The sequence below is a fragment of the Daphnia magna genome, linkage group LG1 (assembly GCF_020631705.1).
Source record: "Daphnia magna isolate NIES linkage group LG1, ASM2063170v1.1, whole genome shotgun sequence".
NCBI lineage: Eukaryota > Metazoa > Arthropoda > Branchiopoda > Diplostraca > Daphniidae > Daphnia > Daphnia magna.
Genome location: NC_059182.1, coordinates 10,369,140 through 10,439,891, shown reverse-complemented (window position 1 = coordinate 10,439,891; position 70,752 = coordinate 10,369,140). Strand labels below are relative to the sequence as shown.

The 70,752-nt window shown below is 40.6% G+C and overlaps 5 protein-coding genes, 1 long non-coding RNA gene and 1 pseudogene across 7 annotated transcripts; 2 read left to right on the top strand and 5 right to left on the bottom strand.

Annotated features, from left to right (window-relative positions):
* Nucleotides 1-1,474: 1,474 nt before the first annotated feature.
* LOC116915950 lies at nucleotides 1,475-3,341 on the bottom strand. Of its 2 annotated transcripts, XM_045169605.1 has the most exons (6): nucleotides 2,988-3,341; nucleotides 2,707-2,861; nucleotides 2,418-2,651; nucleotides 2,215-2,345; nucleotides 1,921-2,155; nucleotides 1,475-1,860 (listed from the first exon to the last, which is right to left on the bottom strand). In XM_045169605.1, exons 3-6 carry the CDS (start codon nucleotides 2,434-2,436, stop codon nucleotides 1,664-1,666), a joined length of 582 nt encoding a protein of 193 aa, XP_045025540.1. In that variant the 5' UTR covers nucleotides 2,437-2,651; nucleotides 2,707-2,861; nucleotides 2,988-3,341; the 3' UTR covers nucleotides 1,475-1,663. The 2 variants fall into 2 exon arrangements, with proteins under 2 accessions (XP_045025540.1, XP_045025537.1); XM_045169602.1 differs by lacking the exons at nucleotides 2,707-2,861; nucleotides 2,988-3,341 and having other exon boundaries at nucleotides 2,215-2,502.
* A 19,679-nt stretch (nucleotides 3,342-23,020) lies between these two features.
* On the bottom strand, nucleotides 23,021-24,315 carry LOC123470022. Its single transcript, XM_045169502.1, has 3 exons — nucleotides 24,204-24,315; nucleotides 23,737-24,140; nucleotides 23,021-23,669 (listed from the first exon to the last, which is right to left on the bottom strand). Exons 2-3 carry the CDS (start codon nucleotides 23,876-23,878, stop codon nucleotides 23,086-23,088), a joined length of 726 nt encoding a protein of 241 aa, XP_045025437.1. The 5' UTR covers nucleotides 23,879-24,140; nucleotides 24,204-24,315; the 3' UTR covers nucleotides 23,021-23,085.
* Nucleotides 24,316-31,349: 7,034 nt separating this feature from the next.
* Nucleotides 31,350-31,616, bottom strand: LOC123470021. Its single transcript, XR_006643388.1, has 2 exons — nucleotides 31,526-31,616; nucleotides 31,350-31,452 (listed from the first exon to the last, which is right to left on the bottom strand). It is a non-coding gene; the product is annotated as an uncharacterized LOC123470021 (long non-coding RNA).
* Nucleotides 31,617-36,583: 4,967 nt separating this feature from the next.
* Nucleotides 36,584-39,436, top strand: LOC116935476 (ubiquinone biosynthesis monooxygenase COQ6, mitochondrial). Its single transcript, XM_032942776.2, has 8 exons — nucleotides 36,584-36,797; nucleotides 36,885-37,072; nucleotides 37,145-37,384; nucleotides 37,477-37,584; nucleotides 37,647-37,709; nucleotides 38,493-38,600; nucleotides 38,746-38,960; nucleotides 39,041-39,436. The coding sequence occupies exons 1-8, from the start codon at nucleotides 36,644-36,646 to the stop codon at nucleotides 39,351-39,353; spliced, it is 1,389 nt and encodes a 462-aa protein (XP_032798667.2). The 5' UTR covers nucleotides 36,584-36,643; the 3' UTR covers nucleotides 39,354-39,436.
* A 15,075-nt stretch (nucleotides 39,437-54,511) lies between these two features.
* LOC116934523 (glutamic acid-rich protein) lies at nucleotides 54,512-56,740 on the bottom strand. The gene is made up of 10 exons (XM_032942025.2): nucleotides 56,293-56,740; nucleotides 55,898-56,222; nucleotides 55,645-55,820; nucleotides 55,497-55,583; nucleotides 55,359-55,439; nucleotides 55,215-55,295; nucleotides 54,937-55,157; nucleotides 54,794-54,874; nucleotides 54,652-54,732; nucleotides 54,512-54,598 (listed from the first exon to the last, which is right to left on the bottom strand). The coding sequence occupies exons 1-7, from the start codon at nucleotides 56,617-56,619 to the stop codon at nucleotides 55,035-55,037; spliced, it is 1,200 nt and encodes a 399-aa protein (XP_032797916.2). The 5' UTR covers nucleotides 56,620-56,740; the 3' UTR covers nucleotides 54,512-54,598; nucleotides 54,652-54,732; nucleotides 54,794-54,874; nucleotides 54,937-55,034.
* Nucleotides 56,741-57,538: 798 nt separating this feature from the next.
* Nucleotides 57,539-58,750, bottom strand: LOC116934522. The gene has a single exon (XM_045172842.1). The coding sequence runs from the start codon at nucleotides 58,706-58,708 to the stop codon at nucleotides 57,884-57,886; it is 825 nt and encodes a 274-aa protein (XP_045028777.1). The 5' UTR covers nucleotides 58,709-58,750; the 3' UTR covers nucleotides 57,539-57,883.
* Nucleotides 58,599-62,430, top strand: LOC123466421 (annotated as a pseudogene).
* Nucleotides 62,431-70,752: the final 8,322 nt, after the last annotated feature.

The following is a 70,752-nucleotide window of genomic DNA, read 5'->3' as shown; positions in this document are numbered from 1 at the left end:
GTGTTTCGTCTCTCAGTCTTAGTCTTGTTAACCGTGAATACAACGCATTGCTACATGGTGGAGATGCAGAACCTCTGGTAAGTCTCTTTTGGGGTTATGTTTCTGTTCGATTCTGTGCTGCGGAGGCGAAGGCTGTCAGGGACCCCTGAGAGTCGACGACCCAACTGGTCTTAGCACCTTAAATAGTTGGGGTACGGGGTCACGGCTCCGACCGTAGGACAATCGGGGAAGCATAACGAAGGAGAGACGCCGGGGGGAAAACGGTGAAAAGGGTTAAGGTGGTGCAGATGGGTACATTGAGGGAACGTGGATAGTGGAAACCATGAGCCGAAGTGGTCGGCAAGAATCGGGGCAGTGATCCGTGAGCCGAAGAGTTCGGCAAGAATCGGGCAGTGAACCATGAGCCGAAGTTTTCGCCAAGAAGCAGAGAAGTGAACCGTGAGCCGAAGAGTTCGGCAAGAAACAATCGGGGTGAGGATTGCGGGAAGTAGATGATAGGAGAGGAGGACGTAAGGAGCGTGGAGAGAATCTGAGACGCTCGGGGACGGTTCGTGGCACGGGGTAGTTGGGGGATACCCGAGATCGGGAGTGCATCCCGGGGGCGGGCGAGGACGCGCAGTCGACCGTTGGGGGAAAGCGGAACGGATGAGCGAGGAGAAATAGAGGACGGGGCTAACGAACCCCAACAGGAGCAGCAACCGGCATCCGTTCGGCAGGAGTATCATCTCACATTCAGTGAGGAGGAAACTGAGCGGTGGGAGGACGCTGAAGAGGAAGAAGGATCGAGAGAACACGGAGAAGAGCAGCCGGAGTGGTATTTAACGGATTTGAGAAGAAGATCATCGAATATCAGTAGCTACATCCGGGGATTCAGAGCAGCTCAACAGCAAGTGCTCGCAAGGCACGCGATGGCCGCGCAGACAAAATTTCAATCCCCACCCACCTTCCGGGGAAGGACGGGGAAGACGTCGTGTAGTGGATGCATCGACACGAAAGAAACGGGAGATATAATCGATGGAGAGATGACGAATTTCGCGACCACGTGGAGCTGTTGCTGTTCGGGGCAGCGCAGAAGTTGTAATCATACAAAGAGGCCGCGGGACAACTAGACCCGTACGGAAAAAAAAAGCTTGCCCTTAGCTAACTACTAGCTTGGCGAGCGGACCTGGTTAGCTTGCCATAGCTTGCAATTCGCTAAGTTGATTTTGCACCAAAACCCACTGGAGGATTTGAAAGGTAGTAGCAAGGAGTCAATTACGTAGGTAATACCTTCTTAGAAAAATGTTACGTTAACATAAGGTATGAAAATTGACACTGCAAGGCAACCATTTTTTATTTATTTTTTTTTACTTTTATGAATTTTTTGTTTTGGTTGGTCAATAAAAAAATGAAATACAAGAAAAGATTGATTTCTAATTTTTTTTTATTGAAATCAAATTACAACCGTGGCAAATTGCGATCGAATCGCGAAAGACATTGTACATAAGTATACAAAACACACATACAAGTTAAAGAAAACTGGTTTTGACTCTAAACGAAATGCATATGCAAATCACGTAACGCGAAATAAAACGTAAAGAAAACACAAGTTTAAATTAACCTCATCAGGTAAAACGATCATCTGGATTAAAATACGAACGGACTTTACTGCACATAGCCTTTATTACATACCCAAGCTGTCGTTGGCCCTAGTCAATTCTTCGTTGAGAATGTCATCCACATTTAAGTCAGGATGCCTCAGTTTTCTTTTGCGGGTGTTCGTGTGGCATCCAAGTAGGCGATGGCCGACGGCAGCATGAACGGTAGCTTCCTCGACAACTGCGCCTTCGTGCCACGTCGACCAACGGCTTGTAATGAAACCTATTTCATAGAAAGGTCGGTTGAAAACAGAAAAAAAAAACAAAAAAACATCTATTTTACCTGATATGGCATTCAAGATATCCTCAGGAAATTTCTTTTTTGGCAGTGTTCCAGGCTTTGTTGGGCAAACTTTACCTGTCCTCGAATATTCAGCAAGCTCGGCAGGAGAATAAAAAGCATCCAATATTGTGGTAACTGTGTTATTTAAGTCCTTTTCAGTTTTTCCAAGTCTCGCAGCAATCAAAATTCTTCGCATTGAGGCACGAGTAATTGAAATGTTGCCGTGAAAAGGAACCTGTAAAATACAATCATTTTAAAGGTTATCACTTCCTACATCAATATGTTATCATTTACCATCACTTCATCCGGATTACATCCGCGCGGGCTGCTACTTGCCGAAGCAGACATTCGAGATGGGGTACTTGAAAAATTAGTTTGATGCTGATCCACGATTGCCTGAAGCTTTTCCATATTTTCCTGGAACCCTATATTCAGGAATAAAGATGAGCATGTATAAAACTTGTTCCTGTGAAAAAAATAAAAGGCTGAACACTTACTTGACGCTAGTTGATTCATTGTATCGTCAGACTGCTTTCTTTTTTCTAAGGACTCCAGCTTTTCGCGAAGCTCAATTGCTTCGCATTCCCGCGGTCTGCTAGCTGGAGCGCCATTTGATCAAGTTCCTCTTCCAAAGTAGAGATTTTAGTTTTACAATCTTCCATTGTGCTATTTGTACTGTCTTTTAGCTGTTCTTCCAGCTCCCGAATTTTCAATTTGAGATCTTCGTTTTCCTAAATGAAACAGTTCATAATGAATTGGAATTTACTTTCATAAAAATTTCTTTACCTTTTCAAGATGATAACGCTTAGAGCTCTGGTCTGGCTGAGCGGGATAAATCAGTTGCAGACGACTGCGGATAGCTACCTTTTCTTTGGGCTGTAAATTATCCACAGTAAGTTTGTTTAAGTCTAGTTTCTTCTGCCGAAGGAAATCTTTATCATCTGTGTGGAAGTGGAATATTAGAAATATTAAGACAGTTTTACAAATATTTTGTTTATACGAACACCAACAACATTTAGAAATAAAGAAATGAAATGTTACTTAGGCTAAATGTTTGTCAAACTTACCTGAAAAGCATACAGGAACACCCAATCTGTGGTCAGAATCCTCAATGTTGTTAAGGTATAACTTAAGGTTCCAATGGGACGAGTCACCTTTTGGCCATCTATATCAGTTTACGTTACTTCTCTAAAGAACTTAATAACAAAATGAAACTTAACTTGTTAACTTAACTTGTTACAACTACTTGTCTTTTACTTTCAATTCATAAAGTCAAAAGAGCCAGCACATCCTTTTCATCTTCGCAGAGTGTTGGTTTGAAAATTGCAGACACCGAAGCAATTCCAGGTGGCTGCTCTTTAAAATCAAACAACACCAGGAGGGAATAAACATTGTGGGCTGATAGCGTGGCATTAGCAGCCATAATAACGTGATGAAATACCAATATGAAATACCAAAACTTCAATCAAACATTGAAAAAGAAGTCAAGAATAAGGCTAAATAACATTTACTTACCTTCAACAATAGTGATCGTGGTTAAGAGTCTCGTATAAAGCTCGGCAACTGGAAACACTTTGAAAAACTTAACGTTTTCCTGCGTTACAGCAGTTTATTGACAAGAATCCATAACAAAATGTACGAATACTGCAAGAGAGGAGACCCATCTAGACTGGTTTTGGCCGCTTCTTTTGGCGCCAAGCATAAACTTTCCTCGAAGGTTGCCGAATATAACTATTTGTGATGCGGAAATAACTATTAAAATTTTTTAAACGAAAGATTATTAAGTATTATGTAAAAGATTATTATTGATTTCAATATTTATAAAAGTATTCGCGTAAATGTTTCCAATCAATCTATTCATGCTGGTAGTGGTATCTACTATTTAAAATTTTTTTTGCCCCAATTTTTTTTTCTGGCAATGTCGAACTGTTTATTATTGAAACCTATACAAGACAAATAGGAATATTCGAAAAAATCTTTGATTGTTTTGATTTCGACAAGTGGACTGTGTTGCTTTTTTCCCTTATATTCTATAACTTGGCTCGTGAACGATACAAATGGCAAACAACAGTGCGGTAAGGGGTTCATCGAGATGGACAAATAAAAGGAAAGCAATAAGGCTGGCCGACAAAGAGTTAGAAAATATTTGCCAATCTGTGAGATTCAACGTACCTTTATCCCTGAATGTGAATAGTAACGAAGATTCTGTCCAGGTAATATCCAAAACTTAAATGTTTGCCAAATCAAATGGTTCTTATAAGGTTTATTTTGCCATTTTCATACAGGTAAATAACCAAATGGATGATTGTAACGTACTTGTAGAAGGTGAATCTCTTGAGCTGTCGAATACAGTAGAGGCTAGTACTATGATGCTGGGATCAATCACTTCATTCGAACTGGAAGAAGATGAAGAAAATTATTTTATGCATGATGACAAAGCAAATGATTATTATAATTCCCACTGCGATGATGTATCCACTTTCAATACAGTGCAGGTTTCATGTGATAACAACTACGTTCATCTTTCATTCATTCATATTAAGTTTTCTGAATCCAAATTAGGAGCTTGGACATAAATTAGCACCATCAATTTACTTACCGTTGAATTTTCCCCATTCCCTGGCCATACAGTTAAACTTGTCGGTGTTGACAGCAACTTATCTGCTTATGACCCCAAAGATATTGTTTCAAAGTGCGTTATAGCTCTTAATAATTCATTAACTGAAACGTATGTTGTCACTGCCCTTGTAAATAGTTTTGAGACAGATTGATCACAAACATTGTGTTTTCCATTTGTACCATTATCCTTAACGCGATGTCTTAAAATAAAAATAAAAGATAACGTCTAAACACGGAAAATAAATTGTTTTTATTTCGATTCGTTTAACATTGAGAATAAAAGAATATATGCGTATAATAAATTTTAGGGAGATTCGACTATAAAAACAGCATGCCGCAAGTTGGGATTCTTCTTACCATATTCCAGGCATCCTAATTTCAAGTAAAGGGTTTCCTGTAACGTGCCGCGAACTTGACGCGTAGGTTCGAATTGGAATACCAATACGAAAAGCAGCTTGTGGCAAGGTAGCCGCTTTACAAAAAAAAAGAGGCAACCTAAAATTTCCGTACGGGGAAGCCGAATGGGAGGATGATGCAGGACCGCCAATTGTACCAGGAGTTAAAACACAGCTGTTGGAGCAATTCAAGCCAGTCAATCAGAATCGATTCAATGAAGCAAAACTGAGAGAACGCAAACAAGGGATCGAGGAATCCACGATCGAATATTTTTACGACATCCTGGATTTATGCCGCAGAGTAGACCCGAATATGACCGAAGCTACGAAATTGGCGCACCTATGGAGAGGACTCAGGCCAAGTTTACTAGAGAAGCTCTGGAGTTTGAAACCCAACTCGTGTGACGAATTCCTTCAAAAAATTAAGCGGTATCAGGAAATGACTTCCCGAGCAAGACAGGAGGAATGGGCGATGGGCGTGGTCGGAAAAAAACACCAACGACGGGAAGTGAGAGAATGGATCGAATAGAAAAATTGCTAGAGGGACTGATGGGAGCCGTTGCATCAAGGAACGCATCAGGGGCAGCCGCACAGCAAGGAGAAGAAGCGGAGAGTCAACAGTATCGGTCGGATAACCGATCGATACTGAAATGGACTTCGGATGGGAAACCTATCTGCAGCAGATGTAAGACGGAGGGACACATCGGGAGAGAGTGTCCAACAAGAACAAACGGTCAGGGAGGCCTGAGGGTCGGACGCCGGACGGAAAGGTTGTGTGCTACGGGTGTGAAGGGATAGGACACTTACGTCGCGACTGCCCGAGCTCCCAGCGAGAAGGAGGGGCACCACAACAACAACAGCAACAGCAGGTGCGATTCGCTGAAGAGGGTAGGCCAGTAATTGGTCTAGTAGGAATGGACACAGCATGTAGACCAGGAGGTGCTAGCTTGGCCAATTCTGAAAATCGACATCCAGAGGATGGTAGTACTGGATGTGTTGTGCTGGGAAAAACGAGTGGCTGCCGTAATAGATACAGGGACGGGAGTGTCCGTGTGTTCGCCCAAATTAGTGAGAGAACTAGGGATAACAGTGACACCATGGCGCGCAAATCGTCTAGTATCAGTTGACGGCAAGGAGATTCAACCGGGAGGAGCCGCAATGCTGTCAGTATCAGATGGGAAGATGACCGTCGAGGGGGAGGCTTTGGTTCTGGACGGCGACATCGACTTACTTCTGGGGAAGGACATGTTGGAAAAACTTGGAACGCGGATGAAGGTTGGGGCGCTACCAGAGATCTTCACTGGAGACATTGCCATCGGAGCAGTGGTGGAAAAGATGATGGCCCACCACGATTGATGAAAGCGGTCGCAACTCAACAACTAGATTTAAAAGGGTTTGGCGAATGTGCACTGGTGGAACCATCCCAAGCATTGCAGAGTACGAAAAGGGTGTCGACGGGAAAGGTCCTGGTTAGCGGCGTGGGAACAATCGGACAGATGGCGATAACCAACTTATCGGACCACAAACAATGGATCGAAGAGGGGACGGTGTTAGGAATAATCAAGCCAGTGACCGAAATCAAGGAGGGAGACATGCCAGTAGCCGTCGCGACAGCAGGGGCAGAGAAGAAAGCGCTTCGGGAGCACGGATTTGAAAGCAGGATTGGAGAAGGATTAATGCCGACAGACAGAGGAAGTACGGGAGCAGAAGCAAGAAGAATTGAGCCGCAACGCAGTAACCTAATTGCCGGGGGAAAGGACATCCGTGACCGAGAGGCTGATTTTAGAGAGACTATACCCCTGGGCGAGGAGGTGCAAGAAGCTCGAAATGAAAGGATGGACAATCAGGTGAGTCGATCGACACAAGCTCGGATGCCACCGGTACGATACGGACAAATGCCGCAGGCGGCAGTGGGGGCTCTTCTCCAACTACTAGAACTACTGGGACCGCTGATGGGGGTACAACCCAGCCAAGGACATTCCCAAGAGGCTTTTTCGAGGGATGGAGTAATATTCCAATTACAAGGGGAGGTCTTCTTTAGTGACTCGGAATGGGTAGTAGTGACCGATGTCTCGTTCGGACCCATAGAAAACGCCCTAAACAAACTGCACCTTTGGTTCACCGACTCGGCCAAGAAGAAAGAATCGCAGGCGGAGGAAACAACATAGTGCACGGTTACGGGCGCAGATGGTGGAAAGGGCGACGGACGGGTTGGAGCTATTGGAACTTGTACGTGAACGGTACGACACGCTGCGGGAGGCGGTGGCAGGAGGGCCAAGAGAGGTATTATTGACGTCGGCGGTACCGCACTGCACTGGCTGTTTGGGGTGGAGTACCATGCATTGTCTCACCGAAATAGACAACCGTATGACAGCACACAAGGAAACTTGTTTGACGACACTGCGTGATCTGGAATCGTCCATTGAGCATCTAGCCAAATGATGATGTTTTTTTTTTGGGGGGGTCTCCTGTATCATGTAACAATGTTCCCGGTTTTCTTTCGGGAGGGTATGTTATCAATTTAAAACCTAGTAGGACTTATATACGTCAACGTAGTTTATATCTTTTTTGTTGTTTGGTTTTTTTTGTTGTTTGTCTTTTATTTGGTAATGCATTCGGGGACGAATGCAGCTAGAGGGGGGGATGTCACGTGGTCAATGACCACATTATGTGATCCGGTTAGTATTCAATACTACCGGACGTGTGACGTCAGTGTTTCCCCCGTATATAGTTCCCCCGTAGTCGTGTATCGTCTCTCAGTCTTAGTCTTGTTAACCGTGAATACAACGCATTGCTGCAATACCTATCTAGTTTGGAATATTTGCAACCGGACTACTTTGATGGCTGCAACCGGTGCAGTAGCCAGTGCACACTGGCTCGGAGCGAGAAGGGGCATGTGATGTCATGCACTTCACGCGGTTGTCTGAAAATGTAGGGTGAAAGCGAACACCTTTTTCACTTTTTACGCCGACTGAAGGAAGTAGCAGACGAATGGAAAAAATGCTCTTATCACTAAACAACACACTCTCTAAATTCGTCTGCTAAAAATTGCACTGCACCGCTTGCACTGACTAAAAAGGTTGGGCAAGAAAGTGCAGTTTTTGAGTGACCTCGGACGGTGCCGGAGCGCCACTGGAACGTACAAAATCGATGCACCGAAAAAGTGGATTGCACAAAGATTGCCACTCGAACAACTTTTTATCGAGGTAATCGCACCAGTGCAGAAAAGTGCCACCATCCGAAATCGAGAAAAGACCAACGAAACGTGGTATAGGGATTCCTCTCAGCGTGAACCATCCAGGGTTCAATGACTTGCCCTGGTTGATCGGCGCAATTTTTAAAAATAGGGAAAATTTTTAACATAAATAAAAAATTCCCAAATTGCACCATCATTTTGATTTAGAACCTAAAAAATCGGGAACGAAAAGGAGCCCTAGCGGAACAGCTAGCAAACAAAATTCTAAAAATAAACAAAAGGTGTTTTGCCTTATCACCCCTGTAGACGACCGGCCTGCTAGACTAGCGAACCTAGCGGGGAGTCCTGGAACCACTTAGTAAACACCCGCCGTTTCCCCCTACAGAGAGTGATCTGGCGATCATATACAGTATCCTGCACAAAAAGGTGAACACCAATTTATTTTGAAAAAGCCATCTCTGAGCAGTGAATATTAATAGTTTACATTTTTAAGGAGAGGAAGAGTGGTTTTGGCGCAATATTATCATAAGGGTTTTGGGGTAATGTCAGTCCAGACACCTTTTTTTCCCCTAGGTATTACATGTCTGGAAAAAAGTGTAGACTATTTTATCGGTAGACTCCCATAGCTAAGTGGAACAATTTCTGCAATACAAAACAGATTCTTTCCAATACTCGTTATTGTCATTATCGGGTCGGGTAATCGGGTAGCATATGGAAACCCCAAATTATTTTATTTGTGTGCTAGCTATCTGCTAGTAAATTGGTATTAGTGGCTTATAGGGGTTTTTCGTCGAAATACATGGTTGCAAGATTGTGAATGGTTAGTAGGGGGCTCTGTGCAAAGTACGCCGCCATCTTAGAAGTGTTTTTCCCCGGTAAACGTCAGTGGTTTGAAAAAAAGGATTGTTGTGATTGTTATCGTTGTTGTTTTTGCGAGTGTAAATTGTTTTTGATATGTGCTAAAAAAAATTTTTTATTTTCATTGAGTTTGTAGTATTGATGGTGCAATTCATGTTTGGTTTTGGTTCTTTCAGGTTCATCATTACGCTAATTCTTTTAATTTAGAAAAAAATTAAATGTATTACTATAAACGTAAATATAAATATATAATTTATACTCTATAAAAATCTAAGGAAAAATGTGGGAGGAGTTTTAAGACTTTTGCGATGCACGCATCCTGTGATTGGCTGGCGTTGGGAGGAATTGGTGGGATAGGACTTTGGAAGACTAGATGCGTAAAAGGTGGACGAAATCGTGGAAATTGGCAATTTTTCAGTCCATGGGCATTTAGTAGGACGGGTGGACGAGACAGAATGTGAGCCGACGGACAAGGGCAATAAATAGGTTGACGGCCAACTGAAACGGACATTTTGGTGGGCAGTAAGTGGGTTGGCGTGCAGAGACTGTGAGGAAGATGATAAATAGAGGCAACGATATGGTCGACAGGCCCCCTACAGTGGTTATGTTTGCTGATCGATTGTTGATCAACGGGCAAAGAGGGGGTTGGCGGGCAGAGAGGGGGTCGACAGGCAAAGACTGTTAGGAATTAAATAGCCAGAGACAATATGTAAGTTGACGGGCAACTTCATTGGGCATTTTTGTGGGCAGCGAGTGGGACGACGGGCAAAGACTGTGAATGATTCGACGGGCAAATACAGCGGAAATTTTGGCCGGCAGTGATTGGGTCGACGGGCAGAAACTGTGAGTGAGTCGACGGGCAGATACAGGGATTGGGTTGACGGGCACAGACTCTGAGGGGGCGGACGGGCAAAGGCAACGATAGGGTAACTACAGCGGGCGTTTTGGCGGACAGAGAGTTCGTCGGCGGGCAGAGAGGGTGTTGACGGACAGTGGCTGTGAGTGATGTGACGGGCAAAGGCAGCAAGTGGATCGACGGGCAGAGGCAAAGAGTGGGTCGATGGGCACCTACAGCGGTCGTTTTGGCAGGCAAAATAGGTTGACGTGCAGACTATAAGGGAGAGGACGGGCAACTAGGCGTCGGACACCTTGGCGGGTAGACCGTGTTGAAGTTTATCAAACCCACACGCTGTTGCTGAACCCTATCTGTTTGCTTTAACTCATACCTCTATCCCTCTGGTGTCCAAACTGTTAATCTGTCGTCGGCTGCTACTGCCCCGTATCTCACTTACTTCTTGTCACATTGTACTGTATGACAGAACTCTTGTCGCTTGTCTCTTACAAAGACAGAAAAGGTATCTTACAGTTAGAAGCAGAAGGTACGTCAAATACAGACTGACTAGTATTAAATCATTGTCTCTATTGTTATATCATTTCACTAACTAACATTAACAGGTTATGGGCCCAGGTATACGCATTTTCTAAAGTGAAATGGTCGGAAATTTAATTGACAATCACCTTAAGGATGTGAATTACGTGCCCAAGTTCGATGGCACCAATTTTCGTGAGTGGAGCTATGAACTCCGCATGATGTTCCAACAACTGGGACTGATTGGACTTGTGGAAGCTAGAGCTGGACACACTCTCCCAGAAGAGGTAATCCCAACGATCTGAAATACTTATTTTTGAATGCTCAGATCACTCACATGTACAGTTACACATGTTCGATCCACATGTTCCATGCAACATTAGTGCTACACTAAACACGTGTACACTTACACATGTTCGATACTGTTATAGTGGTTGACTACACATGTTCGACACTTGACAAGTGTTCAACTACACACATGTACAGTCATATGTAATCTGATTACCCAACACTGTTCCAGCATACAGAAATTAGCGTGTACACAATCACGATAGCAACTCTTTTAATCAAGAGCGATCTATGTACAAATATATTGCCTAAACTAATCAACACCTATTATATCACAGGCAATGGACGATGATCAGGTTGTAATCAACGCTGCAGAAATCGAAGCTTGGCACCTGAGAGATGTCACCGCCAGAAATTATATATTCGCAACTCTGACGAAAGCCATGAAGCAAAATCTCTACTCATGTGAGACTGCGGCTGCCATGTGGACTAGACTAGACACTCAATATCAACTCAGAGCAGCTGAAAATCTACATCTACTGTGGCAAAGCTTCTATGACTTTACTCACCATGCTGGTACGTTAACACAATGCAAGATGACAATACCCAGGTTATACTTAACGTCCTCTCTCTCACTAGATGACGACATGACCACACATATTCAAAAGCTAACAAGCGTTTCGGACAAGCTGATAGAACTTGGTCAACCTTTAGACGAGATGCAGTTGGTGACGAAGGCTCTAGCCACCCTTCCAGAAAAATTCAGAGTTGTCAGGTCGGTTTGGGCCAGTGTACCTCTCAACGAACGAAGAATCGACAATCTCCTTCAACGATTGAGATCAGAAGAAAACGTCCTCAAGTCATATGAAAGAGAGGATGCAGCCAAAGATGCAGCATACGCAGCTAAGAATTACAACTCATCAAGAGGACGAGGTCGTGGTCGCGGCCGAGGAGGAAAACCTTTCCACCAAGTACAAGAAGGTTTCATCAATCAACACAAGAAATTGGATGGTCCTCGCTGCGGATATTGCTTCATTTATGGTCACGAAACCCATGAATGCAGAAAGAAAAAGAAAGCAGAAACCGAAAAAAGGGAAAAACAGGATCAAGGCCTCGTGTCATCTGCCCAATCCAATTCAACAAATTCTCTGGACTTCTTCGCTGACTCTGGAGCCACTAAGCATATGTCTGACCAAAAACATTTACTACAAGATTTCACACCTGTCACAGCTGGCACATGGTTCATTTCCGGAATTGGCGATACTCAACTGGAAGTAATGGGCAGAGGCAACATCAGAGCAACTGTCGAAGTATTCGGAAAAACGTACTCAAGAATCATCAACGATGTCCTATACGTCCCAGGCCTTGGTATCAACCTCTTTTCTATCGCTGCAGCCACAGAAATTGGACTTGAAGCCCGATTCAATAATAACGAGGTGATCTTCTACCGCAAGAACCTACCTGTACTAGTTGGAGAACGAGCAGAAAACACCCTGTATCTTCTTAACCTTAAACCTGATCTCTACACATATGGAAGTCGAACTGACACGGCTCTAGGAGCTAACCTTCGAGCGTCCCTCACTATCTGGCATCAGAGACTTGGACATGTCAATCATCGAACTATCCAGAGAATGATATCCGAGGACGCAGCAACTGGACTCAATCTAACAGGTGAAAGGTCAATTCCGAAGAATTTATGCACCGCATGTGAACTTGGAAAGTTTCATCGGCGCACCCTGAATGTTGGAAGAATTAGAGCAAGGCGGATTGGTGAACTCGTCCACTCAGACGTTTGCGGCCCCATGCCAACTCCTAGCATTGGCAATGCACGTTACTATGTTGCATTTACCGACGACCGCAGCGGATGGAGAGTAGTGTACTTCATGAAAAATAAATCCGAAGTCCCAGCGCTGTTTAGACAATTCGTCGCATCTGTCCTCAACGAAACCAACAACACCGTCCGAACCTTACGTTCAGACAACGGAGGGGAGTATGTAGGACACGAATTCAAGAAATATCTTGCCGAAAGAGGGATCCGCCACGAGACGAGTGCAGCTTACACTCCAGCTCAAAACGGAGTATCTGAAAGAGGAAATCAAACACTTATGGATGGAGCTCGTAGTCTACTCTTCGCTAGTAATCTACCATCATCACTTTGGGCAGAAGCAGTGGCTTACGTCGTCTTCATACGCAATCGTCTTCTATCCAGCACGAATAATGTCACCCCCTACGAAGCCTGGTACGGAAGGAAACCCAACCTTGCCGACATTAGAATTTTTGGATCCAGAGCATTTGTGAGGTGCCCCGACGTAAGAAAACTAGACCAGCGATGTGAAGAAGGTGCTTTTGTTGGACTAAGCGACACACAAAAAGCGTCACGCATATACGTTGCTTCCACACCGCCAAGAATTGTAGTAAGTCACGACGTTAAAGTTGACGAAACTACTATGTACTTCAAGGCATCAACTTCCGAACCATCATTCACCTCAGATGACTGGACCGAAAAAACCATCCTGGATCACGACACCCGAGAATCCATCGCTGATCTACATGTTTTAAAGACATCTCTCCAAGATGTCATGGATCCTACCCCTATGGATACCAACAACAATGAAGCTGAAGAGATTCTCCCTCAAGAGACAATCCATCATCACAATGAGATTACCCTTCCAGACCTTCCTGAACCACCGAAAGAAGCCGCAGAAATAACAACGAATGATGGTGATAAGGTCATCAGCGAAGATAACACAACATCTTCTCCGAAAACGGGCTCTCGGAGATCCTCACGTCTCCCTGCTTACACTGAAAGGTATTTGGAATATAAAAGATCCCTTGCAAATCAAGCCACAGTCCTCGACGTGTCAACCCAAATTCGAACAAACAACACTCAACCTACTGAACCATCGAGCTACACAGAAGCAATCTCCTGCGCTGATGCAGAACACTGGATTCCAGCCATATTCGATGAATATGAGTCCTTAATCCAAAATGGCACATGGTCCCTTTGTCCACTACCAACCGGAAGAAAAGCAATTCAAGGAAAATGGATTCTCAAGTTCAAGCCTGGATATAAAGACGTTGCACCAAGGTTCAAAGCTCATTTTGTTGTCAAAGGCTATTCCCAAATCTTTGGCCTTGACTACATTGAAACATTCTCACCAGTTGTGAAACACTACTCCCTGCGAGTAGTACTCGCCATTGCTGCAGCCAAGGACCTCGAAATGATTCAACTTGACATAAAAACAGCGTTCCTCTATGGAGACCTCCAGGAAGAAATTTACATGGAGCAGCCGGAAGGATTCGTGGTTCCAGGCAAAGAAGACCAAGTATGTCGCCTTCTGAAGAGTATTTATGGATTAAAACAAGCCTCCCGGGCATGGAACAAAAAATTTCATGACTTTATTCTTAAATTTGGCCTAACTCAAAGTCGTGAGGACCCATGTGTGTATTTCCGCCATCGACGTGAAGGAGAAGATGACGAGGAATTTACCGTTTTAATAATCTACGTCGACGACGGAATAATCTTCAGCAACCAGAAACATATCCTAACCGACATTCTGGAACATTTGAAAACTGTTTTCGAAATCCGCTCCTTTCCCGCGGACCGATTTGTTGGAGTGGACATTCTTCGTGACCGGTCTTTACGGACAATACACATTTCCCAACCGGACTACATTTCCAAGATCGTCGAGAAATTCAACATGGTTAACTGCAACCCGTTGGCAGCTCCAGCAGATCCTAGTTGCCGACTCTCACCAGACATGTCGCCACAAAACGATGAAGAAATGGCAGACATGAAGAATACTCCATATAGAGAAGCGGTCGGCTCTCTGATGCATGTTATGGTAATGACCAGACCTGACATAGCATACGCCGTAGGACAAGTTGCCCAATACTCGCAAAAACCAGGACAACAACATTGGCGAGCAGTGAAGAGAATCCTAGCCTATCTCCACAAGACACGTCTTCTCGGAATACGCTATGGAGGGAACAACACTGCACTTACCGGCTACTGTGATTCAGATTATGCAGGAGATCTGCAAACTCGACGCTCCACATCCGGCTTCGTCTTCATTCATCTTGGAGGACCAGTTTCGTGGGCCAGCCGACGTCAACCGTGTGTTGCCCTTTCAACCACGGAAGGTGAATTTGTTGCCGCAAGTGAAGCTACTAAGGAAGCAGTATGGCTGAAACAACTACTTGCCGAACTCGGTATGGACCATCAACCAACTCGCTTGTACTGCGATAACCAAAGCGCCATCGCCTTGGTGAAGAATCCAGCCTTTCACCAAAGGACCAAACACATCGATGTCCGGCTCTTTCACATCAGAGAAGTTCAAGAAAGCGGGACCGTCAACATCGAATATGTTTGTTCAGAACAACAACTGGCTGACATTTTCACGAAACCGTTAGCAATCCCTAGATTCGAGAAACTCCGAAATGATTTGAATGTTGTACAAATTCCAGCGTAAGCGTTCAGTTTGAGGGGAAGTGTTGAAGTTTATCAAACCCACACGCTGTTGCTGAACCCTATCTGTTTGCTTTAACTCATACCTCTATCCCTCTGGTGTCTAAACTGTTAATCTGTCGTCGGCTGCTACTGCCCCGTATCTCACTTACTTCTTGTCACATTGTACTGTATGACAGAACTCTTGTCGCTTGTCTCTTACAAAGACAGAAAAGGTATCTTACAGTTAGAAGCAGAAGGTACGTCAAATACAGACTGACTAGTATTAAATCATTGTCTCTATTGTTATATCATTTCACTAACTAACATTAACAGACAGTGAACGGGTCGGCGGGCAAAAATTGGGAAAGCAGAAAGCTTAAAGAGTAGACGGGCAAAAATTTAACGTTTGCAGTTTGGCAGAATAAATGGCGAAAAAAGCGTTAAAAATACGCTAGCGCCACCTATCTCCCGGCCCTGGACGGGCCCAAAGTTACTAGTGATATACATAAAACTAACTTTGCAACATACGCTTTAGCCTTAAATAAAGCAGACGATGATCAGTTCAGATTTGTATTGTACAATTTATATCGATATTTGGTAGCAAAATAATTGTTCTTTGCATAGGAACTTTTAATACCGATTCAATAGCGCTGTGGATGAATACGGCATTTGCATGTAAAAGGTTTGGTTTTCGAATCCACCTATAGGTAGGGCTCGGCCCCGATCACGTTGTTATCGGGGACACCGCTTAGCATCCCCGATTTAAATGAATCGGGGAAGTTCGGTGCGGGGATTTTTTTTTCGGTGCTGAACGATGCTATAATCGGTGCTGCACCGCAAGCACCGACAAGAAATGCGTCTGAAGTAATGGAAAAAAAAGGTGACGCCATGTTTGACTAGTCAATGTTTCTCATTGGTCAATCAGGACCACGTGACTAGTCTGCGATTGTTACAGTGCCGGTCCAGTTATAGAACCGGCCTGTGCGCGGTTCTATAACTGAATGGTTCTATAACCAAGCACCCGATCTTAGTGCCACCTATCGTCGGTTCTTTCATCCCTCAAACTTTGACGGTCTTAGAATGTAAGGGCACATAGCACAGTGGTAATGCTGTTGGCATTACGCATCAGACGCAGATAAAAGTAACACAATGACTAATTTTTTCTATTGTATTTGGTATGAATAACTTTACCGCCTATTATTATTAGTTGGGTCATTGAACAGATGTACAACATTGCCTAAAAAGATAAAACCAATTACAGTAATATTTCTTTGCATGTTTTAAAAGGCAAAACCCATTCATTCCCGCAATAGAAAATCGATATAGTTCCTAATACGGCCAACGGTGGCGTTGAAACACGGCAAAGAAAAATCGGTTCGATAACCGAGCCGGTTCCATAGCTAGGCGGTTCTATAACTGGACCGGCACTGTATTGTTTTCGTTTGATGGTGACTTACATTTCTGAGTTGTTTACGAATCGTCGGATTAATAGTTTGATCCTTTCGTTGTGTAATTGTTATTTGATTAACCTAAAGGCGATTTTTCTACGAAAATGCCACCGGAGAATTCACGTGTACATAAAAGATCGGCGTCGGCTTTGTCCAATGCGTCTAACGTCAGTACACAAAGCACAATTAGCATTGAATTTTACGACAATGCAGATGAAAGTGCTGAAATGCAATCAACAAATGAAGCAAGTAGTCTTGCAGGTCAGTTCTCTTCTCAATTCCAATTCTGCGAGGAAAAATTAAGTAATTCAACAAAAACTTGTCCACAGGCACATCTACGTCAACCACATGTTCTCAGTCTACAGAATATAATCACATTTTAATTTTCGGAGTGAACTGAAATATTTATGGTTTCCCGTTTTTACTTATTACAGGCTTTTAAGACAGGTTGATATAAGAAGAATAGTAACATTTTAGTAAAAAAGTATTCTAAATGAATATTTTTTATTACTAATTCAAGTTTAATTACGTTGTGATGGTGTATTCTTCTAATTTTTATTCGAAGTTATTCCACACTTCCAAAATCGTTGTCTTAAGTTTTCTAATCGGGGATCGTAATCGGGGATCGTAATCGGGGAATACTTCTTATTGATTATCGGGGAATACTTCTTATTGATAATCGGGGAAGGCACCGAGCACCAAAATCACCGCACCGAGCACCGATATGACTTCCCTTGATTCAGATTATCCCCGCACCAGATCAACTAAAAAGCTCCCCGATTGGCGCGGGGCTGAGCGCTACCTATAGTAGGGCTGTGGCCCGCACCAAATGGGACGGGTTTTTTCTTAAAGGGTTAAAATTAACGGGGTTTTTTCCATAATGGGTTTTGAACCGGGTCGACGATTTTAAAAAATGACCCGTCCCGCTTGACCCATGGGTCAGACAAAACAACCCGGGTCGGGTCACGTCCCGCGTAATTATCGGGTCAAACGCACTTTTCTTCTCTTCTTTTCAGTCTCGTCATCAGACTCAACCATTACAACGTTTATATTTGCAAAACTTCTTTTTTGCCAGCAGCAGGACAGGATTTAGGTACATTTGGACGTTTTCTGCGACTGGTGGCCAATTTTCAAAACGATTTTTTCCACTATCCACAATATCTTTACATTTTTTTACAATGAGCTAGAACTTGAAGTAGGAAAGCATAGCATTTTAGCATAGTCTCCAACAGACCAAAACTATATGTGATTTTGTTTGGCATAGAATTGTGTACAACTTGTGAAGAAATTGTGGAAAGTGGAAAATTGTTTTGAAAATTGGCCACCAGTCGCAGCATTATATTGAGACAAACGTCCCGAGGCGCCTGTGGGTTGGTGACTTGGTGGGAGGACCCAAGTTCCCAAATACGCAGAGAAATACCCCGATTCCTGGCCGTTACTGTAGATTGCTACGTTTTTAAGCTATTCTGCTTTGTTGACTCGTAACTTAGCGTAAGAGTTAAAAGCTTCTTTGTCTTACTACTAGATGACGCCACATCTCGGGTTAGCCCGAGAACCCCTTGAACCGTCCCGAAACCCGTCCCGAAAAAAAAAATTCCTTAAGGGGTTGCCTTTTATCGGGTTTTTTTTCTTGACGCGGAATCTGACCCGGGTTTTCATGACCCGGGCCACAGCCCTAACCAGAGTCATAGAACCCTGGTTCGTTCACGACAAGGGGGGAATCGTCTGTCTTTGTGTCTAATTTCGGAAATAGTAGTCAGAACCTCCAGCGGGTGTGTAATGCACTACATCGAATGCACCAATAAGGAAATGTGTTTGAAAACTTAAACAGCCAATTGCAACAGTGATAAGGAAACGAATGAAGCAGACGACACTTGAAAAATTGGAGAATTTGTTGGAACTAGGGTGAAATCGTACGCTGCGCTGTCGAAGCGAGACACATCGTTCGTTTGTAAATGTCACCCGGTAGATGTCACTGGTTGAATTGTGCGTGTGTGGCTGTTACATGTTAGCTAGATTTTGATATTTTTTCGTTATTTATTTCTGTCATTGGTTGTTGTTGTTTTGAATCTGTAGAATACATAGTAATGTGGTGCGAAATGCGTGTTTGTAATTTTAAGCTAAATTACGTAAATTGTTTTAATGTTTAAGAGTAGGAAACGCCAATTGATTCATGTTTTGAATCCCCAGCGTGTGCCATTTATTCTCTGTTTTCTCAAAATAATCAGGTACTAGCCAACTTAACGACGAATGTCACGAAGAGTGTCCGGATGTAATTTTTTTCTTACCGCCAGTAGCTGGATCACTCTTGCGAGCTTATAATGTGTCCGGCTTTTAATACGGTCTAAATTTGTAGCTAACGTTTTGGACAGTCCTTCTCGCAGTCGTTATCCAATGGCCATTCGATAAAATAATGTGAATTTATTAGGGTAACATCACTGGAAAAAATAATGATATTATGAATCATGTAATACCATATTTTTTTTGACCGCATAGGGGTCTACATCTCTAAATTGTACTGTTCCACAGCCCTCTTCTTTTGCGATTCTGAAGAATGAAATAAACGTTTTTAAAAGGGGTGATGGCACGGCCTTCAAATGTTCTTCTTAATGTTAATGTGTTCAATATGTTGGTGGTCATTGTCTTGTTGGCTGTCTTTGCTACACACCATTAAAAGTTGGCCATTACACAATCTAATGGATAATAATTGCACTAAGTGTGCCTTGAAGGTTACACCTCGTCAATACGCGGTGCAATGTGATCAATGTTCGTGTTGGCAACATAAAAAATGCGATTCAGGTTTGAAAAATTTTCTTTCTCACTCATAGAGTGAATTATGTAAGTATAAATCATACATTGAACGTTTTTCTTCAGGAATGTCTGGAGAAGAATATCGAAAACTTAAATGTTCGCAGGAGAATTTTGCATTTTTATGTAATAAATGCTTTGATGAATCAACAATTGCTTCCAACCTTCTTAACAAGCGGAAGCGGTTTGTCAACCCGAAGTACGGGCTGACTTTTGTGAAGAAAACGCAACGAAGAAATACCAGTAACGCATCGAATGCAAAACGCTTGGCTAACAAGCAGGCGAGTTTTACTATATGTTTAAGTGACGTACGTGGAGTAATCTCAACATTAAATTTTTTGCTTTTTATTTGTTTCTCTTTTTTTAGGGAAGGCGTTCGAAGAAGAATAGCTATCTGCCGCCACCTGAAGTTGAGCTTGTCGCTAATAAAGGTCAGACCTCAAAGCAAACTGTTCCTGAGATTATTATTTGTACAGACGATCCGGTAAACATTATCCGTCATAAAAACTTTTAACAATTTTACTGATCGGTTAACATTAATTTTTTTCCGTTCAACACTCATTTTTTAAATATCAGATCCACATAAAAAATGTCAACAGTAGAGCTCGAAAACAACACGTTATTGATCGAAAAACCGAACTGGCCCGGTTTTTCATGATGAAAATGGGATACCAACTTTTAACGCTAGGCCGCACTCATGATCTCTGTGGCCTTATCAACCCTTTTGCAAAAGGATACGTGTTTAATTGCGCATGGAACTCTTTCAGTTCGAGTGGCATCAAAAGAGTTAATGCAATTTATGAGATTCTGGAGGATTTAAAAAACAATTTTCTCGTTAGCGGAAAATACAAAGGGTGTGGGAAAGTGACCCTCAACAACACAGTCATCGTTTTCGCCAACCAGCGACCTAATTTGGATCGACTCAGCCTTGATCGATGGTTTTTTTTTCACACAAAACTTGGGTAAGTAAATTCGTCTAATTATTTTATATAGTAGTTTTCCTAAATAATCTTCCTATCCAAATATTGTAAACTGTTGCACCTTATTACTTTTTTTGTAACAGACCGGTTGGTGTGAACTGCATTGGTCACGCGGATGATTATTACGCATGCACGATAGATAAAGAAAACGAAATATCTTCTATTAAAACATGCCATCAAAATCCACTTCCTAAAAAGGATAGCGATGCGTATCAAGAATACCTAGATAATTACAATGTCCCCAGAAATTTAAGATTGATTGCTGTAAATCGCTTAGTCTTCCCAAATGCAACAAGTCATTCGGGAATGATTTTGCGACTATTTCGTCAACAAAGATTTGAAGAGCTGCTTCAATTTCTTGATGAAAATAGTTGTCTCCAAAACAGCATTACAACAGTTGAGAAGCTCCGAATTGACTAGTGTTATCATGTTGTTTGAAATAAATATGTTGTTAACCGACAATAAATCTATATTTAAAAACAATTGTAGTTATTTATTTTTGTAATATGGTTGAAAATGAAATTCATTATGAAACTTTAGTGTTTTATTAAATGAAATGATAAAAAGACTAGTTATTTTTATTTAAACACAAGGTAACATATCATCCGATTCATCCGCTAGAGTAGCAGCAAAAGAAATATTTCAAAGTGCTAAGTTGCTATTAACTTGCTACGCCGGAGGGCATGCAACAGCTATAAATTTGACATATACGGTGTTTCCCATCTAGCGTCGAAAATGTAAAACTTTGAAATTTTCGAAAGCGTACGAGATGTCTACGGACGATTCTGAAACGTACGATATGACCCGACCCCAATTTTGTTCGAAAACAACCAACACCAGACCAGTGCACCTAATATATTAAAAAATTAAAAATTTAACAATTCGGTAGGTATTGAATAATAACATACAATTTATTTCCTCTAATTTTTTATCATATATATTATCGTTTTTTTTTTGTCCACAACTTGCATGAGATAGAATTCCTAGAAGAGTACGAATTCTTAAATTGTTTGTTTACACATTATGTCGATATTTAAATTCGGAAAGTTAAATAAAACCAGTGCAAACTAAACAAACATGTTGTTAGGTTTTCACAAACATTTATACATAGATAATTGGTGTATAGTGAATAATTAAAATTACGGTTTGTTGGTGACACAATTGCTCAGTGAGATTCTCTTAGTGCGTAGGAGAATTTTGACACTGAACAGAAGCTGGTTGGCTCTGGAATAAGAAGTGGTTTCTATTTATTTCCTTTTGGGAGATGTGACGAACGCAAGCGATGGACCTCACGGTAAGTATTTGTATGACAACGTACGGTATACTTGTGTATTAATGGAATATCGTGAAATGGACGTGAAAGATGAACATTTGTCTGAATCAAACAAATTCCTCCCGTTAGATAATGGGTCCGTGTAAATGCAAAGTATGGCGTTTTTGGCTTGGTTGAATGACAATATCCAACCGTCAGGTAATTCCATTCGGGACACCAATGTGAAATACGTGATCAAGTTTGGTTTGAAGTTCCATATACTCTCATCTGAAAAAGAACAAAAAGAGATGGTGATTTATGTCAGTAACGACATATCACGATTATTGGATGCACGTACCTGTAGTTGAAGATGAGCAGTACTTGAGGTGTGTGCTAGCTGTGAAAGTGTTATTTCTCCCACTCAACACAATAAATCCTGAGGCGCTCCATATTCAATCCAATGATGGTAAGCCATCTGTGGATTGCCGTAGGAGCCTCCTGGGGAGGCAATTATCCAGCTGATTGATACTTTTGTTTCCCGAAAATGCCACATTATTGCAAATTTGTTATATTTCACTTGAATTTAAAATAAAATTAACGATTATTTTAATTTATACATAATTTCCTAAAACAAAAATTGTTGTTATGCAATTTTCAAATTGAAATTGAAAATAATTTTTTTTTTACTTCTGGCAACAGGCTTCGTTACTGCTTTAACCCATGAACCTTCGACGCCATTTGCAGTACAGCTCAGCCACTACTCAGTAGCACATTATTGAAGGCTCCAGTTTTTTGTCTCCTTTCTCAACAGTTTTCTCGCCTTTTTCCACGGCATATTAAGGTAAATAGTTTTGTTCATTGTTTTTGTCCACGGTGGTGTGGTATTTACTTCTAATGGCTCTCAAAATTGTTGTTGAGCGATTTTCAAAAGTGGCTTATGTGTCTGTGCGGTATCGTCATGCAATCGTCGACTGTTAGGTTGACGCCATTTTGGATCGATTGTATGGCCTGTTGAGTTTTTCTTTATGTCTGATCAGCATCGGATAACAACTAATTTTGTTAACAATTTCATTTTATGCAGATTGGCGTGTCGTGCTACACCATCAGCATAAGCACTGCTCCAAAGTGGTGTGGCCCTAGGGTGTCCCATATTTGGGCTTTTTTTTATTTTTTGAATTTTTTTTTTTATCGGGGTGTGTTTTTTGAAGAAAAACGTCGTAGTGCTATTCATTTAAAAAAAAATAAGTCTAGGGGTCCCCGTAGGCGAAAAACCGCCAAAAAGTGCCAAAAACTACGATTTTTGGTACTAAAAAATTAAAAATAAATACTTAGGTTTCATATTTCACTGCGTTCTTCAAAACAACAATAGATGACCACCTTACTTATGACTTCATAGAAAAAAAAAATTAAATATTAACTTGTGAGGGTACCCGTGAGTGAAATTCAATGTCTTTTTATTTTTTTCGGTGTTTTGATACAATCGGTGATAAATCAAATTAAATTCAACCTAACTGTTCTTTTCTCCCATTTAAAGATACTTGTTGACGATGGTTTTCTACAACTTGAAGTAAAAACTGTTGTTGTTCTTCATTATGGACAACATTTCTGAAGTCGGTAATCAGCTTAACTCCGCGCTCCGCGCTGTCATTTACTACTTCCATTCCATTGATGATGTCTCGAAGAAATCTGTAGTCTTCAAATTTTTCCCAGTGTGATGATTCAAATTGCATCCACTCTATTTCTTTGCTTGTGCAACGTAGAAGATGGAAAATGAGCCATGATCGCTGGCCGATGAGGTCAATCAAGGTAGGAATAGTATTCTCAAACTGTGGCATTTTCGGCTTGGCTGAAACAAATGATGTAGGACGTGGAATCTTTTTCAGTTTGTTTATCATCATTGTTCGCCAGAAATGAGAATTCCTTCCATCAAAAATTGCTAAAATGACAAGTTCCTCCGTTAAATACCAAAGGTGTTTTTTGCAAGACGATAGCGCAGCATCCGCTACTATTTTTTGTGATTCACCATCTTCCCGGTATTGACACATTCCTCCTATGAATTGAAGGTCAACCGTAGGTGCACAACTAGCTGTAAGATTAAATATTTATTGTAGATAAAGGAAAAGATAAAAGAAATAATTTTAAAGTTTTTTTACCGAGACGGGAGCGCAAAAACGCCATACTATGGAACAACACAATATAATCCGAGATTGTTTTAATTTGAGAAAGTTCATTTTTATCCAGTTGAAAACGTTCAGACAGCATTTGCATCTTTAATGCGTAAATTGCTATGTGCATAAACCGGGCTCTATGATGAGCGCCTGGTTTTCGAAACTGGAAATTTCTTCCCGCAGGAAGAGTCCCCCCTAGAAATATCACGGTCAACTCGATCAACTCCCTATAATCTTCTCTAGGAAAACTCTGAGATGCTAGATGAGACTGACCCCAATCTAACACTTTTCTTCCTTGTTGATAAGAAAACGACTCTTCGTCATCGGGCCATTCAAATAAACAGAGATTGTGTGTATCGCGATCCAAGTTTTCCCATTCTTGTTGAAATCTATCCAGACGAATACCATATATATAGAATAAAAAGCTTAATAGTAGGCATGCTAAGAATTACCTTTTCAAAAGCGGTTCGATGGGACTATTAGAATCACCGATTACGGCAGACCAGACGTGTTTAATATGTAACTCGTAAAAGTGATGGCGACAGGCTAGCCATAAAACTGCACGTCCCAGTTGTTAATAGCGTAGCACATCCACGATGAATTCCAGTATTCGAGGCGGTGGTGTCAAAAACCAACCCAATAACATTATCGGTGACTTCCCATGTTGATAAAAGATTGACAACAGCATTCTTTTGGGATAACCCAGTTGAGTCTGAAATAATTGGAACGCCGAGTAGCTTGGGAGCTTCCAAATGTGGCTTGCCGCTGACGAGAATAGCCACTCTCTCATTCATTTGACCGTTTAGTTTCGTAATCATCTTTGAATCCCAATGGACGACAACAAATTTTGGCTTGTTTGCCATCCATTCTTCAAAAATCTCTCTTGCTTTTTCTTCTCTTTGTTTTTTTCTGTGACGATGACCAGTTGATTTTGACAAGGAAACATCCAAGAGATTTCCTCCTCCACTTCTTATAAGTGCGCTTGCCATAGCTACCTGACCTCTGATACTGACATTACATCGGTCTGAAGTTTGTGAAATGTCTTTTAGTATTGATCTTGTTGGTAGATCAATAGTTATTACAGACGGATGTGGTGTTGAAGTTCGATCAGGAATGAAGTCTTCAATGTCTTCATCAGTCGACTCGGATATATTACTGCTTTCATCACTAAATATCTGGACTATTTGGGTATTCGTGAGATTTCTTTTCTTTTCAACACAAATTTGCCTTGCCTTTCGTCTTTTTCTAGTTGAATATTTGCTTGATCTTCTCGGCCCATGAATCCAATTTGCGGGGTTTGTCGTTGATTTAATAGAAACTGATAGTCCTGTTTCCACCCGGGCTGTCGAGATGATTTCAATGTTTCATAACAATCGTTGGCAGACATGTCGAATAGCTTTAAAATATCAGATGAAAAATTTTCTATTCTTTTGCTCGTTCTTTCGTTTAACTTCTTTGTTGTGAACTTGCTTCTTGCTTGTAAATCAATTCTCTTAAATGACATCCAACATTTGACAAGCCTGACTATTGCTGTTATACATAAATTTTCTGCTTTGATTGGAATATTTGATTTTTCCCATACTGTTCGCAATTCTTTAAAAATAATTTCACACTTCTCTCTCGTTGATTGAGATCCTTTTGTGGAATATGAACACTGTTGACTCAGGTGTAAATATCTCTTCAACACAAGTGATTTTATGGGTAAGCGAGATCGTTTGGACAAACTCTCCTCTTCACTAGGGCCGATAAGCCAATCGATCGATTTTCCGCGGATATTTCTTCGTTCTTGGTTGGATTTTTTCCTCAGTTGATTTAGCACATTTTCACTTGTCGATTCCCTGACTTGTTTTCCTGAACGTAGAACAGGCATTGCAACAGAGCTTTCAACTGAACAAACTAGTACTTCAACATGAGACAGCTGAGACCAGTGACCCCGTTTTATGAAAGTACTAATTGTGCGCGTTGCCAGATAATCTTAAATTCGGTCACGGGTACCCTCACAAGTTGATATTTAATTTTTTTTTTCTATGAAGTCATAAGTAAGGTGATCATCTATTGTTGTTTTGAAGAACGCAGTGAAATATGAAACCTAAGTATTTATTTTTAATTTTTTAGTACCAAAAATCGTAGTTTTTGGCACTTTTTGGCGGTTTTTCGCCTACGGGGACCCCTAGACTTATTTTTTTTTTTAATGAATAGCACTACGACGTTTTTCTTCAAAAAACACACCCCGATAAAAAAAAAAAATTCAAAAAATAAAAAAAAGCCCAAATATGGGACACCCTAGTGTGGCCCGCAAAAACCCTACTGAGTTCCACCGATCTCCACTGCTATTTTCTGCAAATAACTTCGGCGGATCATCGTAACCTTTGAGACGGTTCATTTAAAAACATTTTATTTAGTATATAAGGTTAAATTTTATTGAAGCAGTTGTGGGCAGCGTTCTTTCGCAAGTTTGGCTGTTTGTTCATAGGAATTATTCTAGTGACTGTGTGTGTGAGGACATGGCTAGTGCGAATCCAGCCAACGTTAAACGTAGAAAGAGGAGGGATGTTCAGCGTAACGTTCGAGATTTAAATTTTTTAATAATGGAGGATGAGAGTGAAGAGGAAGTTTTTCCCGAAGCCGTTGATGTCGGGCTAAACGCAGAAGGGTATGATCGGGACCCTGAAGCAGAGCTTGTTCATAATGCTGTTGTATTGGGAACTGTCGAATCAACTGAAAATTTTGAAGACGATTGCTTAGACACCAATGATAGTAATACTGGCGTTTCATCTGCAAGCGTAAGTGGAAATAGTTCCATATGTGATTTTGAAGAATTAAACCACGACAGTGACTGGCTAGAAGAGGCTTTAGGTGGAGATCAATCATTAAAAAAACAATTGGCTTCTTGGGCTTTAGTTTGTGACGTAAAACAACATCAAGTAGATTCTCTTTTGAAAATTTTGCGAACTCAATCTGGTTTAGAATATTTGCCTTCAACCTGCCGTACGCTAGTAAAAACCCCTCGCGATGTTGTTTTAACTGAAATGTTCCCTGGTTTTTACTTTCATTTTGGACTAGAGAAGGGCATTGTCAATGCTCTTTAAAATGCCTCACTTGACAAGGGTGAATTTGATTTGTACATTAACATTGATGGACTTCCATTGTCAAAATCTAGTGGAAGTCAATTTTGGAGCGTTCTATTGCGGGTGGCAAACTTAAAAGGAGCCAACGAAGCCCCTTTTAATGCTGGAACATACTGGGGTTTAGAAAAACCATTTGATTCAAACATATACTTGGAACATTCTTGTCGCGAGTTAAAGGTTATCCTTGAGTATGGTATAACTGTAAGGGGTGTACTTTTACGAGTTCGTAATTGCGCTTTTATTTGCGACGCTCCAGCAAAAGCCTTTATTTTGAAAATTGTAGATCACGGTGGTTACAGCTGCTGCCCTAAATGTGAAACCATAGGTGAATATGCGGTTGATGATAAAGCTGGAAGAACTCAAGTAAATCCAAGGGGAAGGGTTGTTTACGTAGAGACTGATGCAGCATTACGCGACGACGAATCTTTCAGGTCACAAAGTGACCCCGATCATCACAGAGGACGGACCATTCTTGAAGAGCTGCCGATTGATCTTGTCCTTGATGTACCATTTGATTATTTGCATTTAACTTTACTGGGAGTACATCGTAAGTTAGGCAATTTATGGATTAAGGGGGGAGAGTTCAAACTTAGTCCGTTTAAGTTACGATGAGTAGATGGTCACCTCGTTTCGATTAAAAAGTACTGCCCGAGAGATTTTGCACGCAAGCCGCGAATTACCAAAGATTTCGCTAGGTGGAAAGGAACCGAGCACGGTCAATGTCTTGAGTATTTTGGACCTGTTGTTTTTTTCAATATTGTCCCGCAGGACCAGTACGAACATTTTCTGTCGTTGAGCATTGCTATAAGAATTTTATCATCAGAATCTCTTTGTATTACTTTTAATGAGTATGCTCACAAACTTCTTGTAAATTTCGTCAAAAATTCAGTTCAGTTGTATGGGAAATCGTTTGTTTCTTACAATGTGCATGGACTAATTCACTTGGCTAAAGATGTGATACGTTTTGGGCCTTTGAATACTTACAGTGCATACCCGTTTGAAAACTATTTACAAGAAGTAAAACGGAAAGTAAGAAAGAGTGAAAAACCGTTAAAACAGTTAGTCCATCGAACGCAGGAGCTGGAATTAAACGTTATCAGTGAAATTCCTGTTAGTGCTACAAAGTGGTATCTGTTTAAAAAAGAGCATTTTTCTGGGCCGACGCTACAGCACTGCTTTGGTATTCAATTCCGACAGGTTTTGGTGGGAAAGAGATTCCTATCATGCGAAAAAAACGATTTGGCAAACTGTTGTGTTTTACTAACAGATGGAAATGTTGCGCTAATTGAGAATTTTGTTGAAATGCGAGGCGATCCTTTTTTTATCGGGCGGCTTTATATAGACAAATCAGATCTATTCATTTCGCCAATTTCTTCCTCCCGTTTAGATATTGTTAAGAAATGAGGGTAAGGAATAGCTTAGATGGGTGTCTTTTGAGAACCGCTCGGTCTATTTCCTGACTTTAGCAGACACACACAGGTTACTCACGCATTACCGCGTTTACACCGGTGCCTGCATTACCGCAGCGCACCACGAACACACCGGTGCCTGCATTACCGCAGCGCACCACGAACGGTCGTATTACCACGACCGTCCGGACCTGGCCATGCTTGTTGGCATTCCAGCACCAGCAATTACACAACACGACACAATCGATCACACCTGGCCATGCTTATTGGCATTCCAGCACCAGCAAAGTAGACACAAATACTACCACACAAAGACATGTCACCAGAGACTGTTGAGTCTGGCTGGTTAGACACCGAGAGCAAGACTGCCCCAATTACAAAGGAGAAGATGGGGAAGAACAAAGGGAGTAGGAAGTCGTCACGTCGACGAAGAGGGAAAGTCGGCCAAAGGTCGAAGACGCTCACATAACGTTACAATATATATAAGGTCTCGCTCCTTAGTGAGGAACTTTTCTTTTGGCCTCTCGATATGGTTTCAAAAAAATGCTACAGGATGCCTAGACTGTTTCCCCCTAACTCATTTGCAATTTTCCCTCTTATTGCTGAGGACCTGAAGTTTCCTTGATAGTCAGGTCTTGCTTTGTGTGCTTTGTGACTCAGTTTAACTCACTTGTTACAGAATAGCATCGATGGCATCTCCCACTCCTTTCCGGACATCGACCAGAGAAAGAAGAGCAAAGCAGTTGGATGGATATGTGGACGCGTCGTTCAGCGAAACAGAAGAACCCCTGCTTTACTCACCACCGTCCCCTCCATCTACACTAGTTGGCATTTCTGGTCGCTCTGTCTCAAACGATAGTCTCCGTTCTCCACCGGCGAAGAGGGGGCCACCAAAGCGCATTCCTCATCCTCGACCATGGAAGCCGAGCCCACAAAACTTGAATAACTTCTCTCAGTACAGGTCTCACACTTCGAAACCAACGACTGTACCCTGCATAGCTGCTCAAAAGGAGATAGCTGATGTCACTAAGAAGTCGGCTGCTGTGACAAGGCAGTCGGCAGTCGTGCATGGATTAAACGCGAGTGATGTTGCTAAGAAACCGGTTGCTGCGCCAAGTAAATCGACCGCTGCGCCAAGAAAGCTGGCAGTTGTTCCTGGTTTACCCAATTGCCCTAAGACCAATAGCGTAAACAAGAGAAATATCCCAACGTTAAGAATCAAAACATTTCAAGTAAGAACCCATCTTTGGCATATCCTCAATATTTAATCACAATTAAAAAATATTTGTAATTTTTCCTCATATCAGAAAACCAGGTTAAAAAAATTGATGGAAATCTCACTATTCATGACGAGCTTTATGGCCCAGAAAATGCTTGTTCAGCTGCAGAAGAATTTACAAACATGGAGAATCTTTCTTTTGATATAGATACAGTCAACCCAGATAATCAACGACTTAACGCAAATCAACATTCCTCGAGCGTTCAAAATGTTGAGGGTATCCAGCTGATTTTAAGAATTTTTAGAAGGTCATTCTTGAAACTTTTTTAATTTAGATTGTCCTAATTGGAACGATGAGCCTTATTTGGATGAGGTGAACGTGTGAGTCAATTCATTTCAGCATTTGGACGAGGCTTTTTCGCAAACGGATAGTGCCCCGTTGAGTTATCCTGATATTGGTACCTGTCCTATTCAAATACCTTTACAAGAGGTTTCACTAGTGAGAAATGATCAACGTAAACCGCAGCATTATTTTCCCGTATCTGAAGCCCACCGTACTCGACCAGCTATAGAACAACGTGCTCAAGCGGAGAATCGTGAAGGAGAAGCTATTAGGAGCAAACGAGATAGCAACAGCGATCAAGGTGATGCATTTCCAAACCTATTGCATTGTTTCTTTTATGACTAATCATCAAATTTTACTCACTCTAGATTTTCGTTCATACGCCAAGCGCAATTTTGAATACATTAAAGTTCATTTACGAGAACTAACTTCTTCCGTCGAAACCCTTACACTGGCGGTCAACCAACGCGACGTGACGGATAAAATCGAGGATACTGCCAACATTTCGGGTTTTGAGTTCCCGATTAACGACATTGAAACTATGAAGGAGTTGGAAAATCTCCTTTCCACTGGAGACGTAAAAACTCGATTGGTAAATTTGGTCTTCTGTATGTAAGTCACTTGTACGCAATGAGTGAAACGCTATGATTCCTTTCTAGGTTGTCTTGCTTGGACGTGTCGGTGGAGATGTCGTGAGCAGCACGACGTATCGTGTCATGGCCAAGTTAATGACTAATAGACTTGGAACTGAAATAACTTGGACTGGTCGGTCAAAACCCAATGAATTTAAGCATAAAATGTTGGACATGCCAAGGATTTTTGCTGCAATCTGTGGTAATGGTGCCAACAAAGTCTATTGCCTTATTTGCCACTTAAATCCTAATTATTTTTATTGATTAGACGCAGTTCGTTTTCACCCTCGCCTGAAAGAGGCCACTGATTATAATAAGTGTACACTTCGGTGAAGGAATGGCTTCGCCACTCAATCGACCGATACAAAGTAAGTGTATCCCCAATCCTTGCGCTAGTAGTAAGATATGATTAATCTGTCGACGTATCTTTTCTAACTAGGAAGAAAAGTGACCACACTCGTCACCTTGGATAATGAGCGCTGTGGTGGTGGTTTACAGCGCGTCAGGTTTTTCGTTGCTGGACCGAATAAATTATAATAAATTTAAACATAACAAATAAATATTAAACTTCAAATTGTTGTTTTTTTCAAAAACAATACAACATTACTTTTCATTGCGTTTTCTTTGTTTTTTATTCAACTTAGGAAATATATAATAATCAATTAATTTATATACAGGTAAAACCAATCTGTACAAGAAAGGTACAGATCTGGCATACCGGAGGTATGTTACAGGGCGGACAGATGGTACAAATCTGGCCTTCAAAAGGAAGGGGTTTGGAACGAAAATGGATTGCCACGGGATACCCACGACCTCCAGATGGGCTCACCTATGGAGCACCATCGGCAGAATTTGTGTTGAGTGGGGCTGCATTTTCATTAACGGTTTCTTCAGTTGTAATGTTCAATTCTGACTCATTTGAGGTATTCGGATCCTGAACATCATCCATCGGCGTCAATTTCACCATTGTCTATGAAAACAAGTATTGGTTTTGATAAATAAATATGAAAAGAAGCTAATTTAACATTGATAACGATGCTTACTGGTAGTGTCGGTATTGTTTCTACGACTACTAATGCAGGTTGTTTAGCCATAGCTGGTAACTACTTTTCAACTTAAAGGTTCTCATCTGGAACGACTTCCATAGGGGTGGCCAAATCATAAGAAACTATTTATATAACAATGTCTTAATATAACACAACATCATTTTTTAAATTCAAAAATTACTCTTTTTGTTTAGTCTGCTCTTCTTCACAAAGGCATATCTTTCTTTATTTGGATGCTTCCTGCACTTTTAATCGACAGTAGGGTTTGCTAAATAATTAAAATGTTGCTTAGCATGTGTAAATACAACTACAGAACTGATTTTTACCTATTGAATTGTTTATCCTATTCACATTGCAAATTCTTTGTAATGGTTGTAAGGAAGTTTCATCTCAATAAAAATTACTTTGTAACTGGGCAATTCCACTCCATACTGTAAAAGAATTGTATACTTACTGGGTGTAAGGAAATATCTCGGAATGGCTCCTTCCTTCAAAACCCATCGTTTAAAAGCATGAAACACTTTTTATGTCATTCTCATCAAAATGACGCGTGCAAATACGAGAATTGTTCGTCAAAACGATTGACGGTATTTGCTGTTGCCATAATCCTACGGCTGTTTTTGGGACGGAGAACAGAGCAATTCCACTTTTTATTTGCGCACTTTTATAGTATGTTGAATTACAATCTGGAACAGAACACTTGCCAACCATTTTGGCGCCAATTCCGAATTTCTAGAGTTTTTTAACATCTTACAGCTTCTTACATCAATAGGATAAGCGTTCAAAATGGCCGTCGAAAACTCAGTTTTCTCTCGATAGATGACTCTAATTCTAGTTTCCACCACTGTGCCCCGCCCCAAAACCGTCGAAATTTTAGACATTCAGACCAACGAAACGCGGTATAGTGATTCGTCTCAGCCTGAACCAAACAGGGTTCTATGACTCTGCCAACCAGAGTTCTATGACTCTGCCAACCAGAGTCATAGAACCCTGGTTGGTTCACGACATGGGGGGAATCGTCTGTCATTGTGCCTAATTTCGGAAATAGCAGTCAGAGCCTCCAGCGGGTGTGTGATAAGTGCACCAATCAGGAAATACGTTTGAAAACTTCAACAGCCAATCACAACAGTGATAAAGGAAACGAACAGAGCAGACGATACCAGAAAAATTGAAGCTCGAATAGAAACACTGAAATGGCCGTTGAATAATTCAGTTTCTCTCGATAGATGACTCTGATTCTACTTTCCACCACTTTGCTCCGCCCCAAAACTGTCGAAATTTTAGACATTCAGACCAACGAAACGCGGTATAGGGATTCCTCTCAGCCTGAACGGGATAGGGAAATTTGGGCTAGTTGCCCAAAGGACTCCAGGTTTTCCGACACTTGGACTTCTGGCACTCGACACTTGGACGACCGGTTCGCGACAGGAGGACATCTGTCTAGCGACGTTAGGACTACTGGTTCCCGACGTTTGGGCGCGACAATCAATGTTGCTGAACCCAGCAAGTCCTTTACGAGATCACGACAAGTGAACTCCCGGGCCAGCGACGTTTGGTCGGTTTGGACTCTTTTTCTTTCGGTAAGTATTTTAAATTCGATTGGTCTTCATATTTCATTGTAATTATTGTCTAGCTTATATTTATCTTATATTTATTGCTTGAATTTATCGGCTAGATTATAGATTCTCTTATTACTGTAATGTAAAAAAATTGAATACAATTACGTGAGTTTAGAGCCACTTGCAATAATTGTGTCATTGTTTTATTTACTTTTTGGGCATGTCCTTTAACGAAAACCAAAGTGTTGTTTACGAATTAGTCGAGAATTTTGTGAAATCGCAAGAATGTCTGGCCAGCGAAGGCCTGGAGTTCGTGGACGGCAAGCAGTTGTTTAAGGGGCTTCCTTGCCTGTGTTATTTTTTAAGCCTTGTGTTATTTTTTAAGTTATTATTTTTTTTTTCCTTATGTCCTGCCGAAGTGTAACCAAGCACTGTTTAAATTTACGTTTGATCGTGATTGCCATATGTGAATCTACCCAGAAAAATTGTACAACCGTGAACGAAGAATTTTGTATTTATGTTGTTTAATACATTAACATTTGAACTACAATCTGTTTGTGTTCTGAAGTCTGACTGGAACAAACATGGTTACCCATGTTCGTTCCATTTCAGAATACAAGAAGGGTCAGAAGTCTGACTGGAACAAACATGGTTACCCATGTTCGTTCCATTTCAGAATGCAAGAAGGGAAAGAAGTCTGACTGGAACAAACATGGTTACCCATGTTCGTTCCATTTCAGAGTACAATATTTACATAATTGTAATTAAACTTTTCTTCTATAATAAAAATAAATAAGTTATCCAGCCGATAAATGTAAGCACAAATATCTATACAATAATCATAGTCAATTAAAAATACCTATGTTCTTAACGATCCTTCAGCTGCAACAAATAAGCAAATCCGTGCGTCACTGGATTGGGAGTCCTTTTGTCGCTAGATGAGGAGTTCCTATGTCGTAAAGAACACTGGAAAAAAAAAGAAAACAAAAACAAAAAGATTCCAAACGTCTATTACCCGGGAGTTCGAATGTCGATTGCCTGGGAGTCCACTCGTCGTTTAACTGGAAGTCTTTTCGTCGCTGAGTACTGGTCGAGTATTCTGCTAATTGGGTTCAGCAACATTTTGTTGTGTGTCCAAATGTCGGGAACCACTAGTCCTAAAGTCGATGGGCAGATGTCCTGGCGTCGTGTGCCAGATGTTTAAGTGTCGGAAACCTGCAACCAAAAGTCGTTTACCCTGGAGTCCTTTTGGTAACTCGCCCAAAAGAGTGCATGCCGCCTATGACTCTGCCTATAGGCAGAGTAATAGAATACTGGTGTAGCCACGCTTATGGCGGGCCCTCCCATTGCCTTTTTGGCCTGAAAGTCTTTCTGTCCCATAACGAAAGCGCCACAGCGGCTGTGTTGTGAACTTGTGATGTATTACGTTTTCGCTATGTTTTCGCTCATTTTCGTCGTCTGTACTTCAGAAAGTAAACAAAAAGTGGCTTAATTAATTAGTGTGAAAAAATGTATGTATAAACATATGGGTTGTTATAACAATAACAACCCTTAAAACTCAATTCATAGGTGGCAGTTACGGTTATGCGACACTTAAATCGATATCTTGCCTCATTTTCTCACAATCGATACGCGAAATTGGCAACAACTTTTGGGAAAAAATCCGAGAGGGGGAGTTAACATGGCCGTGGCTACACCAGTTAGGGCTCGGCCCCGCGACGATCGGGTACGATTTTGGCCGAACCGCGCGGTTCCTTTTTTTAAAAAGGCCAAACCGGTGCGGTTCGGTTTATCAATTTTTGGGAACCGATCGCACCGCGGTTTCCGCGGTTTGTTGGGTCATACCGCGGTTTTAGGAAAAACCGCGATGTAAAAAACCGCGGTTTAGGAAAAACCGCGGTGTGACCCGTAAGAACCGCGGCAGTTTACACAATTTTACACAACAAGTTTTACACAGTTTATACAACAGTATAGAGCAGTAAAACATCCTACGTTGCACGTTCTCCACAAATGCGAAAATCTCATTTATGTCCAAGTTGGTCTGCTGCGGCTGCAGCGTCTTATGGAGAAACCAACTTCTTCATGTTAAAAAATAAGTTTTCATAAATATAATTAAGATTTTCCCCCTTTTCTTCCTAGCAGTGGGTACCCTATTCATTTTCATTTCCCAATTTTTTTTCTAGCCCTAGTTCTATCTGGTTTATTTTTATTTAGCTATTGTTTGTGAATGGTTTGTTGTTCATCCCCTTGTAGCAGACGAATTTCTGGCAGCAAACGAAATTCTTCGGCTAAAAGAGACGAGCAACTTACAAACAAAAATAAAATAAAAATAAAGTAGATAGAACTGGAGCTAGAAAAAAAAATTAGGAAATGAAAAGATGAATAGGGTACCCACTGCTAGGAAGAAAAGAGGGAAATCTAAATTATAGTTATGAAAACTTAATTTTCAACGTGAAGAAGATGGTTTCTCCATAAGACGCTGCAGCCGCAGCAGACCAACTTGGACACAAATGAGATTTTCGCATTTGTGGAAAACGCGCAACACAGGAGGTTTTACTGCTCTATAAGTCGTAAATTATGAGAAAAACCAGTTGTATTTTTGCCCACATCATTACAACAATTTTCTGAATCATCATTCGTCAATGTTTTCAATATCGAATTCAGTCAGATTGTGGGAACGTGAATCAATTTCGTTGAGCAAACCGGCTTTAAACCAGGAGCGCAAGCAGATGAGGGCTTCAACAGTCTCGGTATTAAGGCTCATCCTAGCAATTCCAAAACAATCTTTTCCAGTGCTGAACGCCCTCTCACTGCCTGCACTAGTGGCTGGAATACTTAACATATCTCTAGCCATGTTTGATAATTTAGGCCATTACAGCAATGCCTGACAGCCTGACGACCTGACTCAATTAAGTCAATTAGTCAAAGTTCGAAGTTCAACTCAGGTCCCACCTGGCAACCATTGGTGCCACTTTACGCTCAACGCGATTTGATTGGTTGATTTGAAATTTCCGTCAAATTTTCAAAAAATTTTCAAAATGGCGGCGGTTCGCACCGGTTTGACCGAATTCCAAACCGAGAACCGCACCGAAGTAAAAAACGGCTAAACCGAACCGACGGTTTGGTGATTTTTAGCCGGCAAACCGCGGTTCGCCCCGATCGAAAACGATCGGGGCCGAGCCCTAACACCAGTATCAGCCAGTATTCTATTAGGGCTGTTCGACATCTTTTTTCGCATTTGATTTGATCGCGCAACGCAGCATTCGACGGCCGATCCTGTCTGCTATGCCTGTATTTTTTTATTGTGCGAAATATGAATAAATTTAGAAGTTTCGCTGAAAAAGTTAGTGTTTCGTTTCACTTTATTCATCGTTTTGTTTTTTGTGTAAAAACTTTATTTTAAATTTTGTTTTCTACGATTTTTAAACAATACGCCATCTGTTGAATATCGATAAAACTACTTGGAAAGTATCGATACAACGATATATCTAAAAATATCGATATATCCTTAAAAAGTTTAGATAGTCGCCAACACTATTTTTTGGTTAAATAATCTATGGCAGGATTCTGTATGAATCGGTTTTTTCTGTCGTTTAAACAAGCGTGTGTGACACGCAGTTTTAGATTCAATCACAGCCCGGCTGCAACTCATTATGACATTATTATTTCGGGTGGTGGTATGGTAGGATTTGCAATGGCCTGCAGCTTAGGTAATTACACTTGTGTGTTTGAAAATGATAAACTGAATGAGGAAAGGTTTGAAACACTGTATTTATTATTGTTTTTAATGTCTATAGGTAGGAATAGCTGTTTAAAGAACAAAAGGATTTTGTTGTTGGAGTCATCAAATTACAAAGAGTTGAATCTGACAGCTTATAACCATCGTGTGTGTTCTCTAAACTTAAATTCCAAATTGCTACTTGAGTCTTTAGGTGCTTGGCAACATATTGTTAATGCTCGTTATTCTCCTGTGAAGAAGATGCAGGTCACTCTCACACTTTTCATTAATAATTCCATTATTATATGTATGTGCTTAACTGTTTCTCTCCTTATTTAGGTTTGGGATGCAGGCTCAGATGCAGTAATAACATTTGGAAGGGCTAATTTGAGTGAAGAAATTGCTTGGATTGTAGAAAATGATGTTATTCAAGATTCATTAGTGAAAGAATTACACCACAAAAATCAAGTAGATGTGCAGTATCAATCTAAGGTAATTAACTACAAGCTCCCAAAACATGCAGATGATGCAGTCCATGTTACTCTTGAAGATGGTTCTCATATCACCACAGATTTAATAGTAAGTGGGTCAACTCTCAATATGACTTCAAATTCAATGGCCATATACATTGTCTTTACTGTAAGCTCTTCATGTTCGGTTTGTTTATAAAGATTGGGGCAGATGGTTACAACTCGGGGTTACGGCAAGCTATGAAGACGCAGTACATCATGCATGATTATAATCAAATGGCAGTCGTTGCCACTCTTCGCATCTCGGAGGTTACTACCTTTTTGGAAATTTGACATCGTTTGTGCTGTCATTGACATAAATTTCACTCTAGAGCACGGAAAATGTCACAGCTTGGCAAAAATTTCTACCATCCGGTCCCATTGCTATCTTACCGGTTCGTATTTTCATTATAACGTTTGATGTGTTTAAAGCAGCGTTGCTTCTGAAACCCTGAAAGGTTTTTTAAAAAAATTATTAGCTTGCTCCCTAACCTTCAGTTGGGACGTTATAGCTCACTATAGATTACTGTTACTTGCTTTCGAGATGGCGCCTGGTTACATCAAAGAAAATTATTTATCCAGGAACACCTTTGTACTTAACTTTTCAGTTATCACTCTTGTCACACGAATGATAATTGAATTGGTTTCAGGCTCCCTACTCGCACTTAGTTTGTACGTGTTCAAACGTAAGTTGGTTTTGTGATATGATGGTTTTCAAATTAATTTTCAAATCTGTTCCTGTGCGAGTAGGATCCTTTTGTTCAGGACGAACATGATCGGAACATAACCTCATTCGTCTAATTTATTTTTTGATAAACAGAGCCGCTACAAGTGTTTAAAGAATCGTCCATTTTTATCGATTTTAAATGTACTTTTCCCCGCCGTAAATTTTTTGTTACTATTAAACTCCCTTAAAGTCGTTGCAGGCTTGCAGCCCAATAATATCAATGGTTAATATATGTTGAATTAAATAATAAGTAAAAGTTAAAATTAAGTACTTTACTGTTGAGAAAAATCAATGCTACCCCATTTGATTTAAATCCACAATGTTTTCTATAGTTCAATGGGAATCAGTAATTTTTTATGAGACTAATTTAAATCTTACGTTACGTAACACAAGTGTAAGTTTGTTAACGTGTAACAATTTAATAACTTGTACAATGATTCATTTGGTGCAGTTGAGCAACGATCTTAGTTCACTCGTGTGGAGTACAGATAAAAAATCGGCCCAACATTTACTGCATTTACCTCAAGAAATCTTTACGGACCAGATTAACCAAGCTATTGTAAGTACCCTAATGCTTGAAAAACAATGAAAGCTGAGAACATGAAAGGATGCATGTTGCAAAACTCGTGGACAATGATTTCATGGATGTATTTTGGTTTGGTCAAACAATGGTGTAATCTATCTAATTTTTTGTTTGTTTGCAGTGGAGTAACCAAGACAAGAATCGTATGGCCCAAAACGTCACAGAAAAATTTTTTCAATTGTTGAAAGTGTGCCGCATTAATTCGAGAGAGGAAAATGAAACCGATACTTTCCAGCTTCCACCCAGTGTAGTCGGCATAGAAGGACATCAAGCAGCTTTCCCTTTGAGTTTTGGCCATTCGGTTAATTACGTTTCTCATAAGGCTGTTTTGATAGGGTATGACAATCTTCCTTGAAACGTTTGCATCGACGTCAGAGGCCAGAATCAGCGGAAAATTACACGGTTCATTTTAACAGGGATGCGGCTCATCGAATACATCCCCTAGCCGGACAAGGAGTTAACCTGGGCTTCGGAGATGTTGTTGCCCTTAATCAAGTAATTAACGAGGCTATTGATAACGGATCTGACCATGGAAATTGTCTCTACCTCCAGAAATATCAATCTAATCGTCAATTGAGTAACTTACCCGTTATGGCAGTAGTTCACGGGTTGCACTTGTTATATGGTACAACGTCGCTGCCACAAGTTTTGTTGAGAAGTTTGGGCCTGACCCTTGCTGATTCATTATCTTCTGTTAAAAAATTTATGATTCAAAGAGCTTCAGCTTAGCTTGATGTAAAAATATACGGTTTCCAGTTTGAGAAAGTCTGCCTAAAAAATGTACGTTGTAGAAATATACAGACTTAAGAGTACAGTACAGAAAAAATCATCTCATTCCAAGAAAAATGCCCCCAATTGTACAATTGCTCGAGGTCGCGTAAGCGACTGAAGAGCAGTTAAGATTGTATGTATAATGGAGAAGACCTCAACTTTGTGTTGACCACTTTATTACCCAGCCTTTTAACGCACAAACAAAGAAAAACGAGTCTACCCGCTAAGGTGCCGCCCCCTCAGATCTCAGACTTTTTCAGGTGACGAATACAAAAAATTTCTCAGTTACTGTTCCACTTTCCGGATTTGAAGCCATTTCCACTGTTGAAGCGGTCCTGGTTTCCACTAAAATGGCTTTGTATAAATGATCCGCTTCGCCTGAAAGGAAGAGAAGAGATATTAATTATACGTTAATTGCTCGACCTCAACCTTGTGATTTCAAAGCATTTAGGTGATTGTAGCCAGTCCGTCAAGTTCCGGTTCGTTAACCGGGCCTTGATAGTGCTTTGAAAAAAACGGACTCTGCAGCCCAACCGCCTGCTTTAAGGATGCGCTCTACAGGGATTCCTGCCGCAAAGGCTTTAGATGCTGCAGCCCCTTTAGTAGAATGTGCTGAAAACATTTTGGTATTGATCCCGGCACTAGCTAAGATTTCCTTGATCCAGCGGGCAACGGTGGATGCCCCAACCGATTTGTGAGGAGGTTTTAAGCCTAATAGAAGCCTATTACCGTAGACTTGGCTTCGGAAGTCATAGGACCTGATTAAATAGGTTGACATGCAAGCCACGGGACAAGAGAGAGATTCCGCATCCATCCGCTTGAGCGTAAAGGACTTCAAAGGGCCGCGGTGTTGATTCTTACGCAGCTTGGACAGCGCAAATTTTACCCCTATGTCACTCACAGTGATCGAATCAAAATCGATAGCCACCAGTTCGGAAACTCTACATAAGGAAGACAGGGCCAGAGGGGTTGGCAATTCCAAAGACAGATGCTTGAAGGGTAAACAGGTGTTAGGACATAGAGATTCCAAATAAGCAATCACAACGTTAATGTCCCAGAACCCACTGTATTTAGCCGATGGCGGGTTTGAAGAGAAAATACCCTTCATCAATCTTACCACTAGCAGGTGCTTGCCTACATCAAAACCTTCGATCTCACCGACGGTCACCGACAACATTGACCGATATACATTAACTGTCCAGTAAGCTTTCCCGTTTCTGCGAGGCCGCACAGGAAGGATAGAACTCCATTCAAAGTAGGTGACAGGGGATTCTGAACCCTCTGAATACTCCAATCAACCCAAGCGCTCAATGCGCTTTGGTATGTAGCAGATGTGGAGGGACGATCTGCGGCCCGCAAATACTTGATGACACCTTCCTGAAGATCTCTTTTCTCATACCTACTCCGGATAACCGCCAAACGGTCAGAAGTAGCCCGCCGTTCGACAGGAGAGGGTGTGGGAGTCCAACCTGGTCGACTAGAAGGCCCCTCTTCATGTGGAATAAGCAATGGCCTCTCACATGCCAGCTCTAAGAGCGAGGGGAACCATGGCTGCGTTGGCCAATAAGGCGCTACCAACGTCAGCTCGGCTTGGTCTTTCCTGATTTTCCCCAGGCCTCGCCGGATCAGGGAAAAAGGCGGGAAGGCGTAAGCCTGCAGATGATGCCAATCCAAACTGAACGCGTCGATTGCATGGGCCGCTGGTTGGGGATGCCAGCTCACAAATATTTCCAGATCACGATTCCAGGCTGAGGCAAACAGGTCTATCGATAGAACCCACTGACAACTGATTCTCGAAAAGACAGTCGGGTCGAGCCTCCAGTCGCTTGCGTCTAGATGGGCTCGGGATTGAAAATTGGCTTCGCGATTCAGTGCTTCGGGTAGATAGACTGCGTGCAATGAAAAAGATTGAATTTCACACAAAGAAATTATACGCTGGCTAATGTCGTTGAGACAAGCCGACTTGGTACCACCCGCTTTGTTAACATAATTGACTGCTGTCACAATATCCATCATTTAGGTGATCGAGACCTTCGATGCTCTGCCAGCGAATGACTCCAGGGCATGAAGGGCCGCAAGAAGCTCAAGTTCGTTGATGTGGCGGCCCAAATCATGAGAGGTCCATGGGCCACGGGCTGCACCGTTGTTTAATACGGCATCCTATCCGGTTAAACAGTTTAGTTTCCGCCACTGGATGGCCACTGTTGGATACATGTAAACAATATAACAGAACGCCACAGCGCTCACTGCGGGTGTGGCGGAAACTAGAACGTGTAGTAAGAAAATTTGGGGAAAATTGGGTTTATATTTCATAAAATAACTTGAAAAGTAAAACTAGCTCCCGGAAATCATTTATTGGGGTGGTAAAGGATAAACCGCCGATTAAAATGAGACCTTAACGGATGAGGAGCGAACTCTAGTTCACTATCAGCAACGATTTTTGTTGTCATGATTTTTACATAAGAGCCGTGTAAAACACGGACGCGTTTTTAAGGGGGAAAAAAAGGAGGTGACCAGCTAAAAGTGGCTGTGAATTTCACACTTTTAAGGTTATGTAAACAAAATTTAGCCTGAATATAAATGAGGGAATAACTAACAAAGTTCATTTTTCAAATTTCTATTTTCTTGTATTTTAATAGTTTTAATCGAATCACAAAAACACGCATATTTTAAAAATTAAAATAAGTACACTAAATATTAATATTTTTCGGGAGCTTTTTAACAGGGCATAGATCAAAGGGATATAAACACAGCTCATGTAAAAAAAACTTATTACAATTTTTTGGGGTTAAAACCTAGCCCGACCGGACTATCAAGATAGATATATTAGACGTATTCCACGTTTCCTTAAAAAAGCTACAACCGGTTTCAACAGCTTAGTAAACGCCCATGGCGCTGAAGTGAGCCCAAAACAAAGTCAGGTAAACTGGTATAGACCCCTCTCCATCTGATTTGCAGAAATTTTTTGTGTTCTTCAAAAATGGGAACGGTAAGATAGGCATCTTTTAAATCTATTTTAGTAAAAAAATCAAGTGGGCGTATGGTGTCCTTCCGAACATGAATTCCCTCCATCTTCAAATGCTGGTATTCGACCCATTTGTTGAGACTTTTCACAATTGGGCGATAACCGCCCGTTCCTTTAGGAATTACAAAAAGACCACTGACGAAACAGAGGTCTGTCTCGTAACCACCTCAATTGCATTTTTACGAAGGAGAGACTGAACTTCTTCGTCACAGATAGCCTCTAGCTCGGCACTCATGCACATATTGCATTGTTGGGAACGGCTAGAGGAGAGAAAAAAGGATTGCGGACCCCCTCTGATACAGAACGAACAACCAATTGATCGTTCGTAAGGGTGGACCAGAAATTGGCGCTGAATCGGAAATGACCACCAATACGGATTGAATCGACAGTAACAGGAACTAAAGATTCGACATACCTTCTCCCGTGAAAATTGTTATTAGACCCTCCTCTGTTGGGACCTGATGAGAAGCTGGAACTCGATTGGCGTCCATTCCCACGGCCAGGATGATGGCTGCTATTAGAGGAACCACGCTGACCAGAGCTGTTGGGACGGTTCACGTTTCTCAGCCTGGCGTCGTTGTCGGCGTCCCTCATCATACTGCGAAGAAACAAACGCCCAAATAGCTCATCGCATTCGTCTGAGTCGAAGCGTTTAGGATCTTTCAGGAGAAACTCGAATCTAGGGTTGGTAAACTTCAGAATATTCTCTCGTCGTTTGGCAGTAAGGCTAGCGAACGCGTGACCTAGCAGGCGTAACGTGTCGTTGCAAGCGTCCGAGATTTCCGGTCCCTTCCTCTCTTTCATTCTTCGGGCCATGGAATGGTCAATGTTGGGGCACTGCAGAGAGCCTGACTTTTTCAAAAAATCTGGCTCATAACGCTTGCGAATCGACCTCGCATCCGAAGGCTGGAGACATAAAAGCATGTAGTTGCGAAATTTCTTGCTTCGTGATCTCCCAACCGTAAACCTCTTCGCAGCCGGTTCGTCCGCTGAAGTCGACTCATCTCTAGGTTTCTTCGTAGAAAGGTGGCAAGATGCCACTTCTTCAGGGTCGATAAAGTAAAAAAATCCCACCTTCTGTTGAGGGGAAAGGCTTCTGCTGCTGTTGCTATGGTTGCGATCGTCGTCTGTCTCCTTACTTGAGGCCACCACGACGCTTCGTCTGTGAATGCGACCCGATCTCCTTGAGTTGGCTGATGATGAGCTGTACGCACTAGACGATTTTGACGATCTAGGCATTGCTATACTTATAGCACTTGGAAAAAATTAAACCTGTGTTCTCAAAAGCTGAAAAAGGTCTGAGATCTGAGGGGGCGGCACCTTAGCGGGTAGATTCGCTTTTCTTTGTTTGTGCGTTAAAAGGCTGGGGAATAAAGTGGTCAACACAAGGTTGAGGTCGAGCAATTAACGTACAATCGCCGTTCAGCCCAGTTACATGATATAATAGGCCGAACGTAAGGATTGTTCCATAGCCTTCTATAGTAACGGCCATATAGCGGGATACCCTTCTGTGTACTCGAGCAAATCTAAACACCCACCCACCTTCAGCAACACAGCCCCCACCCGTAATGGGAACATATCCGTTTATGTTGGTCGCTCAAAAAGGATACTTTGAGCAGGTGTATAGAGAGATGGTTCCCACTCTCCATGTTAAAAATTCTCATAACCCCCCTTAGGGGGGGGGCTCCGCTCATTTTACGAAAAGGTTGTAGTGGCAGTCGCGCCACCAAACGGGTGTGTCCGACTACATGTTATTCCTTAGAAAAAATATGAACACATTTTCTTTTCGTTTGCTTTTATTGTTTTCAAGTATATTTTGACACTTTCGAGTGTTTGTGAATAGCTGAATTTGTTTTTGGAATATGCAGGTCTCTGTAACGCTTTGATTCAAAAAAACATCTGATATGTACATACTCCATAATAAGAAAAGGTTATGACTGATTTCTGTGGGATTCACAAAATATTGGATGAATGTTTGAGGAAGATATTGCATCAATACACACTTCGAACGTATTTGACTTGTACACATGAGAGTCATTTTTGAAGTGAGCAGCAACCTTAGCTTCCATTGTTCTAAAACTTCCAAACATGGCAACAGTAACAAAGGTTAAACCACCTTTTTGTGCGCAATTGAGTATAGGCTGCTGCATCAAAATCATCGGGTAACAAAAGTTTGTCACACACAACAAACAGGCCGACGGAAACGTATCCAATAAGCCACTAACAATTTACTAATAGATAGCTAGCATACTGATAAAAATCGTTTGGTGTTTCCATATGCTACCCGATTACCCGATCCGATAATGACAATAACGAGTAATGCAAAGACTCTATTTTGTATTGCAAAAATTGTTCTACTTAACCGGGGGGTAGGGGAGTCTACCGATAATACAACTTGGTCTCCACGAGACGGTCTCAAAGGGTCAAGACCATCACTGCTACATCCCAGTGGGACTATCCCAGCCATCTGATTGGCTCTCTCCCTCTCTTCAGCCTATAGCCCCTCCACACCTTCTGCTTGTGGTGTGTGTGTGTGTGGAGTAGTCGGGCTGCCGCCTTCATTTGTTTATTTTTCATGTTTATTTATTATTATTTAGGTTTACATTTATTGTTTCTAACTTATTGTTTTGTTAATAAACTATTTATACCTTTATTATATCATTTTTAATTCTATAGCACAGGAATAAATTAAATATTGGTGTTTTTTCATTACAACTATTGTGAATTGTCATCCACGGGCAATTGGGTTGGTGCGGGTCGGAGAAAAAAGGTTCCAAAACCCGATTTTGGGAGAATCGGGAAAACTACAGCTACTAGTCACCAAATCAAGACATAATTTACCTCGTTTTCACTTGAGGCGCTGGATTCACGCCTTGAAAGGCGAAAGGCGATTCTTTGTTTTTAATTTTGAAAAACATGCAAATGAATGTCCATCATAAAAAAAGAAAACAAGGATCCAGCGCCTGAAGTAGAAACGAGGCAAACTATGTTTTACGGATAAAACTTATTACCCTCTTCACTTAAAAAAATTCCCTTTCCCAAACTATTTAAGTTTTAGTATAATAAAAGATACGGGAATACAGCATAATGAATATAAAATTTAACTCTATAATTAGGGGAATCAGAAAATATTTGATTGTGTAAAACAAAAAAATTTAAAACGTGCAACAAATTCACCTAGGGCAATAAAAAAAAGTGTCTGGACTGATATTACCCAACCCCTCTTATGATGATATTGCGCCAAAACCACCCTACCTCTCCTTGAAAAGGTAAACTATTAATATTTCCTACCCACAGATGGTTTTTTCAAAATAAATCAGTATTCACCTTTTTGTGCAGGATACTGTACAATAGTACGAATACTGATTGCTTTTACTTACCAGCAGTAGTACTTGTAGTTGACTGAATGGGAAATGAATTGTCTTCTGCATCAAAAGTATCGATTCTAGCCACAAGTGGTCACTGGTAATTGTGCCATGCTCTTCTTCTCCGTGGAACAAGTTCAGTTTTAAGGTTACACTTTTCTGCAGTTTAACGATTAAGAATTTACCAGCTGTAAATGTGTAACGAAACGCCAAGCGAAGCCCCTTCTTGCCCCTTTTATTTTTGCTTAATTAAACTAAGACCTTATTTCTTAAACTCCCCTTAACTTAATACCCCACTAGTTGACCTAGTTATTAGACTTTCTAGAAAATATAACAAGCGGAGAGAACAAGTCTCGGCACGCCCGTTATAAATAGAAACTTTTATGATTTGTCCAAAGCCGCCCAAAACGGCCTTAACCTGCCGTAGCTAAAATAGATATATTTTTGTCTGTTGGGAATTGCCCGAAACGGCCCGAAACTGCCCGGCCTATTTTTAACAATCGTCCAAATTCGCCCGATACCGCTTGAATTTGTCCGCCTATACCTCTTCGTGACGTCCAAATTCGCCCGATACCGCCCGATTTTGTCCGCCTATACCTTAACATTGTCCCGTATGTCCCCCACGGGATGATGACTAACATATAAAAAGCCACCGCAAACTCCCAAAAGGCAGTCAGATCTACTCTGCCTCTTCTATGTGCCAACTTAGGCCTCTGCAGCTCTCCCGCCGAGCCCGCTACCGTAACTCTTGCAAGCCGCAGAATAAGTACCCCTTTAAGTAATCACTAAGTAGCTGTTTGACTCTTGCTTTATTACGTCTATGCCTTGAAGTTAGTACCATTGGTAACCTTTAAGTGTCATGAGTCTTCTTTCCTCAATTTACAAGCTTGTTTAATTATTCTACGGTTACCTGTTGCAAATCGGTTTATAATACACGGCTTTTTATTTATTGCGTGCGTGTTGTTTTATGCTTGCTAAGTATACAAGACATTGTGAGTAAAGACGCCGCATTAAATTAAACTTTTCCGTATTGGAGACAACATGACAACGTCGTGTACTCCTTTACATCTGGTGGCAGCGGTTTTCGAACTCACTTACAGTGTCGTTGTTTACTTGTGTTAAGCCTAAGACAAGACGTACCTTTTTTTTGGTTTTTCAACAGCCAACTAAGACTGAAAATATGTCTATCGAGTCAATGGAAATATTACCAATCTCAGCTAATAATGCTGAACATGACTTCTTGTTGTCCGAAAGGAAAACAGGCTTTCAAAAAAGGCCAACTCATTTTACTATGAACAATGTATCCTTGACCCAAGTGGATAGACCTAAGACTCTTTTATCTGACACGCAGTCAAACCTAACTAGAATAACCAAAACGTCGTTTATAAAAAGAATTGCTATTTTTTTTACGTCTAGAAAATCAACCAAACAAATTAAGTTACCAACAAGTAGCAACGTTTCTTTTCATAAATTCGAACCCTTAACGGAAGGACAAAGTTCCGTCAATCTTTTCCCCCAAAGTAGCATTGCTTCCGAATTAAGTAGCTTAAACGTAAAATCGAAAATTGACCAAGTAACAATTCAGTTAAAAAAAAACAAATTAAGTTACCAACAAGTAGCAACGTTTCTTTTCATAAATTCGAACCCTTAACGGAAGGACAAAGTTCCGTCAATCTTTTCCCCCAAAGTAGCATTGCTTCCGAATTAAGTAGCTTAAACGTAAAATCGAAAATTGACCAAGTAACAATTCAGAGCAATGATAAGCCGAATGGAGATGTCATTAACAACGAAAACCTGTCTATCACATCCCACAATATTCTAACAGACAACACAATAAAAAATTTAGATATTGCAAACAGGCAGATTGGCAAAACCACAAGAGAAAGTGTAATTTCAAAGAATCCCAGTTATTCCTCTTTAGCGTCAGATTCGTTTTCCGATGTTGTCGACCAGACCATAGAATGTTTTCCGATTCTACAATCGACTAATAATACTCTTCAATCCTACAGTTTCTATCACGCCCCAAATTCTGTCTCTGAGACAACCGAGTATACTATGCACGAAACAAAACAATTTACAAATTTGAACAATAAAATAGACAGATTAATAGACCTCATGGAAAATCTAGACAGCTTGATACAGTCTAACCTCTGGCAAGAAAACTGGACGGTTCTCCCACCAAAGGGAAGGCACAATTATGCGTCGAACCAATCAAAACAAATCAATTTTTCAAAGCCCTCCTCCTCAAAAATTTTCACTAGACAAAAACAAGCCTACGGCTACACGACAGATACACGTAAAGCCTTTCAGAAAGACTAACCGAAACAACTCAGGTCAAGATAGTTTTAGACAAAACAATAGGTTTATGCAGTCTGCCATAGGGTGTGCAAATTGCGGCCTTGCAAACCACAACATCGAAATGTGTTTTCAATATTCAAGAAAAAATAAAGTACGGGAAAAACCACCTTCTTGTTATTTTTGTCAACAAGTAGGACATAAAGCAAATTCGTGCCGAGGTAGAGACAGTCTGATTAGGTCTAACGTATCTACCCTTTACTAAACCAGAAAAACAAGTAGTACCAGCTGTAAAATAGGGTTAGTTTAAACAAATCAAAAATTAATAATAAAAATTTTAAAAAAGGGATTCCAAGAAAGTTAAATCAGTCGCAAAAAAAAAATCATTAATTTAAATAATAAAAATAATAATAATACAGCATCAAATTCACAAGTAGCTCAAAGAACTCTATGGAAAACTAAGGTATACTTCAATCAAAGCAACATTAGATCCTGGTGACGAGAAAAACCGTTACACAAAAATATTTGTAACGCAAACAAAAAGTGTCGGAACATCAATAAGATGGCTTTGAGTCCAACACAGAAATTATATAAGGTAAACGATAAGAAAATATTACCTTGAATAATTTCCCTTGCCGTTTCTTACTTCGCTGCGGGCTGCGAAACGACGGCTAATACAGTCACTATCGCAGTTAAAAGGGTATTTTATATCTCAAAGAACTGTCAGGTAGTATATACCACAATCTGGGAGCAAGGTGATAGTTTAGTCACCGGCTCTCATTTTCTATTATTTCCGATATGGATTTACCGGAAGGCGTGGAAGTTATTCGATACTGCCGCAGCCAGAAGACTCTACCCATAGATATCTTTAATGAAAGCGCGTCGGAACATTAATGACAATTGCACTGAGTCCAACGTAGATTTTTATAAGTCTAGATCTTCTTAAGTTGTAGAGGCCACAATAAAGGAGCAGGGTGATAAATTAGGCACTAGCTCTCTCTTTTTATTCTCCCGGAGTATGGATTTACCCGAGGGAATATATATAAGCAATTTCGTAAACGCTACGAACGAAAACAGAAAATATCAGATTGTTGTAGAAAACAATTATAATATGGCACACACTCTACCGAGAGATAGTCCCCTTGGTGGATTAGAATTCTCTTGTCAGCTGATAGGCTTAGTATCTAAAAGTCAAGAGATGGTTTCCATGAAGTAAATGTCAGAAATCGAGTTTAAATCAGAAACAGAAGAAAGACTAATATAAAACGAGCACAACATGGTTTAGTGGGTACGTCTCCCAGGTTTTCTCAAATGGATGAGGTTGCAATACAAGAGCAAGGTGATAGTGTAGTCATCACCTCACTTTTTTATATCTTCCCAGAGTGAGGATTTGCCCTAGGGTATACGATACGTAATTCTTTGGTGCTACAAACAATAAACGAAAAATATATTTCTTTTTGCGGAAAAAAGAAATCGCTCGGACTCGTGTGAATTAGTTTGAATCAGGAAAACCGATTATCTTGTCAACTGGCAGGCAAAGTATCTCCAGGTAAAGAATTCGTTTCCCTGAAGGAAATTTCAAAATTAATTTTTTAAACAGAAACGAAAGAAAACGGCTAGAATAAAATAAAAAAAAACACAAATATTTCGCTTCCAAACAAAACTATTAAAATATTGCGACAGAATCTAGATTGGGACACTCGAAAAAAAAAGTAATTAGAATAAAAAGAAAAAAAAAAAATACGAATTGAAATAAAAAGTAAACTTCTATCGACACCGAAAAGAAACAATCTTTTCAACTTTGACCTTATTACACGGGCCAAGGCCAGTAAGAATTGAAACGATGGGTTAAAGAAATGTTGCATTCAAATGCAATGGGATCCCGCTGGATGGACATAGTAAATTTAGTTGTTAAAACAGAGAGCTTTGTTTCGAAGCAATCAAAGGAAGCTCAATAATTTTTACGAAAAGAGTTTCATTTCCACAATAAAGAATCGATGGAACTTTGGACAAGCTTTACGGAAAAACGTATTATAACGTTTGATCTTGCCCCAAGCACTAGAAAATTCAAACTTGAAGAATCATCTAAAGCCCAACCTTGACTAGAGGAAAGAAAAAATGTTGGAATTGGCTAAAAATACAATTCATTTGTGAACAATCCCAAAAGATCAATGAGTCACATTCAAAGAGTTGTCTGGAAAAAAAATAGAAACAATCATACACATGCACAAAATGAGACAGAGCAAAGACAAAAAATAATAATAAGGAAAAAAAAAATAAAACTAAAACTGAAACAAAAAACAAATCAAAACAAAAGAAACAGAACAATGCAAAAAAAAAGAAACAAAACAAAATCAATGAGAACAAAAAAGCAAAAAACAAATCAAAAAAACAAAAAACAAACAGACAAAATAAAAAAAAAAATACAAAAAAAATACAAAAAAATAATAAAAAAAAAAAATAATAATAATAATACTAATACCATGATAGATAGTTACAAAAGAAACCGATGGAACCCAATCTAAAAGTAAAAGTATAACTAGTGTGTTGTTTTCGGGGGCCACCCTACTAACGCTGCATAAACTCCCGAGAGTCCGTATCGGCCATCATATAGGATGCGCCCGATAAACGCGGATGAAACTTGCAATAAAATTATAGTTGATATGCTAACTCTAAGCTCGTCTACCGTTTTCCCCATCTCCTTGCTCTATATCACCCTTGCTCATTCTGCCTTAACCCAACTTCCACCCCGTAAAATTTTGGCCGTACACATATCTCGGGGAAATGCCCCAGGCAACAATATGGTGCGCCCTCTATAATATTTTCACCCCTTTTATTCATATAGCCATATAGCACTCCCCTTGTATTCCTTTTTCCCACTCCTACGGTGAACGAAAAACGAACCTGCCATATTTCCATAATAACCTGCGTGACACGACTGTCACGTAGACTGTTCCCAACCCTTCATACCATAGGATGCTTCCGATAAAAACAGATAAGGCTCCAACAGCCATACGATTCAATAGGCTACATTATCAGCCATCCGTATACTATAACCCACCCAACCCCACTCCTTACCTCTCTGCACGCTCCTGCAATAGTGAATCGTTTTCTTCGTGTAAACCCCCCGATAAACGAACTTCCACCACAACCACCTCCCTCCCCCCCACAATTTAGGATGTCGGGAATAAAGCCGGATACAAACAGCGTATGCAAACGTACGTTGCAGCAGTCCATTTCACCATCTCTCACTTCTCCCTCCATCTTCATCTTACTCACTTTCCCCCATTGCCTCTCCCTCCCCGCGACAACGCCATGTTTCCCCCTGTAACTTCCCTTACCCAAACATCAACCCCTAATACTAATAATCCCATGTAAGATAGGATGTTTAAGATATAGATAGATAAAAATATTCAACCACTCAGCGGCATAGCAACGTATACGGCCCCATATGCTCTGTTTACCCCATTGTTCTCCATGTATGTGTCCAACCCAACCTTATAAGTATTATGCCGACCCGCGCTACTCCTACTACTCTCCTCGACAAACGCATTCCAGATCACGACATGCGACTGCAACAAGCCAAGCAGAGTCGGACTCCTCCAATTTTCCGATGGCTCCTGCGAACCTGCCACATGCAATTCGAATATGAAAGTCGACTATCGAGTCATGACCGACAAAAAGGCAGCTTTTAACTTCCCGGGATACATCTGTGGTAGATGGAAATCAATTAAGCATATCACGATCAATTTCGTAGGACAAGCTATTACCGTTCCGGAACACATCGCCATGGAAACGACGGCGGTAGAGTGTGATATAATGAGACAGTCGAGGCGATGCAATGAGAGCCCAATGATGAAATCAGAAAACAAATGGATATTTAACCAAGAACCGGAGGACTTCGGATATTGGCTAAGAACCACCACTGTGGTTACAGTCAACTGTATGTTAGCAGAAGTCGTCCTTTCCCGAATTGACGAAGGAGACATGATAAACACGCCACTAGGAAAAACCAACAGAAAGGCGTGGGATTCTGGTACGAATCTTCAACGAACGGGACTTGTATCCTCCAAGACGACTCCAAACAGTTGGACTTTCACGTACGGTTGACGTCACGCTGCCAAACCGTGAAATGCGACAAAAAAAATAGACGGTTGGACCGTGATCGGAGACAACCATTTGTTCATCATTAAATACCCATTGGGACCGTCCGCAGTTACCGTACCATCCATCATCAAGGATATTGTGACAAAAAGAAATGACCCTTTAGATATCAAGATCCGACAAAACGCAAGAATCCAGTATTTGGAGGACGCCGCCATCCGTCACGAAAATGAACTTATCCGCGTCATCCAGAGCATGCAGTGTGACAAACGACGTGCTAAACACGCACAAGCCGTGTCAACTGCCCAATACAATGGATGGCTGGCAGCCGCACAGCTGGGTCTTCGGCAATGCATTAAACTGATCGCCACCGGAAACATCGTCTCAGCCCTACAATGCACCCCTACAACAGTAAATTTCACGACGGATACAACCACTTGTGGACCTCAACCGCGGTTCAACAATTTCACCATTGGCCGGTCCGGTTGGGAACTCACTGCTTTTACGCCATGCTACTGGGCTGGAGGTATCGTGAATTTTAACGACAAACCTCACGCCTATCGCAATAACACGTGGCAACCGGTCGAAGCATCCGTCGTCATCCCACAGCGTGATTTGGCCAACACATGCTCACAAAGTTAAGACACAGGTTTGTCTTGGTTTTTCTCAAAGTAACAGAAGAAGGGTTGTCTTAAGAAAACATTATTTTATTTTTTTAAATAATTATAGACCTTAAACGGTTGCTTTATTGAACAGGAGATTTCATCACATTTACCATAATTTTAAATTTTAACTGTAAATAATTTTATCGATTTACGCCCTAAGCGAGGCTTTCATAGGCCATATATTTTCTTAAGACAAAGCTCTTTCTTATGTTTCAAAATTGTTGATTTCATTAATAATCGTTCAAGTAAAGTTAATTTTTTAAAATCTGGTTTCTTTTTACTTTATATTTGGGTGGGTTTTGATAAGGGCATTCAGGGCGTGTTGAGGATCAAGTTTTGGGCAACCCGATCCGACCCATGTCTCCCTGAATTTTACCAAAATTTTAACCAGATGAAAAAATTGCGCGGGAAATTTAATTAGCCAATTAAATTCATTCATACCTGCGAATGGTCGATTTTACATCATATATATTTTCTTTAACAAAATATTCTCTACCCATTCGTCATCTAGCGGTTGAATATGAAGTATTTACAAACGAATTGAAATTAAAATGTTCCAGTATTAATAACCTTGAAGGACTTACTAACTCATGCTGACAATGTTGTGGAATTTGTGGTTCGTAGAATGTAAAAAAAATTTTAAAAATACATTTTCTTTCAAAGATGAACCAACCTTTTTAAAAAATAACGTGCATCTAACTCAAGACAAAGTTGTCTCTTAAGAATAAATATATTTGTCGATAACTCCGGAATTATAAATAATTCGTCCGTCGGTCAGCCCAGAATACTGCCGAAGAAGACGTATTATTTATTTTTTTAATCAAAATTTTAAAAAATCTTCTGCTTCTGAATTCGTTGTATTCCTTTTGCCTGACCGGATTAATATCAAAATAAGGACTAGGTTACTGCCAGTTATTTTTAAACATACACAAAAAGTACGCGCAATGTTAATTTTACTGCTTCAACAAACGTTTTTCTTCTTTTCGTGGTCTTCCTACTCGTCTTGTTCCTGTTCCTGTTCCTGTTCCTGTCCCTGTTCCTGTTCCTCTCCCTCTTCCTCTTCCTGTACGTGTTCCTGTTCCTAAACCTGTTCCTGAACCTGATACTGATCCTCTTCCTGATCCTCTTCCTGTTCCTCTTCCTGCTCCTCTTCCTTCTCCTCTTCCTGTTTCTGTTCTTTTTTCCTGGTGAGCAATAGATGACGGCAGACGGTTTATTTTTACATGAGGCAATTGTGCCAATTTAGGATCTACAAAAATTGTTTGTCGTTATTTCCATTCTGTGTAGTTTATGTGAATAATAGTACCTCTATTTTCAATTGCCAATTTTGAACGCGTAACCGCCCCGGTTCTGTTCGCGAATGATCGATTGGCTTTGACCGTGATTTCATACGATTCAGCCTCAGCAGCAGCCGTCTCGCTGGCCTCGGAAGCCTCAGTCGACGGATGCCTTCTTTCCTCTATCTATTATAAAAAAGAATGTTTCAATCTAGTAGGTTTTTTCTGGTATATATTGGTTACCCGTTTTTTCATTTCTTTGTCCCATCCTTCCTCGTCTTCTTCTTCGTTTTGTACTGTTTCATTATCTGATTCCCTTCCTTCTTTTTCTGTTGTAAATAACAATGTTTATAACTTGTATGTTTATTTTGTATATATTTGTTACCTGTTTTCCCATGCCTTTGCTCCTTCTTTCCTCGTCGTAAACTTCGTTTTGTGCTGTTTCATTATATAATTTCCTTCCTTCCCTTTCCTGTTATAAATAACAATGTTCAAAATTGAATGTTTATTTGATATTTTTGTTACCTGTTTTCCCATTTCTTTTCTCCTTCCTTCCTCGTCTTCTTCTTCGTTTTGTAAAGTCTCATTGTCTGTTTGCTTTGTACCCTTGTTATGTTGTAACAAACAATATTTGAAATTTGAATTCTATTTTGTATATATTTGTTACCTGTTCCCCCATTTTTTTCCCCCATATTTCAAAGTTTTCTTCTTCGCTTCGTACGCTCTCGTTATCTGATTGTCTTATTTTCTGTTTTATTGCAAATAAAATTTTTTAAAATTTGTTTGTATATTTTGTCTATATTTTTTTACCTGGCTCCCTATTCCTTTGTCCAATCTTCCGTCGTATTCTTCTTCGTTTTCTACATTACCTGTTTGTCCTATTTTCTTTTTTGTAAAAAGAAATTTTTTTAAACTTGTTTTTTTTTGTTTTGCATATAAATCTTATTATGATTCCATATTCCCATGTCCAATCTTTCATCGTTTTCTTCATCGCTCTCTACTCTCTCATTATTCCCATAGTCACCTGTTGTCTTTTTTGTTTAAAAAATCTTTTTAAACTTGTTTTTTAGTTTGTATATACATCCTACCTGATTCCATATTCCCCTGTCTAATCTTTCATCATTTTTTTCATCTCTTTCTACGCTCTCATTACGTGTTTGTCCTATTGTCTTTTTTGTTAAAAAAATATTTTTAAACTTGTCTTTTTTTGTTTGTAGATACGTACTTCCTACCTGATTCCATATCCCCCTTTCCAATCTTTCGTCGTTTTCTTCTTCGCTTTCTACTGTCTCGTTGTGTGATTTTCCTATTTTCTATTGTAAATTTAAATTATATTAAACTTATGTGTATATATTGTATCTATTTATTACCTGATTCTCTATTCCGCTGTCCAATCTTTCATTGTATTCTTCTTCACTTTCTACGCTCTCATTATCAAATTGTCTTTTTTTCTTCCTCTAATGTAAATAACATAAAAATCTTTAAAACTTGTGTGTATATTTTGAAGATATTTGTTACCTGTTTCCCCTTTCGATTGTCCCATACTTCCTCGTCTTCTTCTTTCTCTAGTCTCTCTAAATCTGATTGCATACTTTTCTCTTTCTCTGTCCTTTCCACTGTTCTCTCTTTTCTTTTTCTTTTACTGGCTCTCTCAAGCCACAGGCCATTCTCCTCACATAACTGTTGTCGTTTCTCTGAAACACATAATTTAAAAATGTAAATAATAGATATCTTTAATACTAACTGCTAAATTATATAACTAACTACTAACTTTGTTTTTTGTTCCAATATCGATGCCAGAGTTGTTCAGTTAGAAGACCGTCTCTTGATTTGGAATATTTAGTTCCACCTCCGCTTACTAACACATACTTGGTGTGTTGAGTTCCATTGGGGTAACGGATTAAGCAAATTACTGAGGCATTGTAATTCGCAGCCATCTCATTAATCTTCGAACCAATATTTATATGGCAGTGAGACTTCTTGCGATCTAGATTGTCCTGTTGTCTTTGGTCGAGAGAATTCCAATGGTTTTGCCACTCAAGAACCGACCATGGCTTGTTTCTTTGAGGTACCTCTTTTTTCCTTTTGTAAGACTCCTGTACGACGTATAAATATAGTTCATTAGTATACAAATAAGAAAAATGTATTAAATACTCGAAAACCTACCTTGAACGCAGTAAATCTCTGTTGTTTATCCGTATCTCGCCGTTTTACTGTTCTTCCTTTAATGTTCCTTAAATTCTGGAACTGTTTTTTCTTCTGTATCAAAGCTTCATCCAGCCTCCTTCTTGCTACTTCTTGTCCTTTCTCACAACTTTTGTCACTCTCCGATTCTGAAATCATTTTCTTATGGTGATAATATAAATAAACAGTTTTCGATTTCGATCGATAATCGTATATTCTTATACATGGAACGCGGAACTTGGAACGGTACTGCGCGGAAGTCAACGTGGAAATGAGAGGGGTCAGAAGTGTTGGAATTTGACAACCCATGTCTGACTGCACAAGTGCGATATATCGCACAAGTCGTGCGCCACTTTACCTCTCGCAGTTCTCCTATACCGCTAGTGTCGTCTGGTGGGGAACGGCGACAACTCTCTTAGATTTCGTCGTCTTTCTAGTAGGCAGGGAAACCAATCGTTAAAAAGAAAAAACTTTCAATAGAAGAAAAAACAGCCATTTCGCTGGAAAAAAAACTTGCTAGTGATAAAATAAAAGCAGATGCCAGACGGTTAAAGCGAAATCCATTAAACCTCCCGTTTGTTTCCAGGTATGGGGATTTAAAAGAAGAAAAGAATGAAATACTTGCCAGAAAGCTGTTAATAAAGTTTCTAAAATGAAAGGTAATCATATTTTGGAACCAAAGTTAACCCAAAGACATTATTTACTCTTTTTCAATATAGGATTGGTAAATAAAAACCCTGTTGAGGAAAGTGAAACAGACCTTCTGCCTCACAATGGAAATGAACTCGAACAACATTCTTCTACATCTGCATATGATACGATGTCTACAGCTGACAGCTGTGCCAGCACAGTATTGTTGTCCTGTTTGGCAAGCCAACCAGAGCTTGAGCCTCAAAGTGAAATTGATCATCATCTTTCCACCTCTTTCAATTATACCATGTACAGTATCCTGCACAAAAATCCGAACACTGATTTAATTTTTTAAAGCCACCTATTCGTGGAGTAAAGGGTTTTTGTTTGTTTTTCTTTAAGAGGGAGGGTAGACGGGGTGATGGACACATAGGACAGGGTTGGGTAAGTCTAGAAATTTTGTTTTTATGCCTTAAGGTATTACGCTTTAAGGCAAGTAACAGGTCGGGACATTTTTGCAACCCCCAGGGTGATGTGTTTTTTAAAAACGACAGTTGGAAATGTTGGATTTTGGCTGTGTAATATTCCTTACCCAAAATAAGTCATAGAGCTGCCTGTGCACAATTATATCGATACCGATGGCATATGCGTAGAGCATCTGATTGCGACGCCGTAGATCAGTGTTCGATTCTCGATAAGGAATTGTGAAACATTTCGTATCTTTATAATATTTTCATTCGAATATGCTGGGAATATTAATTTTTTAGAACGAAGTGAATTATTATTTTTTAAGTTATTTAATAAACAAAAAAAAAACACATATTGCACGATGAAAACTGGTTTTATATATAAACGAGAATTTCTCGTAAGAAAACCACAATAATTCCTCACCTCATCTGGAAGCAAACATCGATCTCAAGCATCACATACAGAAACGCTACACCTACGCCATAGACAACGACTTACAATCATCACAGCGAATATGATGGTCAAAAAGGGAATTAAGACATCCATCTGAAGAACACATCCTCCCATGAGCAGATGAGGCATGTGATGTTTCGAAAGCCTTGTAGACATCCTCTTGTTTTTCTTTCCACAAATTTTCAGCCTTCTCTCCTTCTGCTGCTTCATCCTTTTTTTTTGAAGATGGCTGCTGTTCGGTGACTCTTTCTCCTTGTAGAGCCTCGATGTGAATACTAGCAGCCATTTCCATCTGTTCCAAACAGGAACTTAATAGAGTGTTGGTACAGCTGTTCTGATAGTACATGGTATAATTGAAAGAGGTGGAAAGATGATGATCAATATCACTTTGAGGCTCAAGCTCTGGTTGGCTTGCCAAACCGGACAACAATACTGTGCTGGCACAGCTGTCAGCTGTAGTCATCGTATCATATGCAGATGTAGAAGAATGTTGTTCGAGTTCATTTCCATTGTGAGGCAGAAGGTCTGTTTCACTTTCCTCAACAGGGTTTTTATTTACCAATCCCATATTGAAAAAGAGTAAATTATGTCTTTGGGTTAACTTTGGTCTCAAAATATGATTACCTTTCATTTTAGAAACTTTATTAACAGCTTTTCTGGCAAGTATTTCATTCTTTTCTTCTTTGAAATCCCCATACCTGGAAACAAACGGGAGGTTTAATGGATTTCGCTTTAACCGTCTGGCATCTGTTTTTATTTTATCACTAGCAAGTTTTTTTTCCAGCGAAATGGCTGTTTTTTCTTCTATTGAAAGTTTTTTCTTTTTAACGATTGGTTTCCCTGACATTTTGCCTACTATAAAGACGACGAAATCTAAGAGAGTTGTCGCCGTTCCCCACCAGACGACACTAGCGGTATAGGAGAACCGCGAGAGGGAAAGTGCGCACGACTTGTGCAGTCAGACATGGGTTGCAAATAAAACTGCAGACGAATTCACATTTTCATTTCTTTGCTCGTAAATACGTTTGTCAAATAGTTTCCGTTGAATTACAAACATATTTACAATGGAAAAAGCAAGTTCATCATCAAGAGATTCAGAAAGTTCATCATCAAGTGATTTGGAAAGTTCATCATCAAATGATGCAGAAAACTCATGAGACAGTGATTCGCAAACCTCGTCAACAGAACCGAAAGGCAAGTGCATTGATTCCAAGAGAAAGAGGGGTTTTTCTTCTTTTTCTAAGTCTAAGGCAAATAAAAAGAAACCGAAAACCGTACAAAAACCTACTGCCGGAAAGGGCTTCATTTATGTGGGAAAAATTCGACAAAAAAAAAAGATCCGAGTTTTGGTGATGCCTTTCTACATTGTTCATCATCCCTCAAACAGCCACCATTTGTTTCACCGTCTAACAGTGCAGCACATGATTCACTGTTTCATGATGTGCCATCAGTCATCAGCCCAGAAGCTCTTGGTTAGTATGAAAAATTTAATAGAATGTTATTTTGGTTATTAATAATCTAAAATTGTGTATTTATAGACGACCTTAGGAGACAGGTTCAAAATGACTTAGATAGCATGCAGATTAGACGACATCAAACATGGCAAGAACGGCAAGCAATAGCTGCATGGGGACGGCATGATAGAAGAAGAATTTTCACAGAATATGTTTCAAGACAGCCACTGTATCATTCAAAATGTGACCAGTGTCACGAGGACCTCAACCATTGCTCTGTAAGATGTATGACCTGCAAGAAACACCTTTGTTATCAATGTGATACAAACACTCACTCTGGTATGCCATTTCATCGACGGCTATTCTGTTCTTGCGACCGCTTGAAAATATTACAACCAGATCATTTTATCGATGCAGAGGGAAACATTATAACAAAAGGTAAGGAATAAGAAGGTAAATCACCACACATAGCTAACTTTTAACTTTCTTGTTATTTTACAGATGTCTGCGTCCCATGCTTCGTACCTCATAAATGCTGCGATATAAGCTGCCATGGATCGATGTCACTTATTCCCAATATTACAGAATCAATCGTGGTTGTCACTGAGCAAGGTAAGAATTACCCTGAATATAAACTATATTAGAAATATTTTCTAATATTCGCAAACCTTTTCAACAGGTCGATTTCTTTTAAAGGGGCAACTTTCGTTTGCGATACTTGTGATTCTCTAACGAAAGCAACAATCGATGATTTTGTATTTTCTGGGTTTTTCCCGGCAAGTTTATCGGAAACGGTCACATGCCTGTTTTCAGAAGAGGCACTTCTTCTATGCCACCACATTTCCCACAAATGTCCAGGTTCTTCGAAGAACATGTACGCTCACATTCTTGAAGAAGTATCTAAGGAATATGGACGGGTACGTAACATAACACACTAAAATTAAATAAAGACCATGATACGACATAAAAATGATTCGGCTTTTGCAGACTGGACCAATCAATATACCATTGTTCACTACTGCGGAAAGAGAGTGGGAAACATGTCGCCACTACATTGACCAGGAAGTATTTAAAAGGAACAAAATTGATTGCCCCAGTTGCGGAACAAAACCTTTAGTGAGATCATCTGATGCTATCATTAAGCTGAGGCGTTTAGCCTCTGCCGGAAAAGCGAGGAAACCGGAAAATGAAAGAGTGTAAGCATTATTTATAAGTTAAGACAATTGTTGGTATTCAGTTTTTAAATTTTTCCATAGAATGGACGATGTAGAATCCAGGTTCGAGAATTTGGTAATCAAGTCGTATGTTGAAGTTGAGAGTTTTCGTCAAAGGATTTACAACAAAGTTCAAACAGTAAGCAATATTCTATTAATTTAACATTATTGTAGTGCAATTTGTTTCTTTGCTTTTTTCAGTCGAAAAAGAAAAACATGTGTGGGGGATCGACTTTTAAAGCTGCAAGAGAAGATTCCAATGAAAATAAAAAATATGACGAGACTGGGCTCGTAGTTAGCTCTTGCAAGCACTGTATAGTGCCGTATGCCATCAATATGTTTAAAGGTGAATCGTGGACACATACGGCATTTATGCATTACGAAGCTTGGAAGAGTCAGGCTACATTCTTTTGCTACGATGTTGTGTGTCAATATTGGAAATGGATGCATCAAAAAGTTGATCTGGAATTTCCAGAATATATGATGCTAACAAAAGAAATGACAGGAATTTTGCCGATAATGCATCAAATGGCACATTAATTACCTTGCCAGGTACCATTTGAATTTTTATGTAAGAGAAATATTTTTCTGAAGTCCAACATTCCTAACAGGTGCTTTGGAATCCCCGATGGACAAAAGGACTTGGATTAACCGGAGGAGAGGAGCACGAGCAAGTATTCTCAAAACTGTATCTTTATGCTTATGTTCTCAAGCATATGTCAAAAATTAGTAAGACATCTTAAACTGTTATCCTTTAACAATATTAAACTTAAATAATGCAATCTGAAGACAGAGCGGATTTTCTAACATTAGCCATCCTCTATTGGAACTTGAATAATATTCAGAACATGCCATTCCTCTTACGCAACAAATTACAGAGAGTGAGTAACTTTTACAGTGCAAGCAAGTATTTACAGCACCACCTTGATTTGTAGGCTAGGAAGGAAATCAGAAGAGGCGTAATAAAAGTTGAAGAATTGTTACAGTCATACAACCTTGAAAATGGTGATCTCCCATTGATTCACATGGAACTGGAAAGAAAAGCTATAGAAATCATTGACCAACGAAGAACAAAGACTACTCCGGTTGATAAATCAAGAAGAATGCTGGAAGGATTTTATGTTCAGCTGAAAACGGTTCGCATAAAAATCTCTAAAGAAGCAGGTTATTTTATATTAATAATTTTTCAAGTAAACTGGAATGTTTTATCTTCAGAAAAAAACTTTTAACCTTACAGAAAATTCGAAGGCTCGGACAAAGTTTAGGCGAATTTTAATTGAAACTAAGAAAAAAGTTTTACAGACAATTGACCTTTTAAAATCAAAGGATAAAGACCTACCAATCTCTTACGAGGATTTCAATCAAGGTATTTTTCCTTGGGAAGCAGTCATAAATGAAAACGACACTAACTTTCCAACACGTAAACGAAAAATTAGCATAATCTACCACTTATACAAATTATTAAATCCATATTTTCGACAGTTTCGTATGCCGATAAATATCATGTTGTTGATTGTTGGATGCTTTTGCAAAGAGAAAATGAGGAAGTTGAACTAACTAAGATCGAAATGATAAACTACATTCGATTCTTGACTGACAAGCGATCATCGTTGAAACAATTAACACATTCTGAGGAAGCGGACGAAACATTTTGTAAAGGAAAAGCAGTCATGGCCCATTCCGAAATTGAGCGTCTTAATTTACAAATTCAACTTTCTCAAAAAATATTTAATTTGAATTGTAACAACGATTTTTCGAATTTCGTACGTGATACTTATTCAAATTCTGGGACAGAATTTGAATTTGAAACTTCTGATGAGAAAACTGACAATTCTTACACAAAATTTGAATTTTCGGATGAGGAGACTGAAACACATTCTAGTGACTCTAATGATGCTTAAATAAACGTAAAAAATACAAACTTAATTATAAATTTATGAAAATCAAATAAGTAAAAAAAACTTATATTTTAAATTAACTTAACTTGAAAAAAAAATTTAGTTAATCAACTTAAATTTTTCAATAAACATAAGACAAAGCTAAGTCTTAAGAAAATGTAGCTTCAATAGCCTCGCTTCGCTTTTTTTCGCAAACTAAGTTACAAAGCATGAATTTAAATCGATAAAAATAAAACAAAGTAATAAAACCAACAATTTATAATTACTTTTTCTTGAATACAAAGAAAATAAACGAAATTACTAAGTTTTTAACATAAGACAAAACTTTGTTTTAAGATATAGGATTTATGATATATATATGATACTGTCCTGCAACTGAAAACACCTCGAACCAAGCGTGATAAAATCGATTGTTCAATGCAACATCCATGTGAGGTCTAAAATCATAAAAAAATTAAAAACATTTGTTTTCTTAAGACAACCCTTCTTCTGTTACTTTCGGAAAAATCAAGACAAACCTGTGTCTTAAGTTTGTGAGCATACGTTGGATTTGGCTGACGCTTTCCGATATCAAGACGTCAACTTCTTCGAATATCAACATCAAACCAACCCCGCTTATACGGAAGCTCTCATTAGCCCAATGGATATAATGGCCGATATCACAGCCTCCATGAACGAACATTCCCTGACTGTCCCCAATCAAATTACAGGGATATCGGCTATCGTCGTATCCTTAGCCGAGAAAGCAGGTCTCGGAACCTTTACCAATTGGTTCGAGAATTTTAAAGTCTACTCATTCATCATCCTGCTCATCGCTATTTTCCTACTGATCGCTCGTGTTTGTTACGCCCTCGGATTTTGTGGTTTGATATGGAAATGTTGCTGTAAGCCCCCACGTCCTCCCCCTACGGTGGTTTACCAGCCGAGAAGCAGCCGACCCACAGGTCCCTGAATTTTCTTTTGGATTGCTGGACGCAATCTAGTATGACGGGGAGCGATGTAACGAAACGCCAAGCGAAGCCCCTTCTTGCCCCTTTTATTTTTGCTTAATTAAACTAAGACCTTATTTCTTAAACTCCCCTTAACTTAATACCCCACTAGTTGACCTAGTTATTAGACTTTCTAGAAAATATAACAAGCGGAGAGAACAAGTCTCGGCACGCCCGTTATAAATAGAAACTTTTATGATTTGTCCAAAGCCGCCCAAAACGGCCTTAACCTGCCGTAGCTAAAATAGATATATTTTTGTCTGTTGGGAATTGCCCGAAACGGCCCGAAACTGCCCGGCCTATTTTTAACAATCGTCCAAATTCGCCCGATACCGCTTGAATTTGTCCGCCTATACCTCTTCGTGACGTCCAAATTCGCCCGATACCGCCCGATTTTGTCCGCCTATACCTTAACATTGTCCCGTATGTCCCCCACGGGATGATGACTAACATATAAAAAGCCACCGCAAACTCCCAAAAGGCAGTCAGATCTACTTTGCCTCTTCTATGTGCCAACTTAGGCCTCTGCAGCTCTCCCGCCGAGGCCCGCTACCGTAACTCTTGCAAGCCGCAGAATAAGTACCCCTTTAAGTAATCACTAAGTAGCTGTTTGACTCTTGCTTTATTACGTCTATGCCTTGAAGTTAGTACCATTGGTAACCTTTAAGTGTCATGAGTCTTCTTTCCTCAATTTACAAGCTTGTTTAATTATTCTACGGTTACCTGTTGCAAATCGGTTTATAATACACGGCTTTTTATTTATTGCGTGCGTGTTGTTTTATGCTTGCTAAGTATACAAGACATTGTGAGTAAAGACGCCGCATTAAATTAGTAGTTTGTCACAGGTGAGTTGGCACTGTTTCGAGATACTGAAGAACATGCAGAAGTACCTGAAATTACTAAACTTAGAAAGAGAGGCCAATTATTTTACTGTTTATGACAACTACCTTCACAAGTTGCTAAATGCTTTATGGTTTTTGCAATCGAAGCAATTGGTGTGCGTCTGTGAACTAGGATATAACAAAACAGCTGAATGAATACAGAGAAATATTAAATATTAACTGAAATACCTTGTCTTTTTGGAATTGAATTTGAATTTAAAGTTTGAAGTGGTTGTCCGTCAGCCATTGCAGCACCTAGTGAATAGCAGGTTAGTAATGATACTTATCGTCATACAAAAAGCATTTGTACTACCAAGATGTAGAGTAGGTACCGTATTTGGAAGTAAACGCCAATTTTTGAAGGCATAGAAAACATTTTTAATGACTTTTCCTTTGACAAGACACGAATTTTCGCAATGTTGATGGCAGATCAAGGATCTCGCTCTAAGGCCTGCCTTTGGAATAGCTGCTTGCCATTGTAAAGGGATCATGGATTTACTCTCATTCTTCTCTTTACGGAATAATTAAATTAAAAGCGATTTAAATAAATATAAAGGAGGCAGCTGATCCACAATACAAGTGTATTGGCTACTAAGTCTAGTCTACAGACATAAATAAAAAGAGGTGTGACATACCAATTGGAACAGTTGAGAAACGCGTGAAGGAAGGGTCCAATTCACATAATTAACTTAACTGATCTGAGTGGTACCTTGAACTGAGTCTCAGAGCTCGGCAGGAGCTGCAAGGTGCTAAAGAGGAACTAAAGGAACTAACGAACTAAACAGAACGACCTATGAGAGGAAAGTCACGGCCTTTTCAATGGAAAAGATGCGGCCGTAACCCGAATAAGGAAAATAATAAGGAAAGAAGGCTCCGTGCAAAAGATACCCCCCGACTCGAGTTGACAGTTCTGTCAACTCACTTAAGTTGAATTTTAGGGAGGTTAAAGGGTACCCATCCGCTAGTATGAGTCGCGGAGGGGTGGGAAGAATTAGAGTTTAAAGTCGTGAGATTTACGAGAGAAAGCGTGAGTTTTAGGTATAAATTAGTATTTAATAGTACTGTGTTAAAGCCAACCCCGAACTGTGGTGACAGTTCGGACAGGTCACTTAACTAGGGTTTAAATGAATAATTAGTAAAAATATTTCTAAATCTACGGTTATTTATGCATTTTGATCTTAATATAAAAAGGGGTAGAATGTTCTGACGCGTGGGGTGCAGGTGCAAGAGTATTCTAGCCGTGGGAACAGGTAAGAAGATGTTCTGGAAGTTTCCGGCTAGACAAGGGTGCTTCCGTGTTAGTCGGCTGATGTAGGAATATGTCTTCGGGCGGTGCAGGTGTTGTTTGGGAAGTCGATGGGAAATATGTCCGTTCTGTTGCTGCTTGCAGTCTTATGGTTGGTTCAAGTGGAGATAAGTGGGGAGATAAAGTGAAGAAGCCATGCTTGAAGAATGGGAGTTCTGTTACATTACTCCCACGCCCGTAAGATTACTTCCCGTAATCGGTTTAGTAAAACTTAAGTTTGCAGTAGAGGAGGTAGATATTGTTTCATGTCGATTGGTTCTGAAATGTCAATCACTTCTCGACGTCGGTTTCTTCTATGTGTGGTTTTGTTGAGATTTTTAAGTGTGCAGCAACAGCTCCATATCATATTGAATACGCAAAGCTAACGAAGGATTTTGAAGGCGATGGCGCAGATGATTGCTAGACCAATAAAGGACATGATGATCTTGAATGTTTTCCACCAGCTCATATAGCTGGTTATTCCTGTGTTTTCCTCTGTTGTAACAATGATATTTCTCATTGCTGTTGATGAATTGATGCCTGTTTTCATGCTTTGTTCAGCCATTGCTGCTGCGAGATCTGCTATGATGCGCATGTGGCTTGTTGTAATACCATCGTAGGAAGGATTAGCCTTTGGTTCATAGTCATGTGTATCATCGTCGTTGTAGCGGAAGGACGTAGCCAAATCATTTTCTGGTAGTAAAAGGGTTGCTTCGGCTTTCTTCTAAGTACCTTTACGATAGACACGATGTCTTCCATTAAAGTTGACGTAATGGTCCATGCAGTAGCATGGGCTGTACGGGGCAAATTCCCAGCCGTTTGTGGCGATGATGAATTTTTTAAATCGAGGTTGAGGTCTACAGCTTGTCGTTTGGGTAGCGAATCTTATTGTAATGGCTCTGCATTGCTTCAACAATACAGTTTCTCCTTGTGCTTGAAGATTCATGCATTCGGGAAATTGTAGGATGCTGGCTGCTAGCCATCCGTCGTATTGAGCAGCTGAGATTGCAAGAGCTCTTTTGGTCCGAACTAATTCGCATTGATTGTTCCTCACGATTCTCAGAATATCGTTTTCTTGTTCAGTCAGTTTGTCGCGTACAAACTGTACGTGTGCGGCCAAACCGACTTCAGTGTTGAGTATTTGTTCCAGGGAAGTTACTGTGTTATTTTTATTTGTGTTTGATAAAATTGTCGTTTCTCGTTGAGGAGGTTCGTAGTCAGATTCTTTGCTGTCGTCGTCGACGTGGGGAATTAAGATGAACAGGTGTTCATCTCTAATAACTGTAAACGATTCGTTTTGATGGCGACAGGCAGTTATGAGGCATCTGCCTTCTGGTTTAATATGAAATGCCAGCTGCTGTTTCTCGTCTTCGAGGTGAAATGTTCCTGGAGTCGATGTTTTGTTGAGAGTGCCTTCTCCGCTGCTGACAAGTCTGGGAGTGTTGTAGAATGCAGTAGCTACTGTGATATCTCAGATAATCGGAGATGATTGTGTGTATGAATCCCGTCCGAAACATTTGCTTTTCCAAGAGGAGTTTCGATGATGTCATCTGCGCTTGTCGAATGAGCCTAGTTTCTTCCATCATGCAATTGATTACATAAGGGGAGACGGTTGAGAACCAGCTTCCAATTGTGGATGGGTCTGGTGTGTAGGTCCATTTGTCGGCAGTTAATTTCATTTGAACGTCGTTGCATCGTTTTGTTTTAGCCATAATTGTGCATTCAGTTAATGATGTTTCCAGCGCAACTGTATCTGGAACGATTGTTTGTTGACCGAAGAAATCTGTCGTGATATGGTTGATTTTCATCCATCTTCCGCAGATTGACGCTTGGAATTTAATTCCAGCTTTTCTGTTTGTCCATAGCATGTAATCGACTTCTTTTTGCGTTGGTTTCAGCAATGACGGGCCATTCTCGTCATTCGTTTGTAAATGTTCTTTTGCTGATGGATTATCGCAGTTGCAGATTAAAGTCTCGAATGCCAGTGCAGTGGTGCATATTATTGTTGTTAACATAAAGTACAGCTGTGATAACCTGGCAAGGTCATTCCCCTCCCACCCAGAACTTAGAGTGGCCAGTTGGTCTTAGTACTCGGATGAGTGAATACATCCCGTATCTCTCATCTCACTTGTTCTATTCATTTCACTTCATTCCATGGCGCAGTTGATATTTTTTTCGTGAATTCTCGAACTTATTCACTGGAACAATTTCAGTTACGGTTTTATTGGTATTGTGTGATTGTGGACAACGGAGAATTTCAACTCGTCTCCATTGATCTTGTGACTTTCCCCCGGCCGTGTCCAAGCGTGGTTTGGTGAAGGCCGCCATTTTGATTTTGCGTGTTTCTCCCTGACGCAGGTTCATTTCTAATCGGTATTCATCATCCCAGCATGGTTTTGTGAAGGTGGCCATTTTGTTTTCGGTTTGTTTCCCCCTGACACCAGTCCATGTCCAGTCAATATTCAACACTTGAAGTGATTGCCCCCCTCTCATCCGTATTTGAGTTCATCGGCGTTCATGTTTCCCCATTTTTTGATGTCTCGTGTTCATTCACTTCATTTTTCCGTTTAATTCTTGAAGAGGGCCCACATGTTGCGCGCCCACCATTTTTTTCCTTCAATGTTTTTTTCAATCTTCTGGTACCCCACTCGTCTCCCGCTCATTGATTTTGGTTCTCTCTCCCGTTTTCGAATTTCACATTTGTTACATTTTCATTCGTGGGTACACACTCATTTCATTTTGTTCTCCCTCCAGTTCAGTTGCAATCCACCATTTATTTTCTTTTTTGTTGTTTCTCTCTCCCATTCTCGTTCCACGTTGCGTTTCCGCAATCTTGTGTCCCCCATTCATTCCGCTCTCCCACGTTTCAGTGTCAAACGCCATACCCAGCATTTCCATCTCATTTGTTCTCATCGCCGTACTGACCACTCAGTTTCATTCACACAATTCATTCAAATCCGTTCAAATACTTCATTCAATTCGGTTCAATTCGTTCATTCAATTCAGTTCATTTTGTTTGTTCGATTCAGTCCACTTCGTTCATTCTCGTCCCGTCCCCGCTCACTTGTTCGTCCGCTTCCCCCCGTTCCCCATTCTGCTTGGTGATAAATTACTCGTCGTGTCGCGATGCCTCCCAAACCGTTCAAACCTTATGGCAAGCCACCCTTTCTTGACGTGGAAGAATTTAAGGGCTCATTTGAGATATGACATCAGCAATGGAAGTTATTTCTATCCCTTTCAACCATCAACACGGTGCTGCCCCTGGCTGAGCGCCCGAAGTAAATTGGGAATATTCTCCTATCCTGTCTCTCTAATTCCACTCTGAAGGTGGTGTTGAAAATGGGTCTCTCCGCAACCGACTTGGAGGATGCTGACGTCATTATCACGAAACTGCAGGAGTGATGCAATGCTGGCCGCAATTGTCATTTTTGGCGCCAGCAATTTGCCTCTTGCGTTCAACGCGATTCCGAGTCTGTCGATAATAGGCTCAGTTACCTTCGAGACCGCAAGTGTGAGTTCGAAAAGGATTGCTGTGCTGCCTGCCAGAACTCGCGGCTGTTGGGGCAAATTATCTTCGGTGTTTTTGACGACGATGTGCGTCGCAAGCTATTGGAGCTCGGCGCTAGGTTATCATTGGAAAAAACTATCACCATTATTCGCACGGCAGAGGCAACGCATCTACAGTCGTCCAATATAAAGCAGGGCAACAAGTCACCGGTCCATCAAATCAATCACCCTCTCGGTTGTCAACCGTATGGTTGCTGGAGCTGTGGAGCAGTTTCACGCCATGGTAAGAAGGAATGCCCGGCGTTCGGGAAGGAATGTCATTCGTGCCACAAATGGGGTCCTTTCCCGTCAATTTGCTCCAAAGATAGTTCGTCACCTAAACCTGAGACGGCCGGTAGCATCACTATTCCATCCATCCTTCAAGACGACATGGTCCGGCTCAGGGTCACCTCTACCTGCAGCGCCACGGAGTCTTTCATTCAGATGCTTCAAGATTCTGAGGCATCCATTAATGCCATTCTAGCTTGTTTATCGGTGTCAGTTCAAGGATATCTCATTATCTTCTCATGGACCCAAGCCCGTATCTGCCACTGGTACTCCTATAACAACGCTGGGCCAGTTTCAAGCATCGTTGGTTTGGGCCAGCAGTTCCAGTGGTCCGGTTGTTACATCGGTCCACGTTCTTCAAGAACTTCAGCAGCCATGGATTTCAAAAGCAACAAGAAAAACTTGGAATGCTCCTCACCCAATACCCTCACGCCTGTGTGTTTGCAGCCATTCCCTCTTCCAAGTCGGGTGATCCGGAGTTTCCAGATATCCAGTAGAAATTGATTGGGTTGATGGCGGAGGTACCGTCCATCTTCGACGGTGTCTGCCGACCTATGCATTGCGTACCATGCCATTTCCAGCTCAAGAAAGATGCAGTTCCCTCGTCCATCCATGGTTTCCGTCCCATTTATGTTCCTCTAATGCCGAAGGTCAAACACGAGTTAGATTCATTGGAAAAACAACACGTCATGGCCTAGATGACAGAGCCGACAGCATGGGTTCACCCAATAGTGATCGTTTCAAAAGCGGACGACGAAATCAGGATTTGTGGTGATTTCACGTCTCTCAACCGGCGCATCATCAGACCAATTTTCGAGGCACCGACTCCCTTTCAAGTGGTCCGCACGATCCTTCCTGGGATGAAATTCTTCACTGTAATTGACGCACTCACAAAAAGAATCCAGCCTCATGACGACCATTTCCACTCTATTTGGCCGCTACAAATCTCTCCGCCTTCCTTTTGGTGGTTCTTTCGCTGGCAACGACTACGGTCGGCGCCTAGCCGAAGTTTTTGATGATTTCCCGAACTGCCGACGCATAGTCGAAGACGTCCTGATTTTTTCTGCCGGCAGAACACGTCAGTTTGGTAAGGCGTTTATTTCATCTTGCGGTGGACCATCAAATTGCTATCAGCGTAAAGAAAATCGTTTTTGTACAATACTCCGTATTGTTCGGCTGCTAAATGGTCGGTGAGAGTGGAATTTAATCCAACCCTGATCTGCTCAAGGCTAATCGCGAATTCCCGAAGCCAACCTGCGTTTTAGATATGTGGGCCTTACATGGCCTCTGTCAGCAGGTGGAAAACTTTTCAGACGACCTGGCATCCCTGCTCCGC

Bases quoted from the DNA above. Each gene is read 5' to 3' on its own strand.
- LOC123470022 (XM_045169502.1), bottom strand. From the start codon at position 23,878: ATGCACATAGCAATTTACGCATTAAAGATGCAAATGCTGTCTGAACGT. The intron at 23,670-23,736 runs GTAAAAAAACTT...TTAATCTTACAG, and splicing joins GTTTTTGCGCTCCCGTCTCG to CTAGTTGTGCACCTACGGTT.
- LOC116934522 (XM_045172842.1), bottom strand. From the start codon at position 58,708: ATGTCAGGGAAACCAATCGTTAAAAAGAAAAAACTTTCAATAGAAGAA.
- LOC116935476 (XM_032942776.2), top strand. From the start codon at position 36,644: ATGGCAGGATTCTGTATGAATCGGTTTTTTCTGTCGTTTAAACAAGCG. The intron at 37,585-37,646 runs GTTACTACCTTT...ATTTCACTCTAG, and splicing joins CCACTCTTCGCATCTCGGAG to AGCACGGAAAATGTCACAGC. The intron at 38,961-39,040 runs GTATGACAATCT...TCATTTTAACAG, and splicing joins CATAAGGCTGTTTTGATAGG to GGATGCGGCTCATCGAATAC.
- LOC116915950 (XM_045169602.1), bottom strand. From the start codon at position 2,436: ATGAATCAACTAGCGTCAAGTAAGTGTTCAGCCTTTTATTTTTTTCAC. The intron at 2,156-2,214 runs GTAAATGATAAC...TGTATTTTACAG, and splicing joins GTAATCCGGATGAAGTGATG to GTTCCTTTTCACGGCAACAT. The intron at 1,861-1,920 runs GTAAAATAGATG...TCTATGAAATAG, and splicing joins TATCTTGAATGCCATATCAG to GTTTCATTACAAGCCGTTGG.
- LOC116934523 (XM_032942025.2), bottom strand. From the start codon at position 56,619: ATGGGTTGTCAAATTCCAACACTTCTGACCCCTCTCATTTCCACGTTG. The intron at 55,584-55,644 runs GTAACAAATATC...TATTTACATTAG, and splicing joins ACAATCGAAAGGGGAAACAG to AGGAAGAAAAAAAGACAATT. The intron at 55,440-55,496 runs GTAATAAATAGA...AATTTACAATAG, and splicing joins ACAGCGGAATAGAGAATCAG to AAAATAGGAAAATCACACAA.